Source organism: Gigantopelta aegis, chromosome 13 (genome assembly GCF_016097555.1).
Source record: "Gigantopelta aegis isolate Gae_Host chromosome 13, Gae_host_genome, whole genome shotgun sequence".
NCBI classification, from domain to species: domain Eukaryota; kingdom Metazoa; phylum Mollusca; class Gastropoda; order Neomphalida; family Peltospiridae; genus Gigantopelta; species Gigantopelta aegis.
The window spans coordinates 15626961-15699049 of NC_054711.1; the positions used below are offsets into that span (position 1 = coordinate 15626961).

General features: G+C 38.0%; 2 protein-coding genes across 4 annotated transcripts in view; both read right to left on the bottom strand.

Annotated features, from left to right (window-relative positions):
• LOC121387703 overlaps positions 1–20841 on the bottom strand; it is a 38801-nt gene extending 17960 nt beyond the window's left edge. For all 3 annotated transcript variants that reach the window (XR_005959854.1, XM_041518898.1, XM_041518897.1), the window contains exons 1-3: positions 20648–20841; positions 1755–1841; positions 838–903 (exon numbers count right to left, since the gene is read on the bottom strand). Coding sequence is in view for 2 of the 3 variants with exons in the window: in XM_041518898.1 (XP_041374832.1) it covers positions 838–903; positions 1755–1841; positions 20648–20741 (247 nt within the window). In the remaining variant the exon portion in view is untranslated. The remainder of the gene's footprint in view (positions 1–837; positions 904–1754; positions 1842–20647) is intronic.
• Positions 20842–44402: 23561 nt separating this feature from the next.
• Positions 44403–60569, bottom strand: LOC121387041. The gene is made up of 4 exons (XM_041518052.1): positions 60443–60569; positions 57536–57587; positions 55201–56114; positions 44403–44642 (listed from the first exon to the last, which is right to left on the bottom strand). Exons 1-4 carry the CDS (start codon positions 60489–60491, stop codon positions 44506–44508), a joined length of 1152 nt encoding a protein of 383 aa, XP_041373986.1. The 5' UTR covers positions 60492–60569; the 3' UTR covers positions 44403–44505.
• Positions 60570–72089: the final 11520 nt, after the last annotated feature.

Genomic DNA, 72089 nt, shown 5'->3' on the forward strand with positions numbered 1-72089 from the left:
TAAGCCCGCAGCTCAAGCTGATGGGGAATGACAGGTGTGTGGCATGGATAGCCACAAGAGACAAGCACCTGTCACAGTTGGAGAGACAAGGACTGGGATGTGGAGGTGGACAGCGAACAAAGTTGAAAGATAGGAGGATCTGGCAGATTGGGAAGAAATGAGATGGAAGTCAAATGAGAGAAAGGAAAAAGTGCAGTGGGATAATAATAAATAATAATAATAATAATTATATTTAGTATTTATTACCACCAAATCAAAAGAAAGTCCAATATTAGTGGTCATATCAAGTCGTAATGAAAAGAAGCCAAATTTCGCGTCATGTACAGTATTAGTGGTCATATCAAGTCATAATGAAAAGAAGCCAAATTTCGCATCATGTACAGTATTAGTGGTCATATCAAGTCATAATGAAAAGAAGCCAAATTTCGCGTCATGTACAGTGTTAGTGGTCATATCAAGTCATAATGAAAAGCAGCCAAATTTCGCGTCATGTACAGTGTTAGTGGCCATATCAAGTCATAATGAAAAGCAGCCAAATTTCGCGTCATGTACAGTATTAGTGGTCATATCAAGTCATAATGAAAAGCAGCCAAATTTCGCGTCATGTACAGTGTTAGTGGTCATATCAAGTCATAATGAAAAAAAGCCAAATTTCTCGTCATGTACAGTGTTAGTGGTCATATCAAGTCATAATGAAAAGAAGCCAAATTTCGCGTCATGTACAGTGTTAGTGGTCATATCAAGTCATAACTGCCATCGGTGCCGTCCATGAGTTCGAGTCCTTCCATGGTATAAACCGTATTCACCACAATGTGTAAAGCATCAACAGGTACATACCAAGTATGCATACAGTTGTGTTGTTTGGTGCATGCTCAAAGCCTTCCGGGCAATAACTGGAATTATCTGAAAAACAAACCAAAATGTATTACACAGAGAATAATACATGAGTGGCCATTAGATACCATTTATCTCACAACGAGTTGTTTTAAAATGTATCTAACGAGCGACAAACTAGTACACTCCGTCTTTTAAAGCTGTATATATCTGGGCAGTTGGTGCCAATTTGTTCAGTTTGTATGTAACACAATCTCCAAACCCAGGATGGACAGGCTATAAACCTTGTTCCACAGTAAGAACATTCCCCAATTTTGTCCTGTATAGCCTATACTATAGGGGCAGGACGTCCCAGTGGTAAAGTGCTTGCTCGATGCGCGGTCGGTTTAGAATCGATCCCTGTCGGTGGGCCCATTAGGCTATTTCTCGTTCCAGCCAGTGCACCATGACTGGTATATCAAAGGCTGTGGTATGTGCTGTCCTGTATGTGGGATGGTGCATATAAAAGATCCATTGATACTAATGGAACAATTATAGCGGGTTTCCTCTCGTCTCTAAGACTATATGTCAAAATTACCAAACGTTTGACATCCAATAGCCCATGATTAATAAATCACTGTGCTCTAGTGGTGTCACACACAAACAAACTTGTCATGTATTTAAAAAAAAAAATGCTAACATGGAGAATGAACTCTTATTAAGTCTGTCACCAATGGAAAGATAAAACACAAAACTGACTGACAACTCGTAATTCTAAGTTCACCAGAACATCCATACATGGTCAAGGAGAGATAACAAATTAAAATGTTATTACCTCTGTTGCAAGACTCCGGTATTCAGCACCATTTATACCCAAAACATATGGCGTTTTATTTAAATATTCTCAATTTTGAGGACCAAATTTTTGAAGTTAGGCCTACCTGTTATCAACTGGCACATTTTGGTTTTGTTTGACACAAAGAAGCCTTCAGGACATACAAGTATGTTATACAAAGCCGTGTAGTTTTCTGAAAATAAACAAAACAGTCAGTTCAAAATTCACACAATACACTAGTAGGCAACAAAATATTTGAAAGTCAACATTAAAAATCTTTGCTTGGAGTTTTGATCAAATAGTTTTGAAACTTCATAAATTAATAGAGAGATATTTTGGAAATGTAGAATTATTGTTATTATGTTATTTATTTTTTTGGATTAAATTGAAAATCTGAAAGTCAAGTCTTCTACAATAATTGGTGCTATGATTCTCCGTGACAGACTCCAGAAACCATTTGAGAGAGAGAGAGAGAGAGAGAGAGAGAGAGAGAGAGAGAGAGAGAGAGAGAGAGAGAGAGAGAGAGAGAGAGAGAGAGAGAGAGAGAGAGAGAGAGAAAAGGTGTGAGAGGGAGGGAGAAAGGGAGAACAGAGGAACAGAGAGATATATAATTATGTGTTTCAGAAATGTAGATTTGTTTTCAATTTTAACAATAATTTACAAATTTAAATTGAATATCTGAAAGTGTCCGAGTTTTGACGGGATAGTTCTAAAACTAAGTGCTATAGAATCTTCCCATAATAGGGAGCTTTAAATGCGGCAAGAATTGGAAGTACAGATTTGTGACGTCAGAGGGGGAACATATGATTTTTTTTTTTTAACGACACCACTGGAGCACATTAATTAATTAATTAATCATCAGTTATTGGATGTCAAACATCTGGTAATTCTGATACGTAGTCATCAGAGGAAACCCGCTACATTTTTGCTAATGCAGCAAGGGATCTTTTATATGTTCTTTTCCACAGAGAGGATAGCACATACCATGGCCTTTGGCCAGTTGTGGTGTACTGTTTGGAACGAGAAAAACCCCAAATATGAATATCCTGCTCCACCCCAACCCTCCACTGCCGGTTGTTTTAAGCTCTATCTCGCTCTTTAGATGACATATCCTATTATTACTATTATTTAGTAAAATTGTATTAACTTAAATAAAGTACGGTAGGGCTAGTGAATTTTTAATCGTGGCTAGTAAATTTTAAAAATCACTGATCCCATGGCTTATGGATTTGATAAACATTCGAGAAGCCCTGGTGTGGTCCTTAACCATATGTCTGACGCCATATAACCGTAAATAAAATGTGTCGAGTGCGTCGTTAAATATAACATTTCTTTCTTCTTCTTTTTTTCAGGATTATATAATGCAAACAGGTGAATCAGACCATGCTTACTGACATGATTTTCTAAGATGTTTCAGGGCATGCTTCCCTGAACATTTCGAAAACTAAATGTCCTGAAATATTTGTGGAGGTCGATCAGTTCAGGGTGTTTAACGTGCACATTCAGAGTAAGCAGTTATAGTGCACACCTGCCATGGACGCAAGTTCTGACTATCAAGTAATGGTCAACTGGAATTAAAGTTGCCTCAGCTATCTGGGTTGTCTGTCCAGGACAGTGAGTTAGTTGTTTGTTAGTAGTTAATGGTCTTACACCTACCCACTGAGTCATTAAAACTTCGCTCTGGGTGGGAGCCAGTACCGGGCTGCGAACTCTGTACATACCAGCCTTATGTCCGATGACTTAACCACTAAACCACCGAGGCCGATAGGTTTTCATTAATTAATGTACATATAATTACTACAGAATTATCTTCAATATTGATTATTATACAGACTTACATATTTAGACATAATAGGCAAATGGTGTTTTAAGCTCAAAGTTTCATTCAGTGGCAGATCCAGGAATCACAACGAGGATGTGAAGCTGGCAATGGGGTGGGGGTGGGGGTTATGGTTGTGGGGATGTTGATTGTGGGGGTGATGATGGTTTTAACAGCCTCTGTTGTGTCCCATACCAGTATCCATTTGTATGTTTGATACACAAATAAAAGTTATATTTTATTTTAGCAATGAAAACAGTTTATTTTTATTGTTTCGGCAATCTCAGACTGAAAAAAAACCCTGCCTATTTGGCACCAACTTTGTCACGTGATCAGAACGGTCATTCTGTCTTTTGTGTCCACCAACTCGTGTCTGATATTTTAACCTCACTTGCAGATTTAAATGGTCGTAACTGATGATTTTTTACTTACTGTCATTTGTTTATTTAGCAATTCCTTATAAAATATTAGAAACGTTTATTATTAATTTTTTTTTATTTTTTTTTTTGGGGGTGGGGGGGTGGGGGTGGGGGTGGGGGGGGTAGTGTTCATTATTTAAATCATTTTATCTTGGGTGCCAAATAATATATACACTGTAGCATAGAGCAAGCATTTTTTTAAAACAGTTTTTAAAAACTTTTTTTATGTAAACTGAAGCAAATGGACCTAATTAGAAGGAAAATAAACAAAAAGTTTTAATTTTTCATAGAAAAACCTCTTTTTTATAGTCGGAAAAATTACGATTTCACAGGTATTGCAGAGGCTAATTTCGTGGTTTTGGCAAAAACGCGTCTTCACCTTACCACACTAAAATGAAGCAGTATAACAAAAAACAAAAAATATGACAATTTTACTTGTTATCTCATCAAACTATCCTCACAATTTCAATATGTTTAGTCACTCCCTGTATTTTTAGCTGCCTGTCAAACATGTGACCCGTCTGCCAAAATTGTGTCTGTGAAATGTCAAAAAGTGAAAACTTCTTATAATGTTGCTACATATTAATAATCAAATTATATATATTATTTCTACTAAGGATATATACATAATTGGTGATAAAATTTACTAATACTCATACAAATTTACTAAACAGTGTTTATTTATTGGTATATATGTCTATGGGAAAAACCAAACGTTTATGTATGTGTTTATTGAGCTGAAAGGCTTTCCCATCACCAACATTTTACAACATTACATGTATTTGCAATTCAGTTGCACACAGTAATTTATATATAGCTATTCACACACACAGATAAAACATGCACTAAACAACAAGACAGAATATGATAAATGTTTTGAAAGGTCACTAGCCAAGAAAAAGCACTAGCCCAAATTCCTGATCAATTATAACTTGAATTTTTATATAATTTGTAACATTACAAATTTACAAATATAACAGTAAAATGAAACAAACAATTAAATCATGTTGTAACTTTCATTTTAGGCCAGACAAGCAAGAGCATAAAACACACAAGAATATAAACCATGTCATTAAATGTGTCCAAAGGTCAAGAATTATTAATCAAGTTCCACCAACTCTTCCACATGGCCACCACAGGAATTCACAGTAGGAATTTAAGACTATGTTCATTTACATGGTGTGTACCTTTTGCACACTCAATCTAGTGTTGAATACTTTCTTCTGGATCAAAACTTTCTATTTCAGGGCCAAGATGCATAATGCACAGTACAGACTGAAGAGTTTCTTGTGACATTCTATTTCTTTGCAGTGTTTTTAGATGGTTCAGTTTGCTCAAAGACCGTTTACAAGCAGCAGTTGATTTTGAAAGCATCTTGTTACAAGATTATGAATCGAGTTTTGATATCAGAATTATTTTAAAGTCCAAGTTATTACTGGATGAACAAATAAAAATGGTTTCAAAGTTTGATTTGGTTAACGGCACCACTAGAGCACACTGATTTATTAATCATCGGCTATTAGATTTCAGACATATGGTAATTTTGTAATATAGTCTTAGAGAGGAAACCCGCTACATGTTTCCAAAAGCAGCAAGGGATCTTTTATATGCACTTTCCAACAGACAGGATAGCACATACACAACCTTTAATATACAAGTCGTGGTGCACTGGCTGGAACGAGGAAATAGTTTCAATACCTAAATAAAACAAGCATGTTTTTAGTATTATTACTAAATGAAACAAAAAACATGATTGGTGTTGTTAAAATGCAGATGTCAGTTGGAATCACAGTTTTGTTAGTATTGGCTAACATTATGTATGAACAATTGGTTTTGACTGGTCATTTTAAATAATATATGTGAAACTTTTGTCTTGAACGTACCACTAAATATCATACTTATATTCCTGATGTTCGTCACTTTGTTTGAAAAGCACCAATTTGTATTTTGCTCAATACATACAAGTGCAGGTACAACAATGACGTCAACAAAATAATACAAGGTAATCTTGAATACAGAAATATTTTGTTTAATTATTAGTTGCTTGAGAAATTTGCAGTGAATCCCTCATGATCAATATCAAAATGTTCATATCAGTCTGTTACAACCAAACATCATACGAGTATCTCATGATCAATGAGTACGGTATGATAAAAGACATACATTTAGCCATGTTGGTGTATTACATATCAATTTCTGAAACACTACAAAACATGTTTTCGCCAAACTGACTGTCACTCAATAATTTGTCAGTGTATAAATGCAACAAAAATGACTGTAACACTGAAATTTTGGGCCAATTACTATATTCTATTTTAATTTATGTAAAAAAATCTACAATTTCTTTTATTCACACTCAGTGATTAAATATTTTCCAAAGAACCCCCCCCCCCCCAACAAAAAAAAAATAAAGGAGTAAACTTTGAACTAGAAGTGTGCAAATTGTGTTCTACAACTGTATCACTGAAAACTTGGTTAATGGCTGTATTATTATTATTATTATTATTTTCTGATGAACACTACAAACATATTTTGGTCCTCAGTGACTCAGAGAGGATACAACCAGGACAGAACAGTTGGAACATGTCCAGGAGAGGTGAAAGGAACGCACCCCAAGTCTGTGGCACTCTGTGAAATTTGTCGTGACATAGGCATTGTTGTGCTTCGAGCGACATCTACCGGTGACATCAGAATACTAACTTTCAAAATTATTTCTAGCAATTGGGACATGGGGATTCCCATGGTATTTATCGATATAAAACCTGCTTTTTCACTCCATTTGATAAAAACGTGATCTAAGTGTGTTACAGGTTTGTAGATTAACCAAAATTATAATTTATTTTCGCTGGATGGAACTAGGGCGTGCGCCTTTAATTAAACCTATAAAAGCTTTATTGAACGTCTACCACGTTATTTATATATCATTTACGGAAGTATGCGCGCTATTATCAAGAAACACAAACTACCATTAGTGACGTGCACGTCCAGATAAGTTATGTCCCTTGCAAGGTATTCTAGAGAAATTACGTCCCTTGCAGGTATTTTTCCGGTCACCATAACTACTCGGTACCAACGTTTCATAAATAAACAAACTATGAATACGATTGTTTTAAAATATGTAACTGGCGAATATCATTTGTTAAAAGTATTTCCCATCATATTATAAACATATGAAGTTGCGTCTGGATGTTTAAATGCCTTTAAAGTGTTTATCAATGTTTGTAAACAAAATTTCGTCAATATCTACTTCGCACTAAAATATCAGTCACGTGATTTAATGCATTCATCACCCTAGTTTACATATTCGGCACAATTCCCATTATTACCCCAGTCGTTAATGTACGTAAGGCTGGGGGAAAATGCATGTAATCTGACGCGTGATTTTGTCAAAATGGGAAAATGCGTTTAGAGTAGCGGCCCTTTGCTTGCTCGTCGCTATAGGTTGGACTATACCAATTCAAATCCCATAGGCGACCATGTTAACGTTTGTGTTTAAAAACACTATATGCAATATATCAACCAAACTGTGACCCATAAATATCAGTACTACAACCCCTACCTCAAAGTATTAACTGCAGAAAATGGTACCTTTCATGGCTCATTTTCGGTATAACCAGATGTTTCTGCAACACCCCTAGTTTCGCACAAAATTTGAGTACTTTTTTTTACAGGTACTCCATACATGTTCCAAGCACAAGGCTACTTGACACGGTGGTACTACATCAAATAAAATTTGCATACATTTTTAGCCCAGATGAAACTAATTTGTTTTACAACCAACACACTTACATTTATAACCAATCACAGGACTTGTGGTGTTAACTTCTCTATCAAACGTTCTGTGCACCTCGAACTTCGACCCAGCCGGAAATTAATTGGTATAGTGCAACCTATACACTGCCTTTACAAAAACGAAACTACTTTTTTATGAGCTGGCAATATCAATGCGATCGATTTACTCGATGAAGATGGAAATAAAAACAAACAAAAAACAGAAAAATATTATCCCAAGGTAGGGGATATAATATATATGAGTAAAAATCATAAACTTGTACCCACTCAACGAGGTTTTTGTCAACAATTAATCCACTGGTTCCAGTAGTCTAAAGTTGTTGTTGTTTTTAACATTTTGACATGTATTGTTATGACACAGCAATAAACATCACAATAATAAATATCGTGCCGGAGACGTTTATCTTGATGAACTAGAGGATGTACCAACTCGGGGCGAATCTGGATAGGCCTAAGGGCGAAAAGACCTGATGCCGTTCTTACCTGTTGGTGTTGCGCTTAAACTGCATAACTGTACGAGCTACTCTCGATTCACCAATATCAAAACCTATATTAGCTCGGCCATTTACCTTTCGACCGACCGTTCAAAATTGCGCCAAATTTCTTCAATCAAAATTGCGCACCCCTTTCTCTTTGGCATTAACGGCTCCATTCAAAATTCCATAGCACCACCACCACCCCCACCCGCCTGCTACCGATTCGATCGGGCTGCTGGTGCTCCCTTGCACCTGCCAGTGCAGGCGGTCCCTCCTCTCCCCACCTTTTCCTGTCATGGACAGAGGAGCCGGCCAAGGCCGGCTCTTGTGCCCACGACAGGCGTGCGCTACAACAGCTTGTTCTGAATGTGCACGTAAAACCCTATGACATGACATGACATGCATAACTGTAGAAGTCTAAGAAGAAGCTCCATTAAAGCCGCACACCCTAGTTCCATCCAGCGAAAATAAATTATAATTTGGTTAATCTACAAACCTGTAACACACTTAGATCACGTTTTTATCAAATGGAGTGAAAAAGCAGGTTTTATATCGATAAATACCATGGGAATCCCCATGTCCCACTTGCTTGAAATAATTTTGAAAGTTAGTATTCTGATGTCACCGGTAGATGTCGCTCGAAGCACAACAATGCCTATGTCACGACAAATTTCACAGACTTGGGGTGCGTTCCTTTCACCTCTCCTGGATATGTTCCAACTGTTCTGTCCTGGTTGTATCCTCTCTCCAGATATCGTAAGACTTAGCAAAATTATTGGTTTTAAGGGTTTGTAACGTTTTGTATTGAGACACTTACTTGTCTGAACTTTATTGTTACTGAAAATGTTTACGAACTGTGAAGAAATATCTCACAAATGAACAACAAGCAAACGACAACAAATCGGATGTTGATTGCGCGAACCGTGCACGAGAAAACAAACCGAACCAAAATGATAACGGTCACGTGGTATACCAACGTCTGTGACGTTTACACAGGAAGATTCCCTCTAAAAATAGATTGGACCTCGCTTGCTTAACGGTTTTTTCTCGAGTGCGCGCGGCATTTTAAGAAATACAAAAAATGCATTTCGTGGTTTTACAAGCATCAGGATTACCAGGATTACCCAAAAGCACTTCAGGTGAATGGAAATGTGTATTCTAAATAATAAAATGTAAGTAAAGTGCAATTTTATTTGTGAAAAAAATGGGTTTAACAGCGAAAAAAAACGCCGTAATGGTTAACAACTAGCCGTAACTAGGGCGTGTCCCTTTAACACCGAAATGAAACAAAATAACTTCATGTTTGAAATATATATGAACTGAATCCCTATTATAGTACACCGTTTTTCTCTGGATACCACACGTACGCCAGTAGACCATCCCCCACTGAATTCCGCGAGGTTTATGCATGCATAGGCTACTGCCACTGATAACAGGTCGTTTCGCCCCAGTACTTGTTCACCCGAGTCGTTTTGAGCAGGCCCGATTGACTTCGCCAGGAAGTTGAGGTACCGGTTTCGCAAGTTTCAATCTGAATAAAAATAGACTGAAATAAAACTAGCGAACTTTTCTATCCGCTGTGAAAGCCAGCGAACAATAAGAGGTTATCCGATGTCAGGTCTTTCCAGAGATCTCGTCCAATATGCTGTCACTTAGCCTCATGTATCGTGTTTTCGTTAGTATATTAATTCCGCGTCTTACATTATATTTAAACGTCGGTATAAATAATTTTCAACAAATTTACTAACTTCAGATGAAAATGATGTTATTGTTACTATTGTGTTATTATTTCGTAACTTTGTAACTTTTAACACTTCGTTAGCAGCAATGAACGTGCACCCACCCACCCCAAGTAAGGTCAAGTCAATGATCGATCGCAACAGTCACCAGCATGTGTCTTGTGAACTGCTCTTCTAGTTTGTGTTCTCAAAAGGGTGCAAACAGGTTCATCAAAAATAATTATATCTCAATCTGAAGTACCTTATTTTTGTCTAGAACATACTTTTTGTGACAATAAAATTGATAAAGAAGACAGAATGGAAATGACTTGATTTTTTAAACGCAATTTTAAACAACATTAACTGCTTTAAAATATCGCACAATTCTGAAAAACTTTTGAAAATAATACTTGCCATTTAGTAAATGCATATTATTTTATGTATTTATATAAACTTCAAGTGAAAATATGTTAGCATGTTATAAACTTGTAGACCTACCCCATCAACGTGGTTTTTGTACAAAATTAAACCAGGCGAATTCCTCGAAATAATTCAATATGAGGTTGAAACACCGCTCACAAATGTGAAGTCCAATCATATCCATGTCTTGCAACAGAAATTAAACAGCCAACGAAAATATTTCTTTTAGTGTATCCTGTATTACAATAAATCATGTTCAAAAGACAAGACTATAATGCTGATAAATTTGCCATTTGGTTCGCTCCTAAGTCAGTGATATGGGGGGGGGGGGGGGGGGGGGGGGGGCAGTCAGTAATAATAAAGAAAATATATGTATATTGTGGATAATACTCAATAATATATATATATATGTGCATATGTATAACGTGTGCGTGTGTGAGTATTAAACAAAAAATATATATAGTGACGACGGCTCTATACAGGACGTTCCTACACAGGGCGGTCTAGTATTTTATATACTTAGATATGGTGGAAAACACATTAACAGTAAAGGGAATAAATATATATATTCATGGGCGTACATAGGGGGGTTCGATGGGTTCGACCGACCCCCCCCCCCCTGAAATCGCTTTTTTTTAATAATTTAATATATCTGACATTATTATATTTACTCAACATAGAAATATATGCCCAATATCTCTGCAATCTATTTTGGAACCCCCCTTTTCAAAACTCAACATAGAAATATATGCCCAATATCTCTGCAATCTATTTTGGAACCCCCTTTTTCAAAATCCTATGTACGCCCATGATATTTTGTATAATACTCAATGCGTTCGTGTTGACACTGTATAAAAATGTGTGCATGGGTACACAGGACGGCACCTGCCTTCAAATCCCCCCCTACATTTAACAGCATAAAACCTCAACTTTGCCACCCACATATTTTTATTTACTTTTCCCAATTAGATAGACACTAAGAAAAATGCAACAAAACACATTTTGATATTTAAAATATGACTTTACTGTTAAAACAAACTGATATGTAATTTCAAGTCACTCGTGTCAATCAGAAACCCGCAAACACTCTCCGTAATTTAAAAAAGTACTTTCTGGTTCCTTTCTTGTTGAAATGAACCCCATCTTTGTGGAATTCTGTCGGGTATTGGATGTTCAGACCAATCACACGTTTTCCAAACTTCTTCCTGAGGTGTCTGTTGATAGAATTTCTCTGCTTACAATACGCTCTTGAGGTAAGCCCGGGCGATTTCTCAACAATTTTTCAGTGTACATCCGACAAGATGGATCTGTTTCTGATCATGAAGACGTACCTGTGCCACCTGTGGAATCCTGAGATGACAGAGTTTTCATATACCTGTAGAACTATGTCTCCGTTAATAGACTGAGAGTTATAAATAATGACATACGTGTATACTGGTAGATACAGAATGTGAAAAACTGTAAATACCTGGTACAGCTGCCATTGGCACATACTTCTTCCATTGCTTAAACCATATCTTTAATTTAAATGCTACGTGTGTATATATGAATATAGATATAGATATATAGGTATATCTATAGGTGTAGATATAAAGGTAAGTATTGTGTTTGAAGTAATGAATTTAATTAAGTACTGTTATGCTACGTGTGTATATATGTATATAGATATAGATATAAATATATAGGTATAAGTATAGATATGTATAAAGGTACGTATTATGTTTGATGAAATGAATACTGAGGTGTAGTAATTGGGAATAAATATTATTTAAAGCTGCAATGTCTGGTTTCAATCGTATACAATCAAGTTCTAAGTTCAAATACAAACATAAATGCACTTTTAATTCACTGGCGAGTTGTCGTCATTAACGCATATCGTCAAATGCTTACTAGTCAGTTAGAACAATTCTCGCCATTTTGTAATACCGAGCGGATTCTAGCAGCCACTTCCTAGCATCCAATTACGCTAGCATCCAATTTCAGTAGAGACGCATGGCGACGTTTTAAACACCGGACTCATACGCCATTTATAATGTGTGTTGTGGTGTGGTCTATACGAAACTAGTTGGACATCCTATATTACCGTAGTACTGAAGGATTTTTAAAGTGATACTTCAGATATTATAAAAGTGCTTAATAAAACGGTTAAGTTGTATTTATACGGATATTAGTAACAATAAGACTGTGAAAATGAGTCTTGGTTGTTATTTTGTTTTTGTGTTGTTTTTATATAGAGATACTCTTTAAAACTCTAAAATTCTTAAGTTGTAGTGAATAATAAAAATTAGCATAACAGTGTGTTTAAAAGTGTGAAATACAGGTAACAATCGAAAGGCGTACTAGTCCGATGTTTAGAACGTCGACATGAGTGTCTGCTGAAATTGGCGGCGAGCGTAATTGGCTGCTAGGAATTGACAGCTAGAATCCGCTCGGTTTTTGTAATGCAACGATAGCCGAACCATACTATTTTTAGCCCAGGGGGCGCCCGCCAAAAGTGTCCCACTTTCAAAATACTGGGTTCATTTTTAACTTGGAAAAGCCAGTGTAGTGAAACCAGCTCGGAGTGCGGCGTCTTATATGCACCAAACGTAATGGGATTTTCTGTTCTATATGCTTATATAATAAAAATATTCCAGGGAATGCCGCTTTAAACCATATGTTTAATTAACTTCTAAGTGTACAAATGTGAGCTTTAATCTCTCAAGCTATACTTGTCCAGCATTCGATGAGAGAACATGTTTCCCAGTACTTTTTTTTACCTTTTAAAAAGGTTTTTCTACTGAGTTTTTCGTGTCGGGCTGCAAGTTATTAACCTTGTATATAATTTAAATGAATTTAATTAAGTACTGTTATGCTTCGTGTGTGTATATATGTATATAGATATAGATATAAATATATAGGTATAGATATAAAGGGATCTGTCATTGACAAGAAAAGTATAAGTTTCAGTATTTCTGCGGTCCTTAACGACATGTATGACGCCATATAACCATAATTAAAATGTGTTAAGTGTGTCGTTAAATAAAACATTTCCTTCCATAACACAAGTGACAGGACAATATATAGTAATTGAACATTCCTGCCTATTCGGCATGTATTGCGTTTGATGTATATTGTTTCTGTATAGAATTATGTACCCAAATAAATTGATATTGATTTCCATGATTGTTTCACTGTTTTTTTAATTTAATTAACGGTGATCATCAATAAAGTAGCCCAAGTGCTCCCATAGGGGTGGGTGGGTGGTTGTAGGTCATTATACACAGTGTGAGTACCAGAAGTGGGGTAGGTAACTGAATTCATTACACAAAAGCAGTTTTAACTCACTCGTTCAGTCTCTCTCTCTCTCTCTCTCTCTCTCTCTCTCTCTCTCTCTCTCTCTCTCTCTCTCTCTCTCTCTCTCTCTCTCTCTCTCTCATATATATATATATATATATCTAATGCACCCAACATTGATTGTACACAGTATTTTACACAGGGCCCGTGCTTATAAAACTTAAAGTCAAGACTTTAACGTAATGCTATTTGAAAGGCGTTGCCGTGACGTTAAAGTCTGGACTTTATTAAAGTCTAGACTTTAAGGTTTATAAACACGGGACCTGATATCACTCCTCTATTAAAGTCCGAAACAAATTGTTAACAACTACAATAAATTATTCTCCTACCTTTAATTATCGTTACATTTCCCCCAAATTTTGTCCAGACACAAGTTGTGAAAAAACCATTACAGTGACACAGATCCCACATATGAGACTGTAACGATGTCGCCAGTATCGACTTCGCTGAGATAGCATAGGGCAAAATACATACAGTTTTCTGCCGTCTGTCATTTAATTTTTTTATGAAATACTCTTCAAGAGGGGTGAAAGCCTCCAAAGTATTTGATATAATTAATAGAAAATCAATGATCTCTAATGGTATCATTAAAAAAAAATAATAATAATAATAATAAAAAAAAAAAAAAAAATAATAATAATAATAATTTTTTTAATATGACGTCATCACGTTTGCTTTTATATCATAACATGTTATGACGTTATTAGATTAAGTCATATCCTTTCACCCCTCTTGGAGAATATTCCATAAAAAGTCAAAATGGCAGCCGGCACAAAATTACATGTTTTTTGCCCCATGCGATCTCAGCGAAGTCGACATAGGTGACATGGTTATCATCTAGTATGTGGAATCTGTGTCATTGTAATGGTTTTTTCAAGATTTATGTCTGGACAAAATGTGGGTAAAATCTAACGAAAAATAAAGGTAGGAGAGCAATTTGTCGTAGTTGTTAACATTTTGGTTCGGACTTTAGTAATAGTGAATTAAATTGGATCTACAAAAACGACGTGTAGACAAACGTTTATATTGTCTAAAATTAGCAGTGCCCGTTAGCTCATTGAAATGTATGATAATATTGATATATCTGTAGGTCTATAATGACAGTAAAATACTGATATAAACTGACAGAACACAACCAGTAGCACACATAATGAGCGTACTAGGTAGCGCCGTCCCATGTAGCACTGACTGCAATGGCCCATACACGTCACATGACCGTAGCCTACTACAGACCACCCTGTGCAGAGCCGGCCCTGCACAGGGCGGTAAGCTTTTGGATACGTATCAGAACAGCGAACTATTGAAGAGAAAAAAAAACTGAACTAAAAAAAAAAATGAACTAAACGCAATATTGTGCAATTTTTTATTAGTGTGAGGAAAGTTGATGGCACAGAGTACGAGCCCGTGTCTTTGACCGGTTTCAAAGGCAGCATTGAGCGACATTTGAGGCACACGAACTATCGTCTCTGATGAACGTTTAACAAACCACAGTGCACGAAAACATATGATCCAATCATTAGTCAGCAAAGATATACCTGCTAATCAAATAATGCAACTTTCTGGACAGAAAAACATTCATTCAATAAATTCATATTCGCATATTACAGATGAACAGCACCAGGCAGTTGGCAAAATTCTTATGAATTCAACACCAATATCGAAGGAAAATGCATCATACTCGGTACCAGCAATAACTGCATCAAACGTGTCGATGTATGTGACGTCGCACACACGCGAGATGTCCCACACACACGAGGTATCCAACATCATACATAGTCTGTTTTCAGCTCCCATCTACGGTGGTGTTTTCAACATTACCATCAACGTCAAAAGCAACGATGAAAACAATCACGAACATCAAAATACTTTAAAAAATCCGGCTAAACGGCGACATATACTGTCCGATTCGGATTCCGATTAAATTGTACAGCACGCAATCACACAATCTAATTAAAATTAGCTCCACTATTACATGTGGATCTAACAGCAGCCAGTTGTAGCGCATGTCCACCAATCAAAACCTTACTTGCAGAATCATGCCAGTGATTTAAAAATAATTTGATAACATTCCGAATTATCCTGAGGCTATACGATGTTTCGTGTGAATTACGAATGCCTTATTTAGACCAGTAGAACTAATTTTAATCAGATTGCTAACAACACTGCGTAGTCTCCAATGTCCAGGTAACATTTCGTCTGTAAATAATAATTTAAATATTGACCAATCACACTTCGCCTTTTACAACGTTATTTGGGAGCATACACATTCTAAAAATATCGGGCGAGTATTTTAGTGGCCGCAGTACAGCGAACCATACCAATACGTACGGGATGGGTTATCAGTCTTCAATTTTACATTAAAAATTATTTATTTATTTATAATTTAAAAAAAACCTTAATCAGTCTTCAGTTTTACATTACAAATTATTTATTTTATAAAATAAAACATGTTTTAAGGCATTCGTAATTCACACGAAACATATCGTATACCCTCATGATAATTCGGAATAATATTATTTTCAAATTATTTACAAATCACTGGCATGATTCTGCAAGTAAGGTTTCGATTGGTAGACATGAGCTCCAACTGGCTGCTGTTAGATCCATATGTAATAGTGGAGCTAATTTTAATTAGATTGGCAATCACATGTAAGCCATGTGCAACAAACTGGCTCAAACTAGGACGTGTCAAGGGTCGCGCACTGTTCTGTTATTTTCGAGTTGTTTCTGTGTTTTTTCTTGAGACCAATACCTTTCTAACGTCAATGGTTCTTTTGTTGTTACCACATTTTCTGTATTCGTTTTTTATAACGCCGACTTTCTTCCATAATAACAATTTGAAAAGAACTAATTTGGATATTTTAAACTAAAAATATTTTTGCACTGTGTACCCTGCTTACGACTGGCGGTTTCTTAGTTGACGTCACAAAATGACAGTTTGTGTGTGTTGGTGTGTGTGTGTGTGTGTGTGTGTGTGTGTACATACGTACGCTCATGTGCTCGTGTATGACAATATTACTGTGATAATTTTCAAAAATTAATAAACACTATATATGTACCAATATTAAAAAAAACTCGGTTTTAGTTTATTATTTCGAGTGTTTTTGGAACTATTCTTCTGTAGATACTGTTATGTGTGCACCGGTAACGGCGCGTATGAATATATTGTTATGGCTGGTAAGGTTGTTACAGCAGCGGGAACGTAAATATACTTTTAAAATCGTTAAAGATTGACAATGGGTAATAAAGAGAATAACAAATTCACTACGAGGAATTACGGATTATCTGTCCCTCGTGCACTGATGTTGTAAAGTCCTCGCCAGAGGCTCGGGTTTACAACATTAAAGGGACACACCCTAGTTACAGTTATTTGTTAACCATTACGACGTTGTTTTTCGCTGTTAAACCCCATTTTTCACAAATAAAATTGCACTTTACTTACATTTTATTATTTAGAATACACATTTCCATTCACCCTGAAGTGCTTTTTGGTAATCCTGATGTTTGTAAAACCACGAAATGCATTTTTTTGCATTTTTTCACAAGACGTGCTATCGAGAAAAAACCGTTAAGCAAGCGAGGTCCAATCTATTTTTAGAGGGAATCTTCCTGTGTAAACGTCACAGATGTTGGTATACCACGTGACCGTTATCATTTTGGTTCGGTTTGTTTTCTCGTGCACGGTTAGCGCAATCAACATCCGATTTATTGTTGTTCATTTGTGAGATTTTTCTTCACAGTTCGTGAACATTTTCAGTAACAATAAAGTTCAGACAAGTAAGTGTCTCAATACAAAACGTTACAAAACCTTAAAACCAATAATTTTGCTAAGTCTTACGATATCTGGAGAGGGGATACAACCAGGACAGAACAGTTGGAACATGTCCAGGAGAGGTGAAAAGAACGCACCCCAAGTCTGTGCGCACTCTGTGAAATTTGACGTGACGTAGGCATTGTTGTGCTTCGAGCGACATCTACCGGTGACATCAGAATACTAACTTTCAAAATTATTTCAAGCAATTGGGACATGGGGATTCCCATGGTATTTATCGATATAAAACCTGCTTTTTCACTCCATTTGATAAAAACGTGATCTAAGTGTGTTACAGGTTTGTAGATTAACCAAATTATAATTTATTTTCGCTAGATGGAACTAGGGTGTGCGGCTTTAATTCACTCCCGACAGAGGCTCTGGTTTACAACATTAATTCACTCGGGACAGATAATCCGTAATTCATCATAGCTCGTTAGCACAGGTACCCCCAAACAGAAACCCGTAATACAAATGCTATAGTTACATAAATAAATATTACATAACGTTACTATAATATAGGGCAGTGACCCCAGTATTCGACCAGTGCATTTAATTAATTACCATACTCGTTTAAACTGAATAGTATATAGATTTCCCCAACGTATTTTGAACATACGCGACAGGGTGAACATTCTTTCTTCGGAAAACGCAATAGCAGACGATAACCATGTGAATGAACGTAAGTATATATTCATTGGCTATAGTGATCATATGAACGTCGGCCATTTTTATAGCATGCTATTACACCATCCAACATCCCGTGAACATTTGCAATACTTTTAATCCATTTGAAATCTTTGAAAATGTCTTTAACGTTTCTATTTATAATCAATTGGAGCTGGCAATGCAATGTGACCTCAGTCATTATAATTTCGATCACGTGATCAAATGACATGATAGAGAGGGTTGCCCCAGTATTCGACCAATAGAAAAGCTTGAGGATACATTCCCCAAATAAACTCCCAAGAACCACAACTTTACTACTTTTATGTCTTTTGGTGCTGTTTGTCAGAACTTGCACAATTATGTTTTGTTTTTGTTTTTTGTTTTTTGTTTTTTTCAGTCTAATGTCATTATTTGTAAACTGAGATAGGACCAAAGAGACTGTTCATCAAAAAGTAATTGTGCGTGTGTAAATGTGTATATAAGCATGTGCGTGCGTGCGTAAATGCATGAATGTGTTACAGTTGTTAAAATCAACACTTTTGGGATTTAGTTGTTTGATATATGCTGCATTTACTATGAAATAAACTTCAAAGTTTAGTTTTATTAGTTAATTAGAACGTGGTCGAATACTGGGTCAGCTGGTCGAATACTGCATAGGCCCTACTGTTCCTTGTGGCACTCAAACTTACTCTAGTCAGCGTATACCGCATGAACAAAACTTTGGTCTATTTAGTGAATAGCATTGCCAGTAAGTATACACCTTAAAGTAAAATTAGAAAATATAAGTTTCGGTTTTTTAAACTACAAGTATATATTTAATATACTACAACATCTGTGAACATAATATCACAAACACACCCTGTTCCGAGCTGCACGTGCATGCTCAGTCGAGCATGATTGATCCGGGGGTCGGTTTGCTAACAATGCAGTATGCACATAGCCTCTTTTGGTGTATGTTATGTTGGCAGACACAGCTAAAATTTGATTTTAGGCATATATTAAGCTTTATTTTGACCAACCAGTGAAATGCCCAAGCGTCCAGTGCCTCTGAACCAAAGATGGCGAATTATTGGTATGCACCAGACTGGTATGTCATGTCGTGCTATTGGAACACAATTGAACATTAATCACACTGTCATCAGCAGGCTAATACGTAAACATACTGCTTCCGGTGAAGTGAAGGATGCACCGAGGTCTGGACGTCCCAGAAAAACCAATGACAGGGAAGACCGTGCTCTCGTACGCCAAGCCAGACGAAGCCCAAAGTCTACTTGTACACAGCTGCGACATGGATGGCATCCATACAACAGAGTGTCCATCAGCACCATCAGACGACGCCTAAATTCTGCAGGATTGAGAGCAAGACGACCAATCAGACGTCCACTCCTCACAAATCAGCACCGCCATGCCCGTTTAGCCTGGTGCCAAGCACGTAATCGCTGGAACCTGAGGACATGGAGAAGGATCCACTGGTCCGATGAAAGCAGATTTTTGCTGCATCATACAGACGGGAGGGCACGAGTTTGGAGGCAGAGAGGCACAGCATATGATCAGAGGAACATTCAAGCTGAGGTTCCATTTGGGGGTGGATCCGTCATGGTGTGGGGGTGTTGTTCCTATGATTGTAAACTTGACCTCATCACAGTTCCCGGAACACTGAATGGACAGATGTACCAGAACTTGATCCTGGACGGTGCTGTTGTGCCTCATTTCGATAACCATGCTCTCGCCACACGTCCAGTCTTCATGGACGATAATGCCAGACCACATCGTGCTCGAGCTGTTGTTCAGCATCTCCAACACAACGCCATTGAGACACTACCATGGCCTGCCAGAAGTCCAGACCTAAATCCTATTGAGCATTTGTGGGACATTTTGGGACGTAGGGTGAGAGCAAGGGATCCTCCAGTTCAGAACCTTCAGGAATTGACCCATGCATTGCATGATGAGTGGCAGCAGATCCCTCAACAGAGCATCAGACGTCTGGTGACAAGCATGAGAAGGCGTGTAGAACATGTTATCCAAGTACGAGGCGGTTACACCAGATACTGAGTTAGCCAGTCATTGTGGACCTTACTAGTGTGTTTGACATTAATGAAATGTGAACTGTGTTGTGTGTCTGTTGTAACGACCCCGGCAGCCATACTTATTTCACCGTATTTTACGGTGATTTTAGTGAACTTTACTTTGCTACAATTAAACCCTCATTTAGTGCTCAAATTCGGTCTTGTGTTGTAAATTTTCTGACTGAACGCTCACATGAGGCCATATAAACAGTTTAATGTGCTTTTCTAAGCACCATTTTTATGAGGCTGAAGATCCAGTTTTACTTAGTGAACAAAATTGGGTGGTGCGATATTTATGACGAGGTGTATATTTACGAACAAAAACAAATATTAGCAAATGCCAATAAAATTAACATGTTATAATTCTTTCTTTCTTAAGTGGTCGAATACTGGGGTGCCCTATCTGACGTTATTGTTTGGGGATACCTGTGCTCGTTAGTTATTCTCTAAGTAAGGTAAATTAAAAAACTCACCTTTAGTAGTCGGCGGCCTAATAGTCACACCACATAATATTTTAGTTGAATATTGAGGATCCAATAGGAATAACAAGAAGTAAAATAACTTCATCTTGTTTTTTTCAATACGCAACCTCAATAGTATCCAAAATGCAACGAACTTACACGTTCGTCAGTCCCAAACACAATGCAAGGGTGCGGAGAGAACTATCGAGAAGTGAAGCCACGGTGGTGTCACATTTCTTTTTATCACGTGGTACCGCGTCAGCGCTGGTAGGCAAGAAATCACAAAGATAGATGGGTTTTCCCCCAACGGTTACTGTAGTGCTCTTAGCAGGGTGGATGGTAGGTGGTGGTTGTTGTGAAGTGCAGGGTGTGGGGGGGGGGGGGGGGGGGGGGGGCATGGTCAGGCGTGTGTGCTGGAAATTGTACAATTGCCGTATTTTCACGTTCGCTGATTTTCGGCAATTGCCAACAACAGTTACTCATTCGGAAACAGTTTTTCCCACTTTGAAATTAAAAACATGCCACACCAGTGCCTAACTTTGCCGAACTCGGTGGGTTGAAAGGCATGACGTATTTGAAGTAATGACAGAACTATACCCGGCTATTATTACTTGCTTAGACGAGATGAGAACTTCACCGAAGGACTGGATTTTTGTCACCATAAATGATGCTGGTTGTTATTTTCTTACAATGACACAATTCGAATTCATCATGACACTCATTGTGACAATGTCCTGCATGGCATGCATACGAATATTGACCGCTGTCTTCAGGGCAGATCAGTTGACATCGTGAAAAGCTACCAACGTATTATTTCCGTTCAGAACACACTTCAGAGTGTGCGTGACGATGTCAACAGATTCAACAAACATTGGTACACCCAAGCTGTTAAATTGGCTAATAGCATTTCTGTCGGCCCAATGGTTCCGAGAAGCTGTTATGTACAACAACATCGCCGCAATGCGCCTGCCCTGGGCCCAGCGGAATATTACAGAAGAAACCTCCCTATAGCATAGCATAGCATAGCATAGCATAGCATAGCCTAAACTGTCATGAGGCCAGGATTAGTGGAACTGACCAAGCCTTTAATTGAATAACCACAGAGAATATTTATCCAACCCATCTGGTGCGTCAGTCATTGATGTTGAACTAGATGTATGGGTAAGACACTTAGTCCATGAGCCAGGACCCAACATTTGACCAATTGGTATCACCTGGGGGACGAATGCTCATGGTGATTTTTGTCATGGTCTACATCCCTAGGGATTGAAAATTTATGATAGCATTGCAGGACTCTTTCTATGTGTATCTACCCATTTTGTGACCCTACCCCCATTTCCACGACAGTTATAGTTTGTATAGAATTTCTAAAGGGTGACTATATTAAAAGCATTTAAAAGCATTCTAAAATATTTGTCAGAGCATTTACAAGTAAAAAAAAATGGATGATGGGGAGTTCATGCACTGGAGAATTTAGATATGCTACCAATATTGAAATCCTGTGAGGATTAGGGTCTCAGATAACACTTTTTGTAACGTTGCCAAATACATTTCACACAGTTTTATTTTAGCAATTTGACATGAAGTTTAAGCTTAGCACCTCAAATATTCTTTTTGAAGGATCTTATTGCAGCAGAAACTTATTGTGACATCTAATTAATATTTACATCCTATATATAAAGTTTTCTTGTACGTGTTTCTGTGTAACGACCCTTATGATAACCCTACCCCCTTTCCTCAAAAGCAATATTTCAAAGGAATTATTAACAGAATAACTAAAAAAACTCAAAATATTATGCAATATTTATTAAGATGTCCATGCAAAACTACGGGTAGATGAAGTTAATACCGACTGACCCCTCTGGCTCATGGACTAACAGGTTGAAAGTTCCACAATCAGGCAAGCCCCATTCTGCTTCGACCACTTTGAAAGAAACAGATGTAATGATGTTTCTAAATATTCATTGTTGGATGCGTTTACTCTCTTTCATTCCATTAACAAGTTTCTAGTGTGAATGTTCATTCAGATCACCTTAGCGCATAAGGTAGCTATGCACTTAAAGTGATCTTAGGGCTAAGATCGCTTTGTGGAACGGGGCCCTGGTCGCGAAATAGAGATTATAAACTTAATTTTAAGATTGGAAATAATATATTAAAAAATGTAAAAGAATACAAATACTTAGGAATTACTTGTACAAAATTAAACAACTTTCGAATTACTAAGAATAGACAACAGGTTACCAAGGCCATGTACTCTGTACTATCAAAATCACAGGACAATTATCTATCAACCGAATGTAACTTAAAATGTTCGACTCAATGGTTTTGCCCGTTTTATTATATGGATGCGAAATATGGGGATATGAAAAAGTTGATATATTTAATTCTGTACAAATAAACTTTCTTAGACACATCATACCTGTTAAGAACGCAACACCAATATTTATACTTTATGTTAGGGAGGATGCCAACCGAGTTAACTATATATAGAAGAATGGTATGCTACTGGGCGTGACTGATATCAGGAAAACAATACAAATTGTCTACTCTTTTATACAAAATTATGTTAAATGACCACCTTACTAACGAAAGTAACTATAACTGGATTAATACTGTTAAAACACACTGAATAACTTGGGAATGGGTGACATCTGGATAAGACACTCTTTCATATTAGTACATTGTCTCTCACAGCAAATTAAACAAAGACAATGCTATCAGTATTTACACACATGGAAAAATAACATATCACAGTCATCGAGAGGCAACACTTGCCGATTATACAAAGAACAACTATTTTTCGAAAGCTATATTAATAAACTACCAGAAAAACTGTGAACAACACTCTTTAAAATTTAGCACGTCTAACCTACCCGTTGAAACTGGACGCTGGAATAACATACTCATAGAATGTAGAATTTGTACATTATGTAATGTAATGAACATTGGCGACGACTTCCATTATCTTTTCATTTGCCTTTTTTTTATAATTCAAGAGTCCATTTGCTGCATCCATAATATTATACGCGACCAAGTACTTGTAAATTTAGAGAACTAATGGAGAATAAACGAATTAGTACCCTAAAGAAATTAGCATGTTTCAGGAATATAATAATTAATCAATTCAAAAGCCCTCGACTACAAACACTATCAAAATCCTTAATATTTAATAAGATATTACCATTATCCACAGTACCATGTACAAATTTAACAATCTATTCGTTTAGAAGTACTTGGATACCCTTATATCTGTATTATTACATAATATATTGATATGTATGTGTGTATGTGTTTGTGTATGTGTTTGTGCATGTATTGTAATTAATGTATTTACTGTCAACCATCTTTTCACGTGTATATAACAAAATGTGTATGTATATATTCCTCCTATGCCGTAACTGCCCGAGTGTAAATAAAGTGTTGTCTTGTCTTGTTAATTAAACATTGTGTGTCGTTTGTGCGCTAAACTAAAAATCAGTGGAGTATCTACTTCAGGTTAATTATTCGTGGCATGTATATATATATTTTTTTTTAATTACAACTGAAAGCTAACAGAAAATGCTCGTTTTGAATTTGTGAAAATAAAAAAATTTGATTTAAAAAATAATTGATATATAGATTTAACACAGGAAACATTATATTTATGTATGTGCAAAAATTATCACGTCAGAAATTTCTTTCAAAAAGATAATGATAGAATATTTTTTGTTTTTTGTTTTTAAATATGTATTGCTGCATAGATTTAAAGGGACATAGCCTAGTTTTTAAACATTAACGTTTTTTTTGTCTACTAGTTTTTGGTACCTAAATCATACTTTACTTAGATTTTATTGTTTAGATTATCAATTTCTGTACATTCGAAGTGTTTTTTGTCATCCTGGTGTTAAGTAGAGATGGAGGTGGATCAGTCCCCCCCCCCCCCGGGCTCGGATGCCCCGACCCCCCGGGAGGGGAGAGTGGGAGAGGTACCCCACTTTTATAAGAATATCAGACCAACGAGGGAGGGTGGGGGTACGGCCCAAGTCCGTCCACCCCCCTGTCCCTACAATAAAAAAGGACCCTTATAAAACTGTTAATAGAGGAGGGTCGGCTCAACAAGGTGGAGTTAACCCCCCCCCCCCCCATCCTCACTTCGTAGGATTGTAAAAGCTGACATGAGGGGAGTTCAGGGCAGTGCACTGCTTCCCTCTGTCAGAACAGCCAATGTCAATCTGTCCATAAGTAACATCACTGTATGGAATAATGGCTATTTAGACATACTTTTTGCCCGCCCCCCCCCCCCCCCCCCCGGGACTGGGAGCATTCGAGTCCGGGGGGTGGAACATTCTCTTCACCTGTATCACAATAAACCGATAAAATGCGCCAGGTGCCAAAGGTGGGGACATGCCCAACGCAAGTGCAGGTCCACAAGGGAGCACCCGGTTTGTTTTAGGTGTGGGGCCGCCCACCCCCGGAGAACGCCTGACAGTCCGTGCGCCAGACCAGTCTCGTGCGCGAACTGTAGGGGGCAGCATTGCACTCACGACAAGGAGTGCCCCGATTACAAGAGGGCGGTCCGCCTGCTGACCGAGGGAGCCCCCCCCCCCCCCCCCCAGTAAGACCCGTGGGTAGACAAGCCGGTGATTCTCACCGTCCCACCTTGACAGCTGGCGCAGGTAATACTAACAAGACTGAGCCGTCTAGTGTTAGAGCGGCGACTCAGCCTGCAACTGTTAAAACGTACGCCGGCGTTACCTCTGGGGCGGGGAAGGGTGCCTTTGAGCAGCCCTTGAACGCTCTTGATTTGGTAAGGGTAATCTCTGGTATTTTCTTGACGAGAGAAATACCTAAAGCCCCTTTTAAAAAATTCTCTCTGGGTGACATCGTGGTCGCGTCACGTCCAGAGATGCCTGCAATATCCTTAATGATCACCTGGCTATCAAGGTTAATTCCAATGCCATGGAGAACCGTAGTATCTCCTGGTACAAAGCCAGGGATCTAATAGTAGAGGAGGTGGGAAACAGTGCTGAAGTGGATTAACTTATAATTGATTTCACTAACCAGTACTGTCCCGCCCCCCATCATGCCTATACACGATAATATTAATAGTAATAATAAGATTAATAATAATTTTACCAACATTAAAGGTGACAAAAAGGGCCTGGTGATACTCCAATGGAACGCCAGGGGTCTGCGATCCAACGGACCTGAGCTTAAAAAGTATTTGGAAATAAATAAAAATATTGATGTTATTGCCATTCAGGAGTCCTGGATTGCAAATGTTACTGATAAAATTAAACGAACTAAACTATTTACTGAATATAAAATTCCGGGCTACACTGGACTCTTTTTTACGAATGACAATAAAACTAAGGGAGGAGTAGCTACCTTTGTTAAAAATAGCATATCCCATTCGCAAATCAAGATCGAAAATGGCCATACAAGCATTGAGGTGGTGGGAGTTTCAATCCATTCTAAATCTGGGGATATTAATTTATTTAATTATTATGTTCACCCTACTGCTACCGGTATTAAGTTAAATTTAAAAAAACTTTTTGACACCAATTGGTAACTATTACAAAAATTTAATTTTTTTAGGAGATTTTAATAGTAAAAATAAATTATGGGGGTCGAAAGTTACCAATATTCAGGGCCGGATTTTCGATTCCGTTATCGAGAAATTGGACCTTGTATGTTTAAACGATGGTAGCAGTACTTTTTTATCTGATGCATTCCACACCTGGTCTTGTCTGGATATTACTTTGGTCTCCAGCAATATGGCGGCTGGTTGTGGGTGGGAGGTTCTTGATGACCTGGGTAGTGATCACCTTCCAATTATAACTACATTTAATATCTCTGATATCTGGACTGATGATTCTAAATATAAAACTAGATGGAACTTTAGCAAAGCTGATTGGTCCCAGTTTGGGCACTTGTGTGCTAAACTGAATCATGAGCGGATTAAAAACGATAACATAGATAAATTCAATAAAAACTTAACTACAGCTATTATAGATATTGCTAAACGATCCATTCCTTATCATACTAATAAAAGTAATTTTAATCCAGTTCCCTGGTGGAATAATGAACTGTCCAATCTTAAGAGACAGAGAAATAAAGCCAGAAAAAATTTAAAAAAGAAAAATACTGAGGATAACATTAGAATTTTTAAAGATATTAAATACAGACTAAAACTCAGTATTAATAAAGCTAAAAATGCCTCATGGACTCAGTTTTGTGTTTCCCTCAACAGGAACTCAAAGGTTAGAGAGGTGTGGACAAAGATCAAAAGGGTGAAAGGGAAATCGTCTAATAATAAAGTATTGTTAAAAAATAATAATAAATGTAAATGTAACCAAGATAAAGCAGATATGTTGGGTGCCACTTTTAAAAATAATTCAGCTACAACTAATTATAGTAAAGACTTTCAAATTAGGAAAATTAAAATAGAAAGGTCTAGTCCGATCCCTTATGAACCCTGCTCCCCGAAAGATGACCTACCTTACAATGCACCCTTTACATTACAGGAATTGTGTAGCGCTTTTGGTGGTCGAAAGGCCACGGCCCCTGGCCCTGATAATTTTAGTTATATGTTTTTCAAAAATATGCCCATCAAGACGCTAGGACTCTTCCTGGAATTATTTAATAATATATGGAGGGAGGGGTGCCTACCATTAGAGTGGAAACACGCAGAGGTATTTGCGCTCCCTAAAATGGGAAAGGACCTCTCCCTTCCTACTAATTACCGACCAATCTCATTAACATCCAGCGTCTGCAAGACCATGGAATGTATGGTTAACAACCGCCTTATCCACTATCTGGAGGTAAATAGTTTATTGTCTACCTTCCAGAGTGGTTTTAGAAAACACCACTCCACCACTGACCATATTGTTCGCCTACAAACCGAGGTTAAGGATGCCATGCGGAAGGGGCTCAAAGTGGGTGGAGTGTTTGTTGATATAGAAAAGGCATATGACATGGTCTGGCGTCGTGGATTGTTGATGAAAACTTATAAGATGGGTATTAAAGGTGCAATGTTCACTTTTATTTCAAAATTTCTGATGCAGAGAACATTTGCTGTTAACGTAAGCGGTTCGTTTTCACCCATCTTATTACTTGAAAATGGTATCCCACAAGGCTCAGTAATAGCACCTACTCTTTTTGCAATTTTTATTAATGATTTGGCAGAGGTGTTAATTACAAAGAATGAAAGTATTAATTCTAAAGTAAGTGTTGGTCTGTTCGCAGATGACACCGCATTCTGGAGAATCGCTAATAATTATGAGGACCTTAAAAAAGATCTCCAGGTGGATGTTAATAATTTAGCCCTTTGGTCCAGAGCTTGGGGTGTTACCATTTCAAAGGCTAAAACTCAAAGTATAATTTTTCACCAAAAAAGACAGTTTAAAGCTATAAGTGAATTAAAATTAAAACTAAACGAAATAATTATTAATCAAGTGCAATCGGTCAAATTCCTGGGAGTAATCTTTGACCACAATCTTAGTTTTGGGGAACACATCACTGAGGTTACTGGTAATTGTACAATATACCTCAATTTATTGAGGGTATTATCAGGAACTCCATGGGGCGCAGATCGTAAAACTCTGCTCATGATCTTTGAAGCATTTATTGTGTCCAGATTGCAGTATGGAGCTCAGGCCTTCGGTTGTGCTAGTCAGACTCAACTTAGAAAACTCGATGGCGTATATGGTAGGGCTCTCAAGATTATCGTGGGAGGTACTATCTGTACGCCATATGACAGTGTCTTGGTTGAGCTGGGGATTATGTCTTTGGCTCTAAGGAGGATCAGGCAAGGGTTAAAATATATTAATAAAATTCGTAGTCTGGTGCCCGATTCTCCAGTCAATCTACTTAAACCTATAGCAGTGAATGTCAACAGAGATAGGGACATATCTGTGGTTTCATATCTTAATAAATTCGCTAATGACTTTGGGATGGTGGGTCTGCCTTTGGTTAGGATGAATATTGATCCTACCCTTCCATGGCTAACCACAATCCCACTGGTCCACTTCCACATCAGAGAGGAAATTATTAAAACCAATGATAATAACTTTAAGAAAATTATCTTCCAATTAGTGTTGGGGGAATTCTACCCGGGTGTAATACAGATCTACACGGACGGGTCGAAGGACCCTGACACTGGTAAAACAGGAATGGCCTTTATAATCAAAAATCATAATTCTAAAACTCCGACTGCCATTAGGGCTAGGTTGTCGGATAATATTTCAGTCTATACATCCGAACTGATGGCCATACTGTACTCTCTGAAGTGGGTCGAGCGTTACCATAATGTTAATAGCCCTACCAGATATGTCCTTCTCTCGGACAGCCTTAGTGCTTTGCAGGCTATCAGAGGAGCCCACAGTGTCAGACCAGAGATAATTTCAAAAATTTATAAAATTTATAGTAAAATTGTGGGTGAAGGAGTTAAGTGAAGTGTGTTATGAATGATGTTTGAATGTATATATGCTCCCGGCTGGTAATGGGGGGTTAGTTATCTGGCAGTAACGCCCCTCCATTTGCGCCGACCAAATATATTGTATATACTTTTTTTTTTAATTCTTAATTTGGCTATTTTTTAGAAATTCTGTTAAGTTATTGGCGTGCTCTTTTTAATATGTTTTAATTTATTTTATATTTGTTTTTAAATTCTTTGAAAATAAAAAGAAATAGGAACCCAATAGGGCGGGAGACTGCTCCTATACTGATGGTTGGAACCTGGTAATATACCAATATTCCTCCAGTCAGTGTTCCAAAGCAAAGGGTCACAGCGTCTGTTGAATGACATAACGTTTTGTTTCTCCTGATTACAGAGAGGCTCTTCTGGACTCCGGGATCATCCAAGTACGTTTCGCTCTGCCAGGCTGACCGGACGCAACTTCTTCTTAATCATAGGGGGTCACTCTCCTAGTGACCCTCTCCACGCAATCAACGAACACCGAGAATGGAGGGCACGACGGCTGGGTCGGCGGGGGGTGTGGTGCCGGGGGGGGGGGGGGGGCATGCCACCAGAAATAGGTTAAGCGGTAGGCGTAGGCGGTTTTGGCCGTAGGGGGAGTTAGGTATGTCTGGGGGCCTGCCCGCGGCTCCCGGGCGACCCTCCCCCGGCTTTGGCCACGCTGAAGTTCCCGATAGGATCGGTGTGTCTGTTGAACTTCCCCTTTAATGGATAACTTTCCTGTGGCCTGGGCCCAACCTCCTAGAAACCTACACAAACTAAGGGTTAAATGAATGCTCTAAATGGTTTATTTCTTTTCGGAAAACCCGTTCTAAAATGGCGTCTAAAATTTTATTATATGATTTTATAGGTAAATTTGTGTTGGGAAAGACGCAATCAAAATTAAATATATTAAAGTCCCCCCTTTTTTGTCATCCTGGTGTTCTTAATACCACAAAATGCATTTCTCATATTTTTAAAAATGCACATGTGTCTGAGAAGTAACAGTTATGGAGTCGAGTTTTAGTCTATTTTTAGAGGGTATTTCACCATTTCAAAGTCACAGACTCATATTTCACTCAATTGTAACTTTATCCAAATGTGTTACAGGTTTGTAGATTGACTAAACTTAGTGTTAATTTTCACGTGTTGAAACTAGGGTATGTCCCTTTAAGAGCAGATGTAACGTGGTCATGTTTGCATCCATCAAACATGATCTGTCAGTGATAGACAATTAAAAAACAAATGACAATCTTCGTTACGTTGAGAGAAGAGTACATTGTGAATCTCATATTTACATGGGAGATCACTCGTGTTTGACTGTTGACACACACGACAATACAATATTGGATGAATAGCATTTTATCTCCCCTTTGACCATCTGGAAATATTCAACAGTTTCTACACCAAACAGAAAAACAGTGGAATATTGATCAGACCAGGCTCTCTCCTGCTCCCTTCTGTTGTGTTAAACAAACGTCAGCTCACTCATTTATGTTGAATGCAGTTGATCAAAACAAATGTTTTATCCTCTTGGTTTGTATTAACTTTTACAGAGCAAGTCATTTACCTTAAAGGATTTGTGAACAGACCACAAAACGTTGTCATTTTCTTCTCACCCTTTGGAAAATATGTACATATAAAATGGAGAATTTTTTTTTTTTTTAAAGTAGTTTTATTATTATAATAAAAATATTAAACAAGTGAACATCATTTGTAATAAATCAGCATATATTAACCCTTATCAGGCTGCACTGTTTTTAGAAACTTTCAAGAATTTAACCTATCATATATTTTTGATGATATATCTCTTACCTTTTGGCATATTGAAATAAAATAAAACACACATATTCTGTAATGGACTAGCCACTTTATTACAATATTTTAAAATAAATTATTTTATTTATGTTACCATGGCAACAAGTACAATGTTCAAAATGGCATGAAATAACCAGTACCATCAGTTTTGTTTCATCATAATTTTCGGCATTAATACGGTTTTAAAAGTGTTACTATTCATACAATTTTTATTAATTATTCTTCAAATTACACATACCTTAAGAATATTAAATGTCCTTTAAATTGATATAATGTTTATAATTTTAAAGATCTGTTACCATGGTAACCACTGCAAAATGGGTATCTGTCAAAAAAGTGAAATTGAAGCAGGTTTACTTTTACCAAAATCATTTAATAGTGTTATTATAATCCTCTGTCTGTTAAACAGACCCTAATACAACAAGAATGCATCTGATTAATAGTAAGGTCATGAGGTCAAAGGTCATGTGCATAGTTAATAAGGAAAACAGTAGTTTCCCATGGATTACATACCAAATCATTTAAGAAATTTACTTCAAACTTCCACTTTATGAATTTCAAACTAGGCAAACTAATGTACATATTACTTTGTAGGTCATGGATTATCAGGTCAAAAGTCAAGGTCGCATACAAAAGAGGCAATTGTTGGGCATTTTTAACAAAAAAGACACAATTGCTAGGCTTTTCTCACAAAATGTCTTATAAAATTGTTAAACAAACTTCTACTATGCATCACCAATCTATATTTTGCTTTTGCGGTCACCAGGTCAAATGTTAAGGTCACAAATGAATAGAAAGAATCAATTGTCAATGTATTTCTTATGGAACCATTTAAGAAATTGACCATAAACTTCAACTGTACGAACTTCAAAACTAGGCAAACTAACTAATACACATATTACTTTGTAGGTCATAGATTTTCAGGTCAACGGTCAAAGTCACATACAAAAGAGGCAATTGTTGGGCATTTCTATAAAAAAAAAACCCGCAATTGTTGCGCATTTCTCACAAAACGTCTTATAAAATTGTTAAACAAAATGACCTAAAACTCCTCATGTAAAGAGTAGTTTTACAACGACTTTTAAGGTCACAGAGTCAAATATCAAGGTCACTGTATATACTTTTTAATAAGAAGGTTTCTACGTGACCTTTCTGCAATTCATTTGACATGTTCACCTAAATCCTGTAATACGAGGATGGACAGGCTTCACACTTAGATTTTTAGGTGCAGATCGCTGCGAAAGAAATTTAACAACTGCATACTTTGATAACACAAAAATCAGCAGGACCGGGTGTTTGTAAAGAAAGGCTATATGAAAAAAATCCCCTTGAAACACACTTCACCAATTGAGGAACATGAGGATTGCCAGGGACATAGGCTGGGGCTGCAACCACTCTCCCCCATTTTTTAAATTTATTATAGTGTATATTAGGCTTGTTTGTACTAAGAAGTAAATTATTATGCAGATCACTCATCAGATACAACACCAACTTCCTGAGCTCTTTATAATAATACATTTTGTAAATTGAATAAAATATTGCAATACATTTACATTGAGTTGCCCTTATATTGTAGCATATGCATTATGGGATGGGGAAAAGATCGTTAAAATTAGGGTAAAAACAGATGTCTGCATTACGTTAATGTTGAATGGTCTTTGTTGATCTTTGAAGGGGCAGTATGATGCCCTTATATTGTAGCATATGCATTATGGGATGGGGCACGGGTCGTTAAAATTAGGGTAAAAACAAATGTCTGCATTACGTTAATGTTGAATGGTCTTTTGTTAATCTTTGAGGGGCGGGATGATGCCCAGTGGTAAAGCGCTCGCTTTGGGATCGATCCCCGTCGGTGGGCCCATTGATCTATTTCTCATTCCAACCAGTGCACCACAGCTGCTTTATCCTGTCTGTGGGATGGTGCATATAAAAGATTCCTTGCTACTAATGAAAACAAATGTAGCGGGTTTCCTCTAACACTATATATTTACCAAATTACCAAATGTCTGACATCCAATAGCCGATGATTAATATATCAATGTGCTCTAGTGGTGTCTTTTTGTTGATCTTTGTGGCCAGTCAACAATACGTAATGCAAAATCTTGCACTTTTAATACCTCACTCTCTCATGTAACGTTTTGTTCCTGTGAGACCACCCTCGCAATAAAATATAGAATATTAGGGGCCTCAATCACAAAGGTCTCTTAGGCTCTGCTAGACAACAAAGCATCCTCTTTGCAAGTCTTTTAGCATTGTACTACGAGATCGCAAAGTTGTGAGAGTTCAGTACGTCTTGATAACGTGGTTATTTGGCGAGGTTTAGATAACAGTGTAACAGGCGAGTTACACTGATATCAAAAAGTAGTAACCTAATCTAGTCTAACAGCTGAGTCGCCTCTAGCCCTCCCCTTATTGATATTAATATGCAGTTCCCCTGCTCTCTCCTTACCCCAATCCTCTAACAAAAACAAACTTCAGCTACCAAGGCCTCACACTGAACTATATAAAAAATCCTTCAGTTACTCAGGTGTTCATATATGGAATACAATACCCCTTGATATTAGACACCAGAAGTCAGTTGCGAACTTTAAATGCAGCCTGAAACAATATCTCATGGACGTTTATTTGGCTGATTAGTTTTTATTCTATATAATAATTATGTTTTGAGACTTTAGTGTCAATATTACACAACTACCAAATGTGTGTTAAATATAAGATTTCTCTAGTCAATATGTATGTATGTTATTTATTTATTATAATAGTATAGTACTTAGTATATATGTATTTTCTTTTCCAGTCTTTCAATGTATTGTTGAGGGACAAGTGGAACATTAGCTTGTGCTAAACCTGTCACCCTCATTAAATAAAGTTATTATTATTATTATTATTATTATTATTATTATTACTAGCTCGAGTACTCTAACTGTAAGAGAGCTAGACAGATATTTGGACATAAATACGCTCTCATTATGTCCAAACGTCCGTCTAGCTCTCTTACAGTCAGAGTAACGAGAGCGTATTTATGTCCAAACGTCCGTCTAGCTCTCTTACAGTCAGGGTAATGAGAGCGTATTTATGTCCAAACGTCCGTCTAGCTCTCTTACAGTCAGAGTAACGAGAGCGTATTTATGTCCAAACGTCCGTCTAGCTCTCATTACAGTCAGGGCAATGAGAGCGTATTTATGTCCAAACGTCCGTCTAGCTCTCTTACAGTCAGGGTAATGAGAGCGTATTTATGTCCAAACGTCCGTCTAGCTCTCATTACAGTCAGGGTAACGAGAGCGTATTTATGTCCAAACGTCCGTCTAGCTCTCTTACAGTCAGAGTAACGAGAGCGTATTTATGTCCAAACGTCCGTCTAGCTCTCTTACAGTCAGGGTAACGAGAGCGTATTTATGTCCAAACGTCCGTCTAGCTCTCTTACAGTCAGGGTAACGAGAGCGTATTTATGTCCAAACGTCCGTCTAGCTCTCTTACAGTCAGGGTAACGAGAGCGTATTTATGTCCAAACGTCCGTCTAGCTCTCTTACAGTCAGGGTAACGAGAGCGTATTTATGTCCAAACGTCCGTCTAGCTCTCTTACAGTCAGGGTAACGAGAGCGTATTTATGTCCAAACGTCCGTCTAGCTCTCTTACAGTCAGGGTAACGAGAGCGTATTTATGTCCAAACGTCCGTCTAGCTCTCTTACAGTCAGGGTAACGAGAGCGTATTTATGTCCAAACGTCCGTCTAGCTCTCTTACAGTCAGGGTAACGAGAGCGTATTTATGTCCAAACGTCCGTCTAGCTCTCTTACAGCCAGGGTAACGAGAGCGTATTTATGTCCAAACGTCCGTCTAGCTCTCATTACAGTCAGGGTAACGAGAGCGTATTTATGTCCAAACGTCCGTCTAGCTCTCTTACAGTCAGAGTAACGAGAGCGTATTTATGTCCAAACGTCCGTCTAGCTCTCTTACAGTCAGGGTAACGAGAGCGTATTTATGTCCAAACGTCCGTCTAGCTCTCTTACAGTCAGGGTAACGAGAGCGTATTTATGTCCAAACGTCCGTCTAGCTCTCTTACAGTCAGGGTAACGAGAGCGTATTTATGTCCAAACGTCCGTCTAGCTCTCTTACAGTCAGGGTAACGAGAGCGTATTTATGTCCAAACGTCCGTCTAGCTCTCTTACAGTCAGAGTAACGAGAGCGTATTTATGTCCAAACGTCCGTCTAGCTCTCTTACAGTCAGGGTAACGAGAGCGTATTTATGTCCAAACGTCCGTCTAGCTCTCTTACAGTCAGGGTAACGAGAGCGTATTTATGTCCAAACGTCCGTCTAGCTCTCTTACAGTCAGGGTAACGAGAGCGTATTTATGTCCAAACGTCCGTCTAGCTCTCTTACAGTCAGGGTAACGAGAGCGTATTTATGTCCAAACGTCCGTCTAGCTCTCTTACAGTCAGGGTAACGAGAGCGTATTTATGTCCAAACGTCCGTCTAGCTCTCTTACAGTCAGGGTAACGAGAGCGTATTTATGTCCAAACGTCCGTCTAGCTCTCTTACAGTCAGGGTAACGAGAGCGTATTTATGTCCAAACGTCCGTCTAGCTCTCTTACAGTCAGGGTAACGAGAGCGTATTTATGTCCAAACGTCCGTCTAGCTCTCTTACAGTCAGGGTAACGAGAGCGTATTTATGTCCAAACGTCCGTCTAGCTCTCTTACAGTCAGGGTAACGAGAGCGTATTTATGTCCAAACGTCCGTCTAGCTCTCTTACAGTCAGGGTAACGAGAGCGTATTTATGTCCAAACGTCCGTCTAGCTCTCTTACAGTCAGGGTAACGAGAGCGTATTTATGTCCAAACGTCCGTCTAGCTCTCTTACAGTCAGGGTAACGAGAGCGTATTTATGTCCAAACGTCCGTCTAGCTCTCTTACAGTCAGGGTAACGAGAGCGTATTTATGTCCAAACGTCCGTCTAGCTCTCTTACAGTCAGGGTAACGAGAGCGTATTTATGTCCAAACGTCCGTCTAGCTCTCTTACAGTCAGAGTAACGAGAGCGTATTTATGTCCAAACGTCCGTCTAGCTCTCTTACAGTCAGAGTAATAAGCGCGTATTTATGTCCAAACGTCCGTCTAGCTCTCTTACAATCAAAAGTACTCGGGCTAGTGCGTGACTGTACTTTTATTTTGGCTATTCGTGGGACTATGCAGTTTAACGACGGATTCTTAACGACAATATACACATCGAAGACTGATTAAATGAGTCAGTAAATTCCATTACTTCGTAGAATTAATATCAGTTGAATTTTGATGGATTTCGGCAAAACGTCACTTTCAATACATATATGCAGATTTATCAATCGTAAAATTTTAACATTGTAAATAAACCCTATCTATTTAATTAAAAACTGTCCAACTCACGTGTTTTGGAGGCAGTAGTACTGGATAAAAGTAGGAACACCAAAATGGAAGAAGAAGAAATTTAAATCCATGATTGAAATACTTAAAAAGAGAGGTAACAGATCCCGTGCTTATAAAACGTCTAGTCCTGTCTAAGACTCTAACGACTGTCAACGTGTGGCGAAACGCGTGGTTAACTCATGTGAGAAGATCAGCTTGTTTTTCGTGTCTATATTGAATAGCACAAATTATAGGGTACAATACCGAATTCCCTCTAATACACACCAGGACCCATATTCACAAAAAAGTGTAAATTTACGTCTACGACTAGCACTTACGTGTGCCGTAGATTTACGTTTACGTGCAAGAAGCACCTTATTCTCAAAGATGGTCGTAAATGTAAACGTAACTTAGTTGGACGTAAATCTACGATGTAACATTCTCACTGGAGTAATTAATAAAAACACATTAGAAACGATGGCTACTGGGTAAATAACAAATGCGCAAAACGCAATTTTGTTTGTCGTCTGCTAACAATAACATTGCGAACAGTGAACCTTGGCATTTTGGTATTGGTGGGGATCCGCGTTTTGGTACGAACTTGAGGACATTTCTTAAAAAGGAAAAGATAACTCAGGAGAAATTGGCCAAGTCGAAAACATCCGTTCGATCACGAACAAAAATATGTTCAATCCGTGGGCGTTCGCCATAGCAAACTGCTTCATTTATTGGAAATGCTGCTAGTTTCCGTAAATAATAGTAAATAACGGCGATCGTGCTTGATTTATTATATGTACACAACTTACGTGCAGCGTTAGTTGCAACCTGAGGCACTCTTATATTTACGTCCAACTTTACACGTAACTTACGTTTTCGTGGTTTCGTGAATAGCTCTTCAGTCGTAGATTTACGTTTACGTGTAAAACTAGGCTTACGATATTTTGTGAATATGGGTCCTGACCTGCACTTTTGTTTAGGACCAGCTTTCATGATTTCAAGCATAGCAATTTAAAAAAAAAAGTTATTTATTTTAAAACTATAAATTAAAACTTCAACGAAATTCAGACAATAAACACAACGTAATGAACACATTAATTAATATGTTTTTACTGTTAAACTTTAAAAAAATGAAAATCATTGAACATTGAGTTTGTTCTTACTCGTACAACTACAATAAACTCTTTATCACATAAAGTCAACGACGTCCCTGGATTCCACGTCTTTGTCGTCGCATACCTTCTGTCCAATGCTCAGCCACTGGCCTTGCCAGAGACTAGACGTGGGATGGACGTGCCTGAACCTCTTTTGGATATAGGCACGTAAATAAAGTAACAGTAACGGTCACTGCCGTCGCTGGAAGAGACCTCAGTCGTAACTTAAAATTCAATACAACTTCTATGCCATAATATATTCTGCAAAACCAACAATATTGGGATAGCTACGTCACGGCAAGTTTTACGGAGTGCTCTACCTTGATAAGTACTTTTAAAAAAGCAACAAAAGCTCCGCTTGACGACTTTTTTTTTTTTTTAATTAGTCACCCTCATACCAAAGCACCGCCACATTGTTTAAAGTGGCAGAAAACCACTTGTACAGTTGTTATCATTTAGTCCTAAAACTAAGTGATTTCAAACCAACAGGTTATTTAAATGTCACATAGGTCAACCTTCTTGTAATAGTCAAAGTAACATTTCAAAAGGCATTTCAGAATTGTGTATTATTTTTAATGAGGAACTATTGCCTAAACCGGAGTATATTAAACTCCAAGTAACGAAACGACAAATGGTGGCACGGTGCGATGCCTTAAAAGCAATAATATGGAACTGTTGAATTAGCACTTTCTAATAGGTCTGCTCTTTTCACATAACATCAACTTTATCGCCAAATGCCATGTCTTCGTTATCACTGGACGAGACTTCAACTGCAGTTATATTCAATTCATCGTCATCATCCAGGGGTAAAACGGGTATGGCACCATACCCAAAATTATGTGCAGTTTTTTTTTTTTTTTTTTTTTTTAAAGTTGACTCTTATCATTACTGTATGATTTTCTTAACTCTAATCCTAGACCTAACCAATTTTCTTTCTGGTGAGCCCCCCCCCCCCCCCCCCCATACCCCCTGTCAACTGTGGTTGCATTCAGCACACACATTGTAAATATTCAATTCCATAGCGCCATACCCAAAATTCCTTGTCAGCTGTAGCTTTTGCTGCGCTACCCGATTTGGTGTAGGCGAACTTGTCATCGTTTCAGGGGCGGGACGTAGCCCAGTGGTAAAACTTAGTGGGCCCATTGGGCTATTTCTCGCACCAGCCAGTGCACCAGAACTAGTATATCAAAGGCCGTGGTATGTGTTATCCTGTCTGTGGGATTATGCATACAAAAGATCCCTTGCTGCTAATCGAAAAGAGTAGTCCATGAAGTGGCGACAGCGGATTTCCTCTCTCAATATCTGTGTGGACCTTTACCACATGTCGGATGCCATATAAGCATAAATAAAATGTGTTGAGTGCATCGTTAAATAAAACATTTCCTTCCTTCCTTATCATCATTTGATCCATGTAGATTGACGGATGATCCTTAGCAGCGGACCAACTTGATCATTTGATCCATGTAGATTGACGGATGATCCTTAGCAGCGGACCAACTTGATCATTTGATCCATGTAGATTGACGGATGATCCTTAGCAGCAGACCAACTTGATCATTTGATCCATGTAGATTGACGGATGATCCTTAGCAGCGGACCAACTTGATGAAGTCTTCTTCTTAACGGATGCGTTATTGGGATCAAAGTACATATGTTTCGATATTCACGATACCTCTTACTTCAGATACAATACTATAGTCCATCCCAATCTCCTACTAAAATGTTTCGATATTCATAATACCTCTTACTTCAAATACAATACTATAGTCCGTCCCAATCTCCTACTAAAATGTTTCGATATTCACGACACCTCTTACTTCAGATACAATACTATAGTCTGTCCCAATCTCCTACTAAAATGTTTCGATATTCGGGATACCTCTTACTTCAGATACAATACTATAGTCTGTCCCAATCTCCTACTAAAATGTTTCGATATTCGTGATACCTCTTACTTCAGATACAATACTATAGTCCGTCCCAATCTCCTACTAAAATGTTTCGATATTCACGATACCTCTTACTTCAGATACAATACTATAGACCGTCCCAATCTCCTACTAAAATGTTTCGATATTCACGATACCTCTTACTTCAGATACAATACTATAGACCGTCCCAATCTCCTACTAAAATGTTTCGATATTCACGATACCTCTTACTTCAGATACAATACTATAGACCGTCCCAATCTCCTACTAAAATGTTTCGATATTCACGATACCTCTTACTTCAGATACAATACTATAGTCCGTCCCAATCTCCTACTAAAATGTTTCGATATTCACGATACCTCTTACCTCAGATACAATACTATAGACCATCCCAATCTCCTACTAAAATGTTTCAATATTCACGACACCTCTTACTTCAGATACAATACTATAATCAGATACAATACTATAGTCCGTCCTAATCTCCTACTAAAATGTTTCGATATTCATAATACCTCTTACTTCAGATACAATACTATAGACCGTCCCAATCTCCTACTAAAATGTTTCGATATTCACGATACCTCTTACTTCAGATACAATACTATAGTCCATCCCAATCTCCTACTAAAATGTTTCGATATTCACGACACCTCTTACTTCAGATACAATACTATAGTCCGTCCCAATCTCCTACTAAAATGTTTCGATATTCGTGATACCTCTTACTTCAGATACAATACTATAGACCGTCCCAATCTCCTACTAAAATGTTTCGATATTCACACCTCTTACTTCAGATACAATACTATAGTCCGTCCCAATCTCCTACTAAAATGTTTCGATATTCGTGATACCTCTTACTTCAGATACAATACTATAGTCCGTCCCAATCTCCTACTAAAATGTTTCGATATTCGTGATACCTCTTACTTCAGATACAATACTATAGTCCATCCCAATCTCCTACTAAAATGTTTCGATATTCGTGATACCTCTTACTTCAGATACAATACTATAGTCCGTCCCAATCTCCTACTAAAATGTTTCGATATTCGTGATACCTCTTACTTCAGATACAATACTATAGTCCGTCCCAATCTCCTACTAAAATGTTTCGATATTCGTGATACCTCTTACTTCAGATACAATACTATAGTCCATCCCAATCTCCTACTAAAATGTTTCGATATTCACGACACCTCTTACTTCAGATACAATACTATAGTCCGTCCCAATCTCCTACTAAAATGTTTCGATATTCGTGATACCTCTTACTTCAGATACAATACTATAGTCCGTCCCAATCTCCTACTAAAATGTTTCGATATTCACGATACCTCTTACTTCAGCTACAATACTATAGACCGTCCCAATCTCCTACTAAAATGTTTCGATATTCACGATACCTCTTACTTCAGATACAATACTATAGTCCGTCCCAATCTCCTACTAAAATGTTTCGATATTCACGACACCTCTTACTTTAGATACAATACTATAGTCAGATACATACTATAGTCCGTCCCAATCTCCTACTAAAATGTTTCAATATTCACGATACCTCTTACTTCAGATACAATACTATAGTCCGTCCCAATCTCCTACAAAAATGTTTCGATATTCACGATACCTCTTACTTCAGATACAATACTATAGTCAGATACAATACTATAGTCTGTCCCAATCTCCTACTAAAAAAATTCGATATTCGTGATACCTCTTACTTCAGATACAATACTATAGTCCGTCCCAATCTCCTACTAAAATGTTTCGATATTCATAATACCTCTTACTTCAGATACAATACTATAGTCCGTCCCAATCTCCTACTAAAATGTTTCGATATTCACACCTCTTACTTCAGATACAATACTATAGTCCGTCCCAATCTCCTACTAAAATGTTTCGATATTCATAATACCTCTTACTTCAGATACAATACTATAGTCCATCCCAATCTCCTACTAAAAAGTTTCGATATTCACGATACCTCTTACTTCAGATACAATACTATAGTCCGTCCCAATCTCCTACTAAAATGTTTCGATATTCGTGATACCTCTTACTTCAGATACAATACTATAGTCCGTCCCAATCTCCTACTAAAATGTTTCGATATTCCTAATACCTCTTACTTCAGATACAATACTATAGTCCGTCCCAATCTCCTACTAAAATGTTTCGATATTCACGATACCTCTTACTTCAGATACAATACTATAGTCCGTCCCAATCTCCTACTAAAATGTTTCGATATTCACACCTCTTACTTCAGATACAATACTATAGTCCGTCCCAATCTCCTACTAAAATGTTTATTTTGTTTGTAAATAATTTCAGTTTCGGTTAACGTAAGATGAAAAGTAAAAGTGTTTTGGAAATAACCAAAAATAAACTACTATTTTTGTGTGAACTTTAGAAAACAATCGGCTCAGAAATATATAACTTGTAGTAAATTCCATAGCATGAAAAATAGCTGTCCATGTAGGACGGACTATAGTCTGTAACCATTCATCTCCGGTCATCCAATCAGGCGTTTTTGCGTACTATGATATTATAATTATTATATATTTTTAAATGATTACAATATTTTTCCTTTTTTATTATTATTTAGTTTTCTTTTTTATTATTCTTTTCTTTTCTGTTTTTTAATTATGCCAGGGAGTACTAGTAATCACTCATCGGCTATCTTGGTTACTCAGCGCTTATTGGACACCCAGAGTTATTTGCTTTCAAAAGGGTTACAGATACTGGCGTTTATTGTAGGCCCGGCGCATATTAGAGGAAATATACGGTACACCAGCAAAGTCATGTCAGGTGAATAATTCAGAGCAAAGCTGGGCCGGCTTCTCTTTCCAGGACAGTTGTCTTCAATTACGTCAGTGGCGTGCGCAGGGAATTTTGCAGGGGATAATTGACCCCTTCTATGGCTATTCTGAGGTGTTTTCTGCTGGCTAGCCGAGCTGCTTTCTGATCACATTCACAGGAATGTAAAAAAAAAACGGGATATGAAAAATGTTTTCGCCTTGAGCGGGGGGGGGGGGGGGGGGGGGGGGGGCAAAACCACCACCCCTGGGCACGCGCCTGTACGTAACGGGTATGGTTACATAAATCTGGTTAAACATTAGCATATAAGAATGTAGACATATTTCAAAGTCATAACAAAAGAACAATTCACCCAACTATGTTGCAGTGAACTTGAACAGCGAAATCAAAGAAACGGTCGACCTCAGGATTAGCGTGCTAAAACCCATCACAAGCGATGTATCGCGTTGGCTTTTGATAGTATAGCCAAATATCCTGCAATCATCACGCGTGGCTGGCATCTTGTTATATTATTGTACAATTAGTATGTCTCGTCTACAATGAATTGTGATCCAGTTGTTTTATAAATGTATTAGAATTTTAATCTTTGTTTTAAAAGAGTGTGACACATAGCTTGCTGGACTAGTCAACAGTTAGTTAGACTTGCCTACAATGAATTGTTTTCTAGTTGTTATATGTTAGAATTTTAATCTTTGTTTTGTTTTAATAATGTGGGACACATAGACAAAACATAGAAATAAATGCGTCATATTATTAATGCGAATAATACGAGCTCGCATTTTTCGCATTATTATTATTTTTTTTTTTTTTTACAGAATATATAGAACTTTGGGTTTTGAAAATTATTTGTGAACGGTGAATAAAATACAACGTTAATGCAATACCCAGAACAGTAAAGTAGTTTACATCGTTTCTATATACGTGGACGTGTAGCCGAAAATAAAGGCTTTTAAAAAAAAAACACCAAATAGCTGGGGTAATAAATAGAATAACAAATTCGGTACCAGTTATTATAAAATTTATGTCCCTTGTGAAATAAGCTCGTGACAAGTGGAAATTATTTCACTCGGGACAAATTTGATAATAACTGGTAACTCGTTACACACAGATATATAGAGAGGAAACCCGCTGTCGCCACTTCATGAGCTACTCTTTTCGATTTGCAGCAAGGGATCTTTTATTTGCACCATCTCACAGACATGGTAGTACATACCACAGCCTTTGTTACACCGGTTGTGGAGCATTGGCTGGAACGAGAAACAGCCCAATGGGCCACCGACGGGGATCGATCCCAAACCGACCGCGCATCGAGCGAACGCTTTACCACTGGGCTACGTCCCGCCCCGGAATTGAATGCAACCACAGTCAACAGGGGATATGGAGAGCCTCCCTCAGAAAGACATTGGGTTAAGTTTAGAGTCAGGGTTAAGAAAATCATACAGTAATGATAAGAGTAATTAATTTTGTCAAAAGGTTAGCTTTAAAAAGAAATCTGGAAAGTATTTTGGGTATGGCGTCATATCCGTTTTACCCTCTGGCAGAAACCCTGGTAGAATGATGGAAATACACGGTGAAAAGTCTTCAGCCCAGCTCATTTTGCCCAAATGTTTCTATCTTTTTTTGGCCGAATTTGACTCTTTTGGGGATTTTCTCCAAGACCGGTGAGGAGGGGGAGGGGGCGCAATTAAAACTCGCTCTGGGTGGGAGCCTGTACCGGGCTGCGAACCCTGTACCTACCAGTTTTATGTCCGATGGCTTAACCACGACACCACCGAGGCCGTTTGTAGTAGCCAACCAGGGTCCCTTTCCACGAAGCGATCTTAGCATTAAGATCATCTTAAGCGCATTAGGAAGTTATGTATTTAAGGTGATCTTACAGCTAAGATCGCTTCATGGAACGTGGCACAGGTTTTGAACAATAATAAAATATGTCTGCATTAGCAAGTAGATGCGAGAATCTAACTGCAGACTTCTTAAAAACCCTAACTACGGTATATGGCCACAAACCACAATTATGTACGGTCACGGGCGTAGGAAGTTGCCTAAAGGTGTGTGTTTTACCACTGGGCTACGTCCCCCCCCCCCCCCCCCCCCCAATAAGAAGTGTTCAGTATTAAAAAGCTACACGTTTGAAAACTGCATGCTCTTTCCTGTCAACGACAGACTAATAGTTTGCTATTTCTAAGCTGTCTGCCTTGAAATAATCAAACTCAAACAGCGGACTACTTGCGAGAATATATTTCCGGATTTTGGTCAGCCACATTGGAAGATATCTGTTATCTGTTGCCATATGCATGGGTTGCATGTTTCTATACTTTAAGAGCTCTCAGACAAGGCCTATATAGCTGAGGCTGTCCAAGTCTCGCTGACTCAGTCTCGGTTGCAACACACAGACAATAACTCCAAATATGCTGAGGAGAAAAAGGAGAAATTCCATCCGGGTGTACATCTCGTTAGTATGAACTGGAAGAGAAACAAAAACTTCATTCATGTGATATAGAGAATAATACATCAGTGGCCGTTAGATACCATTTTTCTCACAACGAATTGTTTTAAAATGTATCTAAAGAGCGAAAGCGAGTTTGATAAGTTTTTTAACGAGGTGTGAGATAATGGTATCTAACGGACACGAATACATTATTCTATTTCTTACATATCCACAAAAATCAGGTTTTATGCAACTTTTAACATATTTATCGACTAAAAGATATTTACAACCCTTTGCACATGTAGCTGACTTGCGCGTCACAGACACATGATTGTTAGGTTAACTATACGTCACAGTGTAATCGATTTCCATCGCGCTGTTTTTTTAATATTATTATTCGACGTATGGCATTGGTGACCTAATCATCACCTAGGAGCAGCCAGTCGTATGTCTTGAAATTGTTAACACACGTAGGCCTACATGTGTAAACAACTATGTGCTATACAAAATAACACATGATGTTCTCACCAACGGGTGTGTAAGAAAATTATATTACAGAGTATATTTCAAACTATTTCCCCAACCAGAGCGCCATGACTATAACACCAAGGGATGTGCCAAGTCTTGTCACGCGGTATCCATGGAAACTAGCCCGAGTACGTAAGAGAGCTAGTCGAACATTTGGACATGTATCTTTAGAGTAATAAAGTTATTACCTACTAGCAATGTAAACAAAGTATGTAAGTTAGGAAAATATTTATACAAAATAATAGGAAAGCGTGAATCTATGGTTACTTAGTTTAAAATAGAGTTCTGTATAGATATTATTATATTCTCCTTAACTGTTTTATACCAACACCTTCCATTATGGTTATATGGTTATATTATATTATAACGTACATAAGCTTATGAAAACATGCCTATTAACCAAACCTCTTTGATATGCTTGGTAACAACTCAAGTAACAGTGCTAGTAGTTGGGTGCAGCACTGAGCAAAGGGACTATCCTGAGTTTGTATCCTTTTAACATGTTTGTTTTCTTTCTGGTGTCACCGGTAACAGTGACGTCACGGATCAAACTCGATCTATTGTTTTCTATATTTTTATTTCGGGCTAATGTTGCATTTCAAATCATTATTATAAGTAAATATTTTTTAAAACGTACATGTATCTAGGTGTTCATCTATAATGTGTTTGGTGTTTGCTATGTTTTTTAGTCAAATAAAACAACGACCAAACTAATATCGAAAGAAACTAGGAGTCAGTTAGTTACACATTGCCTAATATATTTTTTTAAATTAAAAGTTGTGACTTTTTTTTCCTGTGACGTTTTGTCCTGTCTTTTTTTCTTCTTTTTTTATGGCTTTTTACCTGTCAAGTGTTAGTTTACAAGTTGACTGAAACAATTGATTCTCCAGAAGTCACGTGGCAAGAAAGTGCTGGAGCAAAATATTTTCTGAACCGGTAGAACACTAAAAAAAATACCCTATTCTTTTAATCTTTCTTTTTTAATTTGTGGGTTATATTACTTTATATCAATGGTTACCTAAAATTGTAACGATTGTAGTGATGCTTTGGAGGGACGGGTTATATATGTTAAATAACGTATTGCTGTGTGTGGATTTGGCTGCCCAGTCAAGCTTACAGACACGAGATTAAGGTTGTGCGCTATCCGTCATTAAGACTAACAAAAGAAGAGTCTGCCTGAACTGAACTTTATTTACACTCAGGCCGTAGTCTACGGCATATGAGGATATATATACATACAGCAGTCAATATAATTGTAACAAGATGGTGGATGTACATAAATGTACATAAATATAATAAATACATATTAATAAATAAAAAAACATACACAGAATATCAGCCAGAGGATTTGAAAGTATTCATAATTAGATTACAAAATATAGAAAGTTTTCTAAGGACACCAGCTTTCTTCGAGTTGAATAATTTATAAAATGTATATATATTTGGTTTAGACTGACAGAAAGATGGTAAGTAACGCTTTCTTTCATTCTTAAAAAACAAACATGTAAATATATAATGAAACTCATCTCCTATATTACACAATGGACATATTCTATTTTGTAGTGGTACATTTTTCCATCTGCCCGTTTCAATTGGAAGATTATAGTTTGATAATCTGAAGCGTAATAATAGACACCAATGTTTTCTCTCTATAATTGTGATGTATGTCTCAAATTCAACAGTATTTTAAAATAATTTATAATTTGAAGCTTTGGATGAGTTATCAATATAAGTATACCATGATTGTAAGTATTGATCCGTAAGCTTTGTATTAATATACGTTTTCAACATGGAAGCACTAGTAATAGCATTGCATTGTGATAACCATATATATGTACAACCAATATCATCTAAAACAGATTTAACATACATAATCCATTTGTGATTATAAAAGTTATTATTAACATCATTCAGTAATAATGTGTACACCAATAATGACAACTTGGACTGTTTTCCAGTAATTAGTCGATACCAGAAAATGATCATTCTTATTTTTACGGTAATATATACCGGGTAACGTCCAAGTTCTCCATATACTATATACAATGGTGTAGATTTTCTTACAGGTAATAACAATTTTATAAATTGGTTACATAATTTTTCAGTTAATGACATATAATAGGACTGGTAAAACCATGCAGTCAAATAATTTTAGTTGGCACTGGATAGAAATATTATGACATCTGCCTTGTCGTAGAATAAAAAACATAGCCTTTTGTGCTTGTGTACATAACACAAGCACAATAGGCTATGTACAACCGATCGCATTCACTTTTGATGTATTGCCAAATGATCATAGTTAACAACTCGTACCTGTGATAACTGTAAACTATACCTCTTGTTTTATGTGACACTGAACTAGAGCAGTTCGGCGATTAAAGAGGCATGCTTTGGTTTCTTTTAGCAGCTTGGGGATTAACACACATGTAATTACGTTTTGTCGTTAAACATAATAATATGTTTTAAATATTCATGTAATAAGTAAAGTTTGTTTTGTTTAACGACACTACTGTAGTACATTGATTAATTAATTATGGACTATTGAATGTCAAAATCTGGTAATTTTGACACAGTCATCAAAAATAGTTCATATTTGTAAAAATGTAATTATGATTGTAATCATGATTACTGGGCAGTGTAATCGCAATCGTAATCGATTACTTTCATTTTCCTTGTTATCGTAATCGTAATCATGACATTCTTAAGTAATGATAATCGATTACTTTTGTCATGTAATCGCCCCATGTCATATATATATATATATATATATATATATATATATTGGTATCCGGACAAAATCTCACAGGACAAAATCCCACAGTACGAAATCTACCCGGACATAATCCCACAGTACAAAATACCACAGGACATAATCCCACAAAGTGAAAATAGGGACAAAATCCCACAATAAAATTTAAACATTTTATTTTCTTTATTTATTAATATACACAATAAAATCACAGAGTAACTTTCCATCGGATATTGTAGCCAACACCACGAAGAAGCTCTGTAACTGCTTACGTCCTGATTGGCGATCCTGGCACAGGGTGAGTAGGCGTGCCTGCAAATTCTTCTGCTTTCGTCTCACTCGCTTTGTAGGTGGATTCCCAATCAAGTCCTCACTGATTTGGATGCGAACGAAGCAGTCCTCCTTCTGAATGGCTTCAATGAGTATCCAAATGGTTGGATGGCTGTATCCAATAAGGTGCGTGAAGCGATTGTTCCAGCCCTCACACTGGTTGTTGGTGTAGCCTCGTGGACGTTCCACACAGCTGGTGGGCAAAGTGGATGAATCCTTTTGACCCAAATGCCAATCTGACCATGACCTGGTTGAGCACGGCGATAGCTTCCTGTAACATAGGTCCTGTCGAAGTAGGATAGTAGTTCATCTGCACCATCCGGGGTGTTCTCACGCAGGGATGCCATACCAGCTGGAATGTTATTATCTGTCCTGGACAGACGGCTCAGGAAGCTGAACTGTGTGCCCGTGACAGCGTGCTTGAACCTTAATTGGATGTAAGCACGAAAATAAATATAGAACTAACTACTATGTAATTTAATTTTTGAGTGTGGGAATTTGTCCTGTGGTGTTTTGTACTGTGGGATTCTGTCCGGGTAGATTTTGTACTGTGGGATTTTGTCCTGGACTCGTATATATATATATATATATCTGTCCAAATGTCCGTCTAGCTCTTACCGTCAGAAAGAAAAGAAGAAGAAGAAAGAAATGTTTTATTTAATGACGCACTCAACACATTTTATTTATGGTTATATGGTGTAAGACATATGGTTAAGAACCACACAGATATTAAGAGAGGAAACCCGCTGTCGCCACTTTATGGGCTACTCTTTTCGATTACCAGCAAGGGATCTTTTATGTGCACCATCACACAGACAAGGTAGTACATACCACGGCCTTTGATATACCAGTCGTGGTGCACTGGCTGGACTTACCGTCAGAGTACTCGGGCTACATGTAAACGTGCATCAAAATGTTCGATAGAAGTAACCTACTTTATATATGATGGCAATTCGGTTTTTCTCCCTCTCTACCCCTCTTCTTCTCTTTGTCTCTTCTACCCCCTCCCCCGTCCCCCCTCCCTCCCACCTACTCGTCCCTTCCGCATCCAATTCTCGACTTCCTTTTCCCCTCCCCTTAATTCAAATTTTGTTTGGCCGTTGGAAGAAATAACAAATTCGTTCGTACAAATGGTCTTTTTTTTTTTAAGAGCATATTGATTTATTAATCATCGGCTATTGGATGTCAAACATTTAGTAATTTTGGACATATAGTCTTTGAGAGGAAATCCGCTACATGTTTTCATTAGTAGCCTTTGATATACCAGTCGTGGTGCACTGGCTGAAGCGAGAAATAGCCCAATGGGCCCACTGACGGGGATCGATTCCAAAACCGACCGCGCATCAAGCGAGCGCTTTACCACTGAGCAATCTGATTAAAATGAGCTCACATGTAATAGTGGAGCTAATTTTAATTAGATTGACCACTGGGTTACTTCCCGCCCCAGATGGTCATATTCTAAGTTAGACAAAATGTAATTAAACTGCAATTTTAATAATGTAAAAATGCAATCGGTCTAGGATCGATCCCCGTCGGTGGGTCCGTTGGGCTATTTCTCGCTCCAGCCAGTGCACCACGACTGGTATATGAAAAGCCGTGGTATGCGCTATGTTGTCTGTGGTATGATGCATATAAAAGTTCATTCATACTAATGGAGAACATGTAGAGGGTTTCCTCTCTATATGTCAGAATTACCAAATGTTTGATATCCAACAGCCAAAGATTAACATACCGAGATGCTTTAGGTAGTACTAAACCAAATAACTTCCGGCTGGGTCAAAGTTCGAGGTGAACCCAACTTTTGGAGAAGTTAACACCACAAGTCCTGTGATTGGTGATACATGTGAGTGTGTTGGTTCAAAAAAAGTAGGGGAACTCTAATAAGAATTTACAATTGCCAAAATTGTAAGGTATATTAGCTGTGGGGAATGGTTATATGATAGTAGTGAATTAATTGGGCAAACATTACAACCGGTAGTTCAGTAGTACAGTAGGTTTTATGACCACCAAAGATCTTGAAGGACGATTGGGGTCAAAAGTGAAATTTGAAAGTTGACGGGTTTTTTTTATCAGTAAATCGCAAATTGAAACAATAAAAATGACTAAAAACAAAACAATAACAACTATATGATCAACAGAATGAAAAAGATTGACAGAAATAATGTTCCACAGTGATTAATGGACCTTCCTGGAAAGTGTCAAAATCGAGAATGACACCCCACGCACGTGTACGGTACAACTGCGTGATGGATGTGCAAACTATGGAATGTGTTTCGGTGTGTTGATAAACAGACCTGAACGTTCTTTATTAGGATGTCTGTGGTCTAATAATTGATATTAATATTTCAGGTTTCCTTACGTTTTTTGAAGAGTATGGGCAAAAAAATTATGAAATTTTATTTCATCTAGTACCACCGTGTCAAGTAGCCTTGTGCTTGAAACATGTATAAGGTACCTGTAAAAAACAAGTACTTAAATTTTGTGCGGAACTAGGGTAGTCATAGACTATCTCTCAAATGAGCAGCTTGACCCCCAATTTTTTCTGATTCACTTTAAGTGTGAGGGGTGGTAGTATTTATATCCGTGGTGTTTATGTCGATTGGGGGCGGGGTGTAGCCCAGTGGTAAAGCGTTCGCTTGATGCGCGGTCGGTTTGGGATCGATCCCCGTGAGTGGGCACATTGGGCTATTTCTCGCTCCAGCCAGTGCACCACGACTGGTACAAGAACCCAAGAACCACAGACGAGTGCTCTATCGACTGAGCTATATATTTGAACATTGTGCGTATGTGCAGAATCTAGCTCAGTTAAAACAAAGTTTGTTTTATTTAACGACGCCACTAGAGCACTTTAATTTTTTAGCTTATCATCGGCTATTGGACGTCAAACATATGGTCATTCTGACACTCTTTTTTTAGAGGAAACCCGCTGTCGCCACATATACTACTCTTTTACGACAGGCAGCAAGGGATCTTTTATTTCCCCTTCCTACAGGCAGGATAGCACAAACCATGGCCTTTGTTGAACCAGTTATGGATCACTGGTCGGTGCAAGTGGTTTACACCTACCCATTGAGCCTTGCGGAGCACTCAGGGTTTGGAGTCGGTATCTGGATTAAAAATCCCATGCCTCGACTGGGATCCGAAACCAGTACCTACCAGCCTGTAGACCGATGGCCTAACCACGACGCCGGTCCTAGCTCGGTTCGTAGAGCGCTGGCCTGAGGTGGTTTGGTCGAAGGATCGAACACCGCTGCAGTGGACCCATTTTTAAAATCCCAAAGAGTGCCCCATGTCTAGTATATCAATGGCCGTGACGTGTGTTTGAGAAAGTGCATATATAGGATCCCTTGCTGCTAATGAAAAAGAGGGTTTCCGTAAATATTTGAAATCTAATAGCCGAGGATTGATAAATCAATTATTATAGTGGTGTTGTTAAATAAAACAAACTTTTGAACGATGTACCATCTGGCCAATAAATAGTCTTGGCACATGTCACATCCAAGGGCAAACGCTGGGGCGATTCGAACGAACCTCACTCTAAAGTTATAAGAATATTTACAGTGCAATATTAGGCTAATCATATAGATGCAAACCTGTCAACCTTTAGTCAAAACAAAGCAGGAGGTTTGTGTTTGAAAAGCAGGAGATATTTTAAATGCACAAGATTTAAAACAAAATCGCAAGTTTTTAAGATGTCCTGAAAAACATGTAGACAAAAGAATGATACAGGTAAAAATTAAGTTGATGAAATTGCGTTTTGTTATAACTGACCATGTGTTAAATGAATCTAGCAAGCTGTCACACACCCTGATTGTTTTGATTTTCTTGCATGGAAATTTTTTGTTTTTTGTTTCAAAGCTGCAATCTCGCCTCACATTAATTATCATAATTTCATTTAAACATACAAACACACCTGCAGTTTTAATGAATTGTGTGTGACAGTAACCAATATAGATAATAGATAATAGAAACATATGTTTATAGTGCGTCCTTCGGGGAACGCATTTTCACACACACACACACACACACACACACACACACACACACACACACACACACACACACACACACACACACACACACACACACACACACACATATATTAGTGGCGCAGGAAGGTGCCAAAAAGTGTGGGGAGGGGGCCACACTTTTATATGTACACACTTTTACACTATTATAAAGCAAAATTTCTAAAAAGTGCCCCCCTTACCCCCCTGCTTCCTTCGCCAGTGAATATATATACTATGGAATGCTTAATGGTTGTGCATAGGCCTAATATTATTAATTGCAGGTAGATAGTCGATCGTAACTATTAAATTACATATGAAATTGTGTCCGCTACACTATGTCCGTCTGACAATGACATTGGACTCGTCGATTTGTTTGCGAGTCAGACAGTAGAAACCTTATCGTTAGGCGAGGAAGTGAATTTCTGTATCGTTAGTTTCATTATGCATAGGTTGTAGTTAATAATGCAGCTAGCGGTACAGAAATCGCAGCTAGTCATCTAGTCAAATTAATGTACACTTCAGTTCGTACACAGTGATATATACACAAACACATGCATATTACTGGCAAATATCAAAACTTTATTAAGGTGCCGTTTTAACGAGTCAGTCATCAATGAGCCATTTTTCTTGGTCCCCACCCCCCAAGTCGTGTTCGTAAGTATTTCTGTTGAGCACAAAACATATTATACATTTTCTTTTCTGTAAAAGAAGCAGATTGCACACAATCTGACAAACAATAATAGTAATAGAAAACTTTATCAACGTCAAAAAATAAAAGAACAAGTCGACAACTACTCCACAATTCAGTAATAACAAAGGGCCTTTGTTGCAAGCGACCGGCCTCGGTGGCGTCGTGGTTAGGCCATCGGTCTACAGGCTGGTAGGTACTGGGTTCGGATCCCAGTCGAGGCATAGGATTTTTAATCCAGATACCGACTGCAAACCCTGAGTGAGTGCTCCGCAAGGCTCAATGGGTAGGTGTAAACCACTTACACCGACCAGTGATCCATAACTGGTTCAACAAAGGCCATGGTTTGTGCTATCCTGCCTGTGGGAAGCGCAAATAAAAGATCCCTTGCTGCTAATCGGAAAGAGTAGCCCATGTAGAGGCGACAGCGGGTTTCCTCTCAAAATCTGTATGGTCCTTAGCCATATGTCTGACGCCATATAACCGTAAATAAAATGTGTTGAGTGCGTCGTTAAATAAAACATTTCCTCCCTTGTTGCAAGCGACTGGAGCGTTAAGGCGCCGAAAATAATTTAGTGGCTCTGCAAATCAAGGGCAGATAATATGTTTCTAATAGAGGCTATAGGTTCTAATGGATCAAAGCAATTCCTATTGCCGATAATATTAATGTTTACTAATAAAACGGATATAAGCAGAGTTTCAACACACCCAGGAAGTACAGCAATAGAAAATGTGGCACTTCACATCTAATCTACCTGCAAGAAAATGTGTGTGTGTGTGTGTGTGTGTGTGTGTGTGTGTGTGTGTGTGTGTGTGTGTGTGTGTGTGTGACGTATCATTTAAGAAATTTAATTAATATTTTTAATAGCAACCGTCATTTTTGCTGAATAAGTGTATTTACACAAATAATCAGTGTCACATATTACTACCAATCACACCCACAGCTGCTTTTACTCAGTACATATTTGACACGGAACTCTCTTCTTTGGTACTATGCAACCTATATTCCATCCCACAAAGAACGCATTTTTTTCATACTATGGAATTTACTATTTCTGAGCCGATTGTTTTGTAACTTTCACACAAAAATAGTATTTTGTTGTTATTTCCAAAACACTTTTACTTTCCTTTTTACGTCAAACAAACCTTAAAGTGACAGACTGGTTTTTAAACTCTAAGGCATATTGTTCACCTAGACCCTAGTTTTTAAAGTCTAAGGCATATTGTTCACCTAGACCCTAGTTTTTAAACTCTAAGGCATATTGTTCACCTAGACCCTAGTTTTTAAAGTCTAAGGCATATTGTTCACCTAGACCCTAGTTTTTAAACTCTAAGGCATATTGTTCACCTAGACCCTAGTTTTTAAACTCTAAGGCATATTGTTCACCTAGACCCTAGTTTTTAAACTCTAAGGCATATTGTTCACCTAGACCCTAGTTTTTAAAGTCTAAGGCATATTGTTCACCTAGACCCTAGTTTTTAAACTCTAAGGCATATTGTTCACCTAGACCCTAGTTTTGACCCATGATAATGGACACTAAGTTTGGTTAAATTACAGACCTGTAACAGATTTGGATACAACAGAGTGAATCAAGAGTCTGTGATGTTGAAATACCCCTAAAAATAGACTAAAACGCGACTCCATAACCGTTACTTCTCAGACGCACGTGCGTTTTTAAAAAATATGAAAAATTATTTTTTGTGGTATTAGAAACGCCAGGATGACCAGAAACATTTTGGTTGTACGGAAATGGATAATCTAAACACTAAAATATAAGTGATGTTTGATTTTAGTTATCAAAAACAGTGTTTAAAAACTAGGGTCTGTCCCTTTTATTCCTAACTAGTTTCCGGCTCCAATAGTGAAAAACATGTCTCAGTGTTTAAAAACTAGGGTCTGTCCCTTTAATTCCTAACTAGTTTCCGGCTCCAATAGTGAAAAACATGTCTTAGTGTTTAAAAACTAGGGTCTGTCCCTTTAATTCCTAACTAGTTTCCGGCTCCAATAATGAAAAACATGTCTTAGTGTTTAAAAACTAGGGTCTGTCCCTTTAAATCATTTACAAAAAAACCACACGTTTGTATAGAATGATGGGACGGACTATAGGTTTATATTCGAACCCCCTCCCCCCCCCCCCCCCCCCGGAATAAACCACGCTATGTCACTAAAATCTACTGGCATATACCTTTAAAGCGGTGTATGCGGTAAAATCTTAATTCAGTTTGATTGGTTTGAACATAACACAAAAGTGATAATAACACTTTAAGTTTAATTTTTTTGTTTTTACCTGTCTTTGTCTCTGGTAAGTGGTTTTCTAAAGATTCTCTGATGTACAGCAAGAGACTCGCAATCACAACCATCATGGCCGCTAATTCAACAATGACGTCTGGTCTTGCTGATGACGTCACAAGAAACACATTCCGCAGCAACTGCATCGACACACCCAACACCGCCACTGTAGTCACGCTGAATCTTTTTAACAGATACACTGAAACCAAATACGTACATGTCACGTGACAAACGCAAGCGCAAAACAGCCAACCAACGACAACGATCCATTTCTGAGAAAGGTAGATTACCAGTAAGAGACCGACTAACATGAAGTTCAAGGTTGCGAAGGTCAAGGTTAAAACTGATCGATATTTCACGACAGTGTATTCTTCGTGCAGATGTTTGCAACATATGTTTCTCAAAATTATAAAACATAAAGAACTAACTTTTAATAATGATAGTTTATTGATAGTTAACGCGTTTGGGTAACTAATTGTTGCTCCAATTGCGCCAAAAACTAGAATAAAAACATAAGAAGCCTTTTTGTAGTTTTCGAAATAGCCCCTGCAGTAAAGGACCAAAACCATCGTCAGTAGTGCTTCGGTGTATCCTGCCGCGATAGTACTTTCTATTTGACTGTTCCTATGTAGAATGTTTGTAAGTAACGTTCCACCAAAATGAGCGCACGTCAAAATTGATACCGCTTCTTTGTGAGTTACTTCCCCTTGAGAACTTTTCGCTACAAAGGTAAATAAACATGACAGAAGTTCCGCTAGTGACAGGAATAGAGGTAGAAACGTCACGTATTTATCAGCAACAACTGGTTTTGAAGATTCCATAAATTGTCTTTCACAAATGGTACAGAACATCGACGTCACCAGTAATCCCAAACAAACAAACACAGGAATCCAGCTTCCGTGAAGTTTTAGTCTGAAAATAGTCCAACATTAAAACAATATTAATTAAATTTAAAATAAAATATTATCTAATTACCGTGGTGTTATATCTTTATGGCGATGCAAGAAGGATGAAATTTTAAGTAAATGATCTCCACGGGAGTGACTGTACTATAGACGAGGCACTAGATAGATTAATGGAACCAACCACAAGTGCCCACTGTACTCTACATTGTGTAGAGATACGACCCTGATCATGTATTAGGGCTTTGTCGTTCAGATTTATGAAATATGTGGCCCCCTAACAGACCACCTGAGTAGGTGTAAGAGTAATGCAGGGCGCACATTAAGTCAATACTTTTTTTAATGTGCAGGGCGAGTTGCTTCCCTCTATTTAGCAAATTTAAAATGGCGGGCAATTTTTTTTATGTTGTTGAAAAATTTATTTTGTTAATAATGATGCAAGTACTTCAATGGGGATATAGTGAGTATGGTTGGTCATACATTTTTGGGTTTGTGTGTCCATTTGTTACACTATTTCGGTTGAGAAACGATTGAAACATAGTGCCACAAGTTTTGAATACCAGCTATAGCTATTATATATTTATATATATATATATATATCTATAGGGTATGTAACAATATTCGGACGTTATTATTAAATGTCATTGAATTAGAAGTACTTGCATTTTATTATTTTGAATATTAATTTCCGTACACCTGAAGTGGTTCTGAAGTGGTTAATATCGCAAACTGTATTTTTCATAATTCTAAAAACGCTCGTCCGTCTGAGAAGTAATAGTTATCGAGAAAGGCACTAGTTGGTTTAGACGGTATTTCCCTGTTTAAATTTAACATAACAGACACTAGCTGCTCCCCGGTTTAACCGTATCTAGAAAGGCACTAGTTGGATTAGACGGTAGTTCCCTGTTTAAATATAACATAACACACACTGCCTGCTCCCCGGTTTAACCGTATCTAGAAAGGCACTAGTTGGTTTAGACGGTAGTTCCCTGTTTAAATATAACATAACACACACTAGCTGCTCCCCGGTTTAACCGTATCTAGAAAGGCACTAGTTGGTTTAGACGGTAGTTCCCTGTTTAAATATAACATAACAGACACTAGCTGCTCCCCGGTTTAACCGTATCTAGAAAGGCACTAGTTGGTTTAGACGGTAGTTCCCTGTTTAAATATAACATAACAGACACTAGCTGCTCCCCGGTTTAACCGTATCTAGAAAGGCACTAGTTGGATTAGACGGTAGTTCCCTGTTTAAATATAACATAACAGACACTAGCTGCTCCCCGGTTTAACCTTATCTAGATGTGTTGCAGGTTTATAGGTTAACTAAACTTAGTGTCTATTTTCACAGGTTGAAACTAGGGTCTGCGTCTTTAAATAATCCGCTATGACGTAGATTGAAGGCCTTGACAACAGTAAATGTTTACTTACATATCAGTCATCGTATACAATGGGTTTTGTATCAAATATCGGATACGTGAGCCTGGTAAAAAAAGAAATACAAAAATAGTATGTATTATAATATAGTGTTAAATACTATTTAAAATAGGCATACGGTTTTTGTAACGCATTTTAGTAACAAAACTTCCTGGTAACAAAACATTGTATGCTATTTGTCGCTCTAGCCAATGCACCACCACTGGTATATCAAAGGCTGTGGTACGTGATATTTTGTCTGTGGGATGGTGCATATAAAACATCCGGCCTTGCTACTAATGGAAAAAATGTAGCAGGTTTTCTCTCTGTGAACATTACCAAAGGTTTGACATTCAATAGCCGATGATTAATAAATCAATGTGCGCTAGTTGTGCCTTTAAACAACAACAATAAACCCACCAACTTTAAAAAGAACATAAAAACATATACAAACAGTATGTAACTACAATATAGTGTTAAATAGGCATAAGGGTTTGACCGGCCTTGATGATGTCATGGTTAAACCATCGGATATAAGGCTGGTAGGTACTGGGTTCGCAGCCCGGTACCGGCTCCTACCCAGAGTGAGTTTTAACGACTCTATGGATAGGTGTAAACCACTACACCCTCTTCTCTCTCACTAACTACTAACATGTAACTAACCCAAAGTCCTAGACAGACATGGACGTACATAGGGGGGGGGGGGGGGGTTCGATGGGTTAAACCGACACCCCCCCCCCCCCCCCGAAATCGCTTTTTTTAATAATTTAATATATCTGACATTGATATCTGACATTATTATATTTACTCAACATAGAAATATATGCCCAATATCTCTGCAATCTATTTTGGAACCCCCCTTTTCAAAATCCTATGTACGCCCATGACAGAGAGCCCAGATAGCGCGCTTGAACCTTAACTGGATATAAGCACGAAAGTAAGTTGAAATGAATGAATGGATGAATGGATGGATGAATGGATGGATGGATGGATGGATGGATGGATGGATGGATGGATGGATGGATGGATGGATGGATGGATGGATGAAGAATGAATGAATGAACAAGGGTTTAGTAACGGATTTTAGATGCGTGTTCCCAGCAACAAAATTTAAAAATAATATGTAACTAGGTTACAATTTATTATTGAAACGGATACCACGCTATTGTGAAATATTTCAGACGCGTGTATATAGTATTAAAATGTTACAATAGTATGTATCGTACGATATAGTGCTAAAATGGCCACTACACCGTGGAATGAATGTCTTCACATGCTGGGGGTGTAGTTAAACATTTATTCATTCATTTATTCCACGGTGTAGCGAATTTGATGAAAAAAATCTTTAACAAATTCAAATTCCACGTTTCAGATAGCATGAACAACATATTACAAAACTAACATTCATGCCCGTGGGAAGGCGAATGGCACCAATATGTATATTTTTGGTTCTACTCTATTTAAACAAGCATTGTGAGAGTACTGCTAAAGCAATACATGTTCCCTACCGAACTCAAATGTTTTTGGATCTCCTAAATTCAAGGGCCATACCAGGGCCGTACCCTGACCAAAATCCATGGGGGGGGGGGGGGGGGGGGGGGGGGCTAAATTTTATAAATAATGTTTAACATACTATAAAGATTAAACATTTCTATGCTATTACTGGAGATATATATAAAAAAAAAAAAAGGACAAGATTCTGCATACTTCTGTAAAAAGAGGGTAAATCACCATAAAAGTTAAACTTGATCAGTAACAGTACATAATAAAGGCACCGGCCTCGGTGGCGTCGTGGTTAGGCCATCGGTCTACAGGCTGGTAGGTACTGGGTTCAGATCCCAGTCGAGGCATGGGATTTTTAATCCAGATACCGACTCCAAACCCTGAGTGAGTGCTCCGCAAGGCTCAATGGGTAAACCATTTGCACCGACCAGTGATCCATAACTGGTTCAACAAAGGCCATGGTCTGTGCTATCCTGCCTGTGGGAAGCGCAAATAAAAGATCCCTTGCTGCTAATCGGAAAGAGTAGCCCATGTAGTGGCGACAACGGGTTTCCTCTCAAAATCTGTGTGGTCTTTAACCATATGTCTGACGCCATATAACCGTAAATAAAATGTACGTCGTTAAATAAAAACATTTCTTTTCTTTGATAAAGGCATATACAACATTTCATATTAATATCTTCAGACATTGCAAAACAAAAGTCTGGAAAACTAATTTTTATATCTCCTAAGTTCAAGGGCCATAACTCCGTCCAAAATGTGTGAATTGCCATGAAAGTCAAACGTGGTCTGTAACCGTCCATTATAAAGCTATACACAACATTTCAGCTCAATATCTCAAGGCTTTAAAAAGCAAAACAAAAACAACAACAAAACATCAGGAAAAGTATATGTGAGATAGACGGACGGATGAACAAGCAGACGGACGGACAGACAGACAGGAGGACGGAGATGAAACCTATAGTCCCCTTCGGTTGAACCGGTGGGGGACCAATCAAGATAATAATATGGCTTGTTGTAATATCCTCAACTCCCGACTTTCGACTGGTGCGCTCAGATTAACAACTAATGGATTATAGACGAGAATCGAGTTGTAAAGAGCGCTCAGGGCCTAATTTCACAAAATATCGTTCAAGCCTAGTTTCGCACGTAAACGTAAATCTACGACTAAACCACAATTCTTATTATTACTACTAATAGTGCCACTAATATAGTTTGAAATTCACATACAATGTTCCGGCTTCCGTGAAATAGATGACAAACACGTGTCCACGTATGACTGGTATGACCGCTAGTCGCAGACGTAAACTTACGATGGACAGTCGTAGAAGTCGTGAAAGCATAACATTGGCCAATTGTGTGCTGTCAGTTGGTAGTCTGACCCTAGCATAATAATTAAAACTGCTTCAACGAACTTACCTTTTCTAATTGTCACCATATCGTTTGTGCGCTGTCTATCCGTCTGCATATCGGACGTCTCTGTAAATGTATTGTGTTGTATTGTATTGAATGACACGATATTAACGTCGACTCCAGCTGTCGACGTGTACACAACTTTGCCAGTGGTTTGTCAATTGAGTGGTGCGGCAGACTCACTTCTGCCTTCAGCGATTCAATTTTCTTCTCAAGCTGTTTCAAGGGCGGTTCGACAATTTGAAAACACGGTGTGCGTGCGTGTGGGTGTGTGTGTGGGGGGGGAGTATGGTGGTGATTTTCAACTTATCGTGCTCACTGTCGCAGTCCCGTAGGAACGGGGATGTGGGGCACTGGAGGACAAAAATGTTAGGAATTTTTTTTTTCCGGTCCCATATAAATAAAGGTAAAAAAGGGCTTGTGCCTTCCCCTAGACTGTAACCCTCTCATACAGATTATCAGGCCCGTAGCCAATGGGGGGGGGGGGGGGGGGGGGGGGGGGGGGGGGGGGGGGGGGGGGTTGGGGGGGGGGGGGGGGGGGGGGGGGGGGGGGGGGGGGGGGGGGGGGGGGTCGGTCGACCCCCATTACCGGTGACCTTTTTTTCAATATACCTCACCGTAAGCCTAAAGGACCCCCCCCCCCCCCCTCTCAAAATCTCAAAATCCTGGCTACGGGCCTGATTATGCACCATCACACCCTCCCCCACTCCAGATACCTGTGTCGATGTATGTATAGCGCTGGTCTAAGTACAGGCCGATCCAGGGGGAGGGGAGAACCAGGGGACCCGCCCTCACAAAACTAAAATTATATAATAATTATTAAAGTGTCTTTTTTTTGGTAGCTTAATTTTGTTTAATTTGGCTGCCATTTCACAAGTTGGTCCACACGCCATTTTCCTCTTAGCCGCACCCCCCCCCCCCCCAATATTTCCTGGATCCGCCTTGCGGATACGATGAGTCGCAGGATGAACCGGCTTCAGTGGACTCCAGTTTTATTCCGTTCCAGCCATGACAGTGCCCAAGGCTGGTACATCAAAGGCCACGGTATGTCTAAATGGAACAGCGCTTACACTTTGCCTTTGGGTTTGTGGTAATTGATTTTATGAGACATTTCAACAGGTGTACTACGTTTAATGTGTGACATATTGTTATTCAGTTTCACCGATACCGGATCTTTAGCCTCTGGCGTGTGTGTGTGTGTGTGTGTGTTGTGTATTGTATGTGTGTGTGCATGCGCGTGTGTCTGTGTGCATGCGCGTGTGTGGATGAGTGGGTGAAGACGCGTGTGCAGTGCAAGAATTTTAGCGGTTATCGAGTCCTGCTCACAGAAAATATTATGAAAAACAAAATGTGCTTGAGCAGGTAAGGGTTTCAAACCCCGAAACCCCCACCTGTGTGTACGTGTGTGTGTACGTATGTTTACGTGTGTGTACACGTGTGTGTACGTATGTTTACGTGTGTGTACGTATGTTTACGTGTGTGTACACGTGTGTGTGTACGTGTGTGTACGTGTGTTTACGTGTGTGTACACGTGTGTGTGTACGTATGTTTACGTGTGTGTACACGTGTGCGTGTGCGTATGTTTACGTGTGTGTTTACGTGTGTACACGTGTGCGTGTGGGTGTACGTGTGTTTACGTGTTTACCTGTGCGTGTGGGTGTACGTGTGTAGATATGTGTGTGTGCGTGTGTGTGTGCGTGCGTGCGTGCGTGCGTGCGTGTGTGCGTGTGTGTGTGTGCGCGCGTGTGCGCGCGTGTGGTCTTGTTTATTCGATCTCACTTGAGGCAATACTGTTTTATGTCCACGTGGAATGTCGTCATAAACAGTCATTCCAAATGTCTTAAAGGGCCGCAGTGAACATCAGAGAAAAGTGGGTCAAATTCACACTCTTGAAAAACATTTGTTATTTTAAATATATGATGAGTGGCAATGGCATAATTTACAACACTACTGTCTTTACAAGTAACTTTTCCCACATGTTTATCATCACACAGTCTGCCATTCACTATATATAGATTGTGTGATTGACATAAATTCAATAGTTTAATACCATGACTATTTACTTTGCCTGAATCCTGGCTTGATCTCTCTATAGGTACATTATATGATTCTAATTTTAAAATGTTATTTAAAAAATCCATCAAGTCGTTTTCTATATTATTTAGCATGTCTGTGTCTGTGTCAGTTATAGTGTAATCAGGAAAATATTTTGTTCTAGCATTAAAATCACCTAGTAGTAGTAATGGGCTATTTATTTCTGTGTAGTTGGTAATTTCATTTTCTATGATGTCAAATGTATTTTCTTTATAGTATGGAGATCCCATAGGGGGAATGTATACCACACCAACTGTTAGTTTTTCGCAAACTCCTGTTATTTCTTCTGGTCTGCTAAGCCAAGACACATATTGAGAATTATTCAGTTAATCAAAACTGCTCCTATGCAGAAAAACTAAAAACCAACTTACCGTCAGAAGTTAGTCAACTCAAATCCATCATACAAACTCTAGTACAGGAGATATCAACATTTAAAGCTAGCCTAATTATATATAAAAAAAATTAACCTAATTAAATATAAAAATAACTAAAAACGTAAAAAAAAAATATCGGGCCAGCGTCATGGGAGACAAGTCTCCATACGCCCCCGCTAATAATTCAAACATAGGAAATAAGGGCCTTAACGTTCTCCAATGGAACGCTAAAGGCCTCCATTCAATGGGACATGGTGCCGAACTCATTCAACTCATTAGCACTAGCAACATCAAGCCAGAAATAATTTGCCTGCAAGAAACTTGGCTAGGAATCGGCACTAAAGATAAAAATAAAAAAACACTGAAGTATTTAAAATTCCAGGATATACAAGTTATTATAAAAATAGAGAAAATAGTACCAGAGGTGGAATAGCCACTCTAATTAAAAATACCATACCGCATACTGAAATTAAATATGATTCTATTAATAAAAACTTAGAAGTCCTAGGACTTACTATACAAAACGATAAAATGCCTATTGATATCATCAATGTGTATAGCCCACCGGGAACAGCCCATAATCAACTAACGTTAAGAGATTACAATAAACTCATAAACTCAAACAATAACTTAATTCTTGTAGGAGATTTTAATTGTCATAGCACACTGTGGGGAGATCTGCACTCCGACGCACAGGGAGACATATTAGAGGAATTCATCAATACACACAATTTAGTATGTCTCAACGATGACAGTACTACTTTTATACATGACTATCTGGGCACATCCGCCATCGACCTAACTATCACCTCTAACAATATAGGTGCAAACGCCCAATGGGAGGTGTTAGAAGCTCTCAATAGCGACCACTTCCCTAATCTAACCAGCTATAAATGTAATACTACTTATACAGAAGAAGAAAAATGTATACCTAAGTTTAAATTTAATAAAGCTAACTGGACTGGCTTTACAAGCGACTGTAGCAAAATTAAGTTAGAAAATAGTCTAAACATTGACGACGCCACTAATAAACTTACTAATAAAATAATAGAAATAGCTGAAAAGAATATTCCTAAAACTAAACCCTTCAATAAAAATAGACCAGTTAACTGGTGGACAGACGAAATTAAATCCAAATGCGGCTTTAGGAACAGGATGCGTAAACTTCATCAAAAAAACCCCAGTGAAACAAGACTATCACACTAAATATAAAATAGCCAAAAACGAAGTAGGTAAGCTTATCATCAATGCTAAACAAGCCAGCTGGCATACATTTTGCGGTGAAATTAACAATAGAACATCTATTAGAGAAATGTGGACAAACATAAGGCTATTCAAGGACAACGCGCTAATTCCACAGTCCTGCAAAAACATAAAACAGCAACTACTAATAAACAAAAGGCCGACCTTCTCAGTAAAACTTTCAGTAAAAACAGTAGCAACGAAAATTTTCCTAAACAATTTTTTGAGAAACTTGAGAAAGATAACTCTCTGCCAACTAATGATACTAAAACAGCAAATCACCCAACTACTGATAACTTAGAATTTAATAAACCGATAACAATGTTAGAATTAAAAACAGCTCTTAAAGCTAAAAAAAAAAGTACTGCCACCGGGCCTGATCAAATAAGGTAGTGTTATCTCTCTTTAACCGAATTTGGAGGGAGGGTCAAATGCCCACTGCGTGGAAACATGCAGAATGCTTTAGTCTCCCTAAAGCGGGGAAAGACCATTCCCTCCCAGGGAGTTATAGACCGATAACACTCACGTCCCACATGTGCAAAACCTTAGAAACTATTATCAATAAACGACTCAATAATTACCTACTCGAAAATAACCTAATAACTAATGTACAGAGCGGATTTAGAACTCAACATTCAACAATAGATCAAATAGTTAGATTACAAAATAGCATTAATGATGCATTTCGAAAATCTCATAAGGTTTTAGCAATATTCATAGACATTGAAAAAGCTTTTGATATGGTATGGCGTCAAGGTCTACTAAATAAATTACAGAGTAACGGTATTAAAGGTAATATGTTTAATTTTATCAACAATTTCATCCATAATAGATCAATCTCAGTTACAGTGAACGGTCACTATTCAGATAGAACTGAAATAATTAATGGCATACCACAAGGTTCGGTCCTCTCAGCAACCTTATTCAACGTTTTTATTTATGACATAACTAAAGCACTTAATGCTAAAGGAAAAACAAAAACGACCACGCCATTAAACACAGCACTATTTGCCGATGATTGCGCCATCTGGCGCACAGGCAACACAACCACTAATTTATTTCACCTAATGCAAGCTGATATGAATAGACTTAACAAATGGGCCCTGGACTGGGGCATTAAACTATCAGAAACTAAAACTGTCTATATGTTTTTTAATAAAGTCAATAAACTAGATAATCACCCAACTTAAATCAGGTGACAAAATAATTCCAAGAGTCAAAATTTTTTAATTTCTAGGTGTAACTTTTGACTCAAAACTAACCTTTAGTGACCATATCAATGACTTGGTCAAGAACTCAAAAAATACTCTAAACTTGTTAAGAGCCATCTCAGGTACCAGTTGGGGAGCGCAAACAGAGGCAATGCTTATGGTTTACAAAGCATGCATTCTCCCCAGAATAGATTATGGAGCCCAAGCCTACAGTTGCTCCGCCCCAAAACTGTTACATAAATTAGATGTTATTCAAAACCAAGCTCTTAGAATCATAGCTAAAGTTCCATCAAATACCAGCGGACAAAGCTTAGAAGTTGAGTTTAACATTATGCCACTGAAATATCGTCGCAATCTTCAACATCTTCAACATCTTAATTATCATCTAAAAATCAACTCTCTTAAACTAGATCATCCAGTTCAGGAACTCACTCCTATCATAGCTAAACCAGGACTAGTATTCAAAACCAATAAAAATCTTAATGATTCTTTCGCCACTAAAGCTAGTAAAATAGAAACAGAAGTAGGAATAGATAACACGCCAGTGGCACTATACCATATCAATCAGCTAGTCGAGTGCCACACACCATATCTAATTAAAAAAGCTACGGATTCAACTCCATTTCCACCATTTAAGTAAATCCTGTTCGAAGCCGCAGCTAATGAAAATTACCAAGAGCACATCCATATTTACACGGATGGCTCTAAAAATCCAGATAACGTGAGGGTTGGCTTCGCAGTAGTTGAAGAAAAACTATCTAGACATTCTAAACTAGTTAAATACTCCAGGCTATCAGATAATGTATGAGTATGTACAGCAGAACTGACAGCCATACATGAAGCTCTCTTTTGGATTAAAACCTAAAGATATTCAAAAAGCGTTATCTTTTCAGACAGTCTCAGCTCTATCCAATCACTTCAAACAAATAAATCGGCTAGACCAGATATTATAGCAGCTATCCACAGTATACTCCACGAACTAAACCAACTCAACCTAACAGTAGTCTTTGAATGGGTCCCAGCTCACGTAAAGATAATTGGCAATGAAGTAGCTGACTATGGAACAAAACTGCATTATCAATCACTAGCAAAATTACAACACTACCATTAGGGATCACAGAACTCATGTCAAAAGCAAGGAAACATTACATTAATAAATGGCAGGAAAACTGGGACCAAACACCTAATACATGGTACTACAATATCAAACCAATAGTCAACTCTGTAAGACCTAAACACTCAAACACTCATGTGGATAAAACTATCACAAAACTTCGTATAGGTAAATCAATGCAACTAAACAGCTGTTCATTCGTAACTGCCAATAAAAGTACCGACTGTGTGTGTGGCACTCCAGAAGATATGAAACACTATCTCCTGGACTGCACGCTACACCACAGTCATAGAAAACTAATGCGAAGCCAACCATAAATCAATAATCAGCCCTAATTCACTACTCAATCCAAATAAACACCATAAGCAAAAAATCTTTAAGGCAGTATACCATTTCGTCCAGTCCACCAAACCTAAACTCTAAATGTCACGTGCAACTCGCCCCGCCAGCGTTCAACCGACGCGGATCCTCCAGCCTGGTTGATCGCAGGCGGGATGGGGAACCGTAACACCTTAATGGGCTCCTGACACCAGACGAATATTAAGAAAATCTCATAGAGCAGACAACATAGCCAGATAAGATCATTGCTCTAAAAAACGCCCGCCTGTACGTCCTTCGGATGGGGCAGCGACCTTCAGAATCGGTTTCGATTATGCACCTCAACCCGGGGGTCCAACGGCGGGCTGGTCAAAAAGCAATGTATCACTTAAATTAGAATCTAGGACCGTCCTACCTGTACAGCACCCTCAGCACTCGACCTCGGCTTGCACTCTACTCTGGGGGGTCAACGGTGGAACGATCACTTTATTAACAATGATAACAATAAACATACGGGCAACGTAATAGCAACCAGTGACATAAATAAAATAGCAAAGACTGTCCCGCCTGTACATCCCTTGGATGGAGCAGCGCCCCTCAGCACTCGACTTCAGCCCTGCACTCCACGCCGGGGGGTCAACGGCGGAATGGTCAATTTAAGCAATCTATGACGAGCGACACTGCCGCGCCGTCAGCCCGTGGGTTCCACGGATGGAGCAGCGACCCTTCGCACTCGAGCTACGATTATGCACTCCATTTCGGGGAATCAGCGGCTGAAGGACGGCAAATTATGACTAACAGGACAAATGACATACGATTAGGTTTATTATATTTTGTATTTTTACTATTAAGCATAAATATATGTAACTGTATACCTTGTAGATAAATGGGTGGGTTTTTTTTTTTTTTTTTTTTAATTACTTCTTCTTTTTAGGAAACTATTGCGGTGGCTAACTTTTAATTGGACGCCGCAATAGTGTAAATAAACCGCACGACTTTGTCTTTGCACTTGCACCATGTACTACCAAATACAAGCTTTATTATAGCAACATAAGGTGAGTCACTAAGGGTTCCAGAAGAAGAAGCAGATAGGAATCCAGACAGCCGGATAAATAACAAATAAGATTAACCTTTTAGATATTATAATTAATCTTACCAATAAGTGTAAACTTAGATACGATTTATGAGGGGGTGGGAAATGAAATTTAAGTTCTTACGAATGTATACAGTAATTGACATATTCTTCCTACCGACAGTTGACGACCGACTTAATAAACGCATTGTTTTTGGTAGTCAAATAAAATATGCTAAGCACTAGGCTTTTTAACCAATACTTACACTATAAGGGAAACACCCCCCCCCCCAAAAAAAAAACAAAAAAAACAACCCACCTTCAAATTAGATAGCTGGGCGATATTGCTTATATATTAAATGAAATGGGTTTATTACAGACGTTAATACTAATATATACGGTATATCTATATCTATATCTATATAGATATATCTATATAGATATAGTTATAATTATTGGTAAGCTTAATACATTCCTTTTATCGATTCATTTACTATTCAGTTACTTCATTGATCCTCTAAACTATTTATACAACTTATTAATATTTATAATTAAACTATTTGAGATAAAAAATATGTTATTATTATGGTACTTAACATATTACTTAAACATACCCTGTGGATAAGACGGGGGTGTAATATCAACTGGCTGGCTCCCAACTGTTTACCAAAACCTGTACAGAGCAAATAGTACATAATTAACTTATAGGGTATAATGCATGTCATAAAATATAGATTAGAACTTCACTCTGCAATATTATTTTACTACAGTAGGCCTAAACAACATATACAAATGAATACCTGATATATACACATATCTCAGTTGCAAATAACCAAGTAAAAATAACATAGCAATAACTGGGTTATAAAAAACACACACACAGAACTCCAGCTATACTCATTACCAAAGCAATATAATCTAATATTTTACTAACCTATTTATATTTATTTATTCAGATTTACATTTAAGTAAGCAGATTATTTTATAATTATTTATTTAAACTAAATTGTTACCAACCTGCATGCAGCTTGTCTCTGCCTTGACTGTCAGAAAAAGGTGTGTCCCAAGTCAGTGAGAAAAACATGCAAGCTTGTGCAGTTAGTGTTCAGGTCAAAAAGGTTACAGTGTTAAGAGTTAGCCAATGACAAGAATAGAAATAGATCAATACAAGTGAGCTAAAGGTGAACAGCACACACACACACACTGCTGTACCGTGAGTGCTTGTCAGGTTAGGCTTCAGTCCATACTGGTTACACTGGAACAATGAAATCTATTAAATATAGGAATAGTTTGCCACAAGAAATATTAATTACTTGGGATACTTCTTTATACATCTGTAATGTATACTTTGTAAGCAAACATCCTGAAATAAAACATTAGTTACTTAAATACTTAAAATTAATTTATTTACAATTATAACTTATTAACATATGCTAAAACCCACGTGTACTACATTTCTACAAGGAAATTCCAGTTAGAGCTGGATGACTCAGACAATCCCAACCTCAAATGAACAGGGAACCCCCAGCCCCCGCCACAACAACTGGAAACACCCCACCCCCTCTCAGCACCAAGTGGATTATCAAACTAAATCCCCTCCCAGCAGAAGCGACCACATTGAACACGCTCAGAAGGAATAACCCACACTTGAACCTAAGGGAGGCGACCACTTGGTCAAATGGGTATGTTTTAATAGCTGCTTCACTCAGCAATACTAACCAGCGCATATGCGTTCAAGGGCACCATCACCAGTTCACGCCCTATGAACGTAAGCCCAGTAAATGTTTCCACTGTCAGCAGTGGGGACATAGTGCGGCTAAGTGCCGCCATCACAGAGAACTTCCCACCTGTCACAGGTGTGGACAGAAACATGAACGATCATCACGCAACTCGCCCTGTACCAGACCTGTGCAATGCCCTAACTGTCTTAGCCGGCACATGGCTCACGACACCAGATGCCACGACTACCAGAAGGCGCTTCGCAAATTAAACAGAACTAGTGAACAAACAAATAAACCAGACAACCAAAAAAACTTTTAGCGTTAAGTCAATTCCTACAGTTAATCAAAACTGCTCCTATGCAGAAAAACTAAAAACCAACTTACCGTCAGAAGTTAGTCAACTCAAATCCATCATACAAACTCTAGTACAGGAGATATCAACATTTAAAGCTAGCCTAATTATATATAAAAAAAATTAACCTAATTAAATATAAAAATAACTAAAAACGTAAAAAAAAAATATCGGGCCAGCGTCATGGGAGACAAGTCTCCATACGCCCCCGCTAATAATTCAAACATAGGAAATAAGGGCCTTAACGTTCTCCAATGGAACGCTAAAGGCCTCCATTCAATGGGACATGGTGCCGAACTCATTCAACTCATTAGCACTAGCAACATCAAGCCAGAAATAATTTGCCTGCAAGAAACTTGGCTAGGAATCGGCACTAAAGATAAAAATAAAAAAACACTGAAGTATTTAAAATTCCAGGATATACAAGTTATTATAAAAATAGAGAAAATAGTACCAGAGGTGGAATAGCCACTCTAATTAAAAATACCATACCGCATACTGAAATTAAATATGATTCTATTAATAAAAACTTAGAAGTCCTAGGACTTACTATACAAAACGATAAAATGCCTATTGATATCATCAATGTGTATAGCCCACCGGGAACAGCCCATAATCAACTAACGTTAAGAGATTACAATAAACTCATAAACTCAAACAATAACTTAATTCTTGTAGGAGATTTTAATTGTCATAGCACACTGTGGGGAGATCTGCACTCCGACGCACAGGGAGACATATTAGAGGAATTCATCAATACACACAATTTAGTATGTCTCAACGATGACAGTACTACTTTTATACATGACTATCTGGGCACATCCGCCATCGACCTAACTATCACCTCTAACAATATAGGTGCAAACGCCCAATGGGAGGTGTTAGAAGCTCTCAATAGCGACCACTTCCCTAATCTAACCAGCTATAAATGTAATACTACTTATACAGAAGAAGAAAAATGTATACCTAAGTTTAAATTTAATAAAGCTAACTGGACTGGCTTTACAAGCGACTGTAGCAAAATTAAGTTAGAAAATAGTCTAAACATTGACGACGCCACTAATAAACTTACTAATAAAATAATAGAAATAGCTGAAAAGAATATTCCTAAAACTAAACCCTTCAATAAAAATAGACCAGTTAACTGGTGGACAGACGAAATTAAATCCAAATGCGGCTTTAGGAACAGGATGCGTAAACTTCATCAAAAAAAACCCAGTGAAACAAGACTATCACACTAAATATAAAATAGCCAAAAAACGAAGTAGGTAAGCTTATCATCAATGCTAAACAAGCCAGCTGGCATACATTTTGCGGTGAAATTAACAATAGAACATCTATTAGAGAAATGTGGACAAACATTAAGGCTATTCAAGGACAACGCGCTAATTCCACAGTCCTGCAAAAACATAAAACAGCAACTACTAATAAACAAAAGGCCGACCTTCTCAGTAAAACTTTCAGTAAAAACAGTAGCAACGAAAATTTTCCTAAACAATTTTTTGAGAAACTTGAGAAAGATAACTCTCTGCCAACTAATGATACTAAAACAGCAAATCACCCAACTACTGATAACTTAGAATTTAATAAACCGATAACAATGTTAGAATTAAAAACAGCTCTTAAAGCTAAAAAAAAAAGTACTGCCACCGGGCCTGATCAAATAAGGTAGTGTTATCTCTCTTTAACCGAATTTGGAGGGAGGGTCAAATGCCCACTGCGTGGAAACATGCAGAATGCTTTAGTCTCCCTAAAGCGGGGAAAGACCATTCCCTCCCAGGGAGTTATAGACCGATAACACTCACGTCCCACATGTGCAAAACCTTAGAAACTATTATCAATAAACGACTCAATAATTACCTACTCGAAAATAACCTAATAACTAATGTACAGAGCGGATTTAGAACTCAACATTCAACAATAGATCAAATAGTTAGATTACAAAATAGCATTAATGATGCATTTCGAAAATCTCATAAGGTTTTAGCAATATTCATAGACATTGAAAAAGCTTTTGATATGGTATGGCGTCAAGGTCTACTAAATAAATTACAGAGTAACGGTATTAAAGGTAATATGTTTAATTTTATCAACAATTTCATCCATAATAGATCAATCTCAGTTACAGTGAACGGTCACTATTCAGATAGAACTG

Excerpts from the sequence above, each read along its gene's own strand:
- LOC121387041 (XM_041518052.1), bottom strand. The coding sequence starts at position 60,491 with ATGCAGACGGATAGACAGCGCACAAACGATATGGTGACAATTAGAAAA. Across the intron at positions 56,115-57,535 it reads TTGTATACGATGACTGATAT|ACTAAAACTTCACGGAAGCT; the intron begins GTAAGTAAACAT and ends GACTATTTTCAG. Across the intron at positions 44,643-55,200 it reads CTTACCAGAGACAAAGACAG|TTCATACTAACGAGATGTAC; the intron begins GTAAAAACAAAA and ends TTTCTCTTCCAG.